This window comes from Bos indicus x Bos taurus, chromosome 1, assembly GCF_003369695.1.
Source record: "Bos indicus x Bos taurus breed Angus x Brahman F1 hybrid chromosome 1, Bos_hybrid_MaternalHap_v2.0, whole genome shotgun sequence".
NCBI classification, from domain to species: Eukaryota; Metazoa; Chordata; class Mammalia; order Artiodactyla; family Bovidae; genus Bos; species Bos indicus x Bos taurus.
In genome coordinates this window covers 103,979,339-104,051,427 of record NC_040076.1, presented here as the reverse complement: position 1 = coordinate 104,051,427, position 72,089 = coordinate 103,979,339, and positions in this window count along the sequence as shown.

Below are 72,089 nucleotides of genomic sequence, written 5' to 3'. Positions count from 1 at the left end.
TGGATTGGCGATGCCATCCAACCATCTCATCTTCTTTTGCTCCTTATCCTCCTGCCCTCAATCCTTCCCAGAATTAGTGACATTTTCAATGCATTGTCTCTTGACATCATGTGGTCAAAGTAATGGAGCTTCAGACTCAGCATCAGTCCTTCCAGTGAATATTCAGGGTCAGTTTCCTTAGGATTGGCCGTCTTGATCTCCTTGCAGTCCAAGGGACTCTCAAGAGTCTTCCTCAACACCACAATTTGAAAGCTTCAATTCTTTGGTGCTCAGTCATCTATATGGTTGAACTTTCACATTCATACATGACTACTGGAAAAACCATGCTGCTAAGTCGCTTCAATCGTGTCTGACTCTGTGCGACCCCATAGACGGCAGCCCACCAGGCTCTTCCGTCCTTAGGATTCTCCAGGCAAGAACACTGGAGTGGGTTGCCATTTCCTTCTCCAATGCATGAAAGTGAAAAGTGAAAGTGAAGTCACTCAGTCGTGTCCGACTCTTAGCGAACCCATGGACTGCAGCCTACCAGGCTCCTCCGTCCATGGGATTTTCCAGGCAAGAGTACTGGAGTGGGGTGCCATTGCCTTCTCCGAAAAACCATAGCTTTGACTAATTGGACCCTCATCTGCAAAGTGATGTCTCTGCTTTTTAATATTCGTTGTAGGCTTATCATAGCTTTTCTTTCAAGGAGCAAGCATCTTTTAATTTTTTGGCTGTAGTCACTGAATGCAGTGATTTTGGAGCCCCCAAAAATGATGTCTCTCACTGTTTCCATTTCTTCCCCATCTATTTACCATGAAGTAATGAGACCTGGTGTCATGATTTTAGTTTTTTGAATAATGAGTTTTAAGTCAGTTTTTTTACTCTTCCCTTTCATCTTCATCAAGAGGCTCTTTAGTTCCTCTTCACTTTCTGCCATTAGAGTGGTATCATGTGACTATCTGATGATATTTCTCCTAGCAATCTTGATTTCAACTTGAGCTGCATTCAGCCCTGCATTTCCCATGACATCCTTTGCATATAAGTTAAATAAGCAAGGTTACAATATACACCCTTGATGTACTCCTTTCCCAAGTGTGAACCAGTCAATTGGTCATGTCAGGTTCTAACTGTTGCTTCTTGATCTGCATACAGGTTTCTCAGGAGGTGGGTAAGAAGGTTTAGTATTCCCATCTCTTTTAACAATTTTTCAGTTTGTTGTGATCCACAGAATCAAAGGCTTTAGCATTGGCTCATTTTAATTAAGGTATCAAATGTTATATGAACATAGATTTGTTCATATAACAGCCTTATGGTTCTTTTCATTTTCATGGAATTGGTTGCAATGGCCCCATTTTATCGTTGATATCAGGGATTCTGTATACTCTCCTTTTTTTTTTTTTTTCTTAGCCTGAGTAGATGTTTTCTTTTAGAAGAACCAGATTTTCATTGCTTTGATCTTTCTGTTTTGCTTTCTGATCTGTGGTTTCATTGATTTCTGCTTGAATTTTTTCTTTTTCCTTTTATTTTTTTAACTTAATTTAAGCTTTATATTCTCTTATTTCTCTAGATTCATAAAAGGAAGCTTAGGTTATTTGTTTTAGGTGTTTCTTCTTTCCTAATATATGCATCTAATGTTTATATTCGATGAGAATGTCCTTTACAATATTGCTTTTTTTGCACCCCACAAATTTTGACATTGTGTTTTCATTTACCTTACCTTGAGACATCATCTTTTACTCATGGATAATACTGAAAAATGTGTTGTGCAATTTGTAAGCAGTTTAGGGCTTTTTCCTACTTTTTCCGCTATTGATTTCTCATTTAATTCTTTCTTGGTCTGAAAGCATACACTGTAGGATTTCTATTGTTTTAAATTTGTTAAGGTGTATTTTATGACCCAGCATATAGTCTGTCTTGGTTGAAAGATTTCTTTTTCTTTTTTTTTAACTGGAGGATAATTGCTTTACAATATTGTGTTGGTTTCTGCCATGCAATGTGACTCATTGGCTGAAAGTTTTATGTGAGCTTGAGAAGGAATGCTTGCCCTTTTATTGAAAAAAAAATTCTATATATATGAATTAAATCAAGTTGAATGATGGTGCTGTTTAAGTTATCTAAAAACTTACTAATTTTTTACTTGCTTACACATCAGTTACCCATAGATGGACATTTAAGTATCAAACTAAAATATTGGATTTTCTATTTCTCCTAGAATTTCTATCAGGTTTTGTCTCATGCATTTCCATCTCAGTTGTTAAATGTGTGTGTGTGTGTGTGTGTGTGTGTGTGTGTGGTTATATAATGTGTTTTGTCTTAGAGAATTGACATCTTGCATTACATAAGGTTTCTTCTTTATCCTGATAATCTTCCTTGTTTTATATCTCATTTACTTGAAATTAATATAGCTACTTCAGTTTTCTTTGATTAATATTATTATTACATATATTTTTCCGTCTCTTTATCTTCAATTTATTATGTCTTTAAAGTACATTTCAGGTAAGAAATACATGGTTGGTTCTCAGTTTTTTGTAGTCCATTCTGATAGTTACTGTCTTGTAACTGGTGTTTTTAAACACTAAAAGACGCTTACTCCTTGGAAGGAAAGTTATGACCAACCTAGATAGCATATTCAAAAGCAGAGACATTACTTTGCTAATAAAGATTCGTCTAGTCAAGGCTATGGTTTTTCCTGTGGTCATGTATGGATGTGAGAGTTGGACTGTGAAGAAGGCTGAGCGCCGAAGAATTGATGCTTTTGAACTGTGGTGTTGGAGAAGACTCTTGAGAGTCCCTTGGACTGCAAGGAGATCCAACCAGTCCATTCTGAAGGAGATCAGCCCTGAGATTTCTTTGGAAGGAATGATGCTAAAGCTGAAACTCCAGTACTTTGGCCACCTCATGCGAAGAGTTGACTCATTGGAAAAGACTCTGATGCTGGGAGGGATTGGGGGCAGGAGGAGAAGGGGACAACAGACAATGAGATGGCTGGATGGCATCACTGACTCCATGGACGTGAGTCTGGGTGAACTCCGGGAGTTGGTGATGGACAGGGAGGCCTGGCGTGCTGGGATTCATGGAGTCGCAAAGAGTCGGACACGACTGAGCAACTGAACTGAACTGAACTGAAAGTGACTGTTGATATTTTTGGATTTATATCTACCAAATTCTGGTAGATATACCTGTTTCTCTTCATTGCTTTTGCTTGGTTTCTACTTTTTCTACTTTGTCTGGTTTTACATAAACATTTTGTATTATGTCATTTTATTTCACTTTTAACATAACGATTATATATATATCTTTTGAGAAATATTTGATTTTTTATCTGGACTTTACAACATACATTTTTGTCTTATCTAAATTCACGTTCATATAACACATTGTGTCACTTCACATGTAGTTTGGGTAATTTTAAACAGAAGAGTTCCAATTATTTTCTATAGTCCCTTTTGACACTGTAACTCAGTTCATTTATCTACATGTTATAATCATTCAGAAATTGCCTTTCAGTTCAGGCACTCAGTTGTGTCTGACTCTTTGTGACTCCATAGACTGAAGCATGCCAGGCTTTGCTGTCCATCACTAACTCCCAGAACCTACTCAAACTCATGTCCATCATGTCAGTGATGCCATCCAGCCATCTCATCCTCTGTCGTCCCCTTCTTCTCCTGCCTTCAATCTTTCTCATCATCAGGGTCTTTCCCAAAGAGTTGGTTCTTCACATCAGGTGGCCAAAGCATTGGAGTTTCAGCTTCAGCATCAGTCCTTTCAATGAATATTCAGGACTGATTTCCTTTAGGATAGACTGGTTGGATCTTCTTGCAGTCCAAGGGACTCTCAAGAGTTTTCTCCAACACCACAGTTCAAAAGCAACCATTCTTTGGCACTCAGCTTTCTTTATAGTCCAACTCTCACATCCATATGTGACCACAGGAAAAACCATAGCTCTAACTACATGGACCTTTGTTGGTAAAGAAATGTCTCTGCCTTTTAATATGTTGTCAAGGTTGGTCATAGCTTTTCTTCCAAGGAGCAAGCATCTTTTAATTTCATGGCTGCAATCACCATCTGCAGTGATTTTGGAGCCTGATAAAATAAAGTCTCTTGCTATTACCATTGTTTTCCCATCTATTTGCCATGAAGTGATGGGACCAGATGCCATGATCTTAGTTTTCTGAATGTTGAGTTTTAAGCCACCTTTTTCACTCTCCTCATTCCCTTTCAAAAGGGTGATGTCATCTACATATCTTAGGTTATTAATATTTCTCCCAGCAATCTTGATCCCAGCTTGTCCTTCATCCAGCCAGGCATTTCTCATGATGTACTTTGCATGTAAGTTAAATGAGCAGGGTGTCAATATACAGCCTTGACGTACTCTTTTCACCATCTGGAAGCAGTCTGTTGTTTCATGTCCAGTAATAACTGTTGCTTTTTGACCTCCATACAGATTTCTCAGGAGACAGATAAGGTGGTCTGGTATTCCCATTCATTTAAGAATTTTACACATGTTGTTGTGATCAACACAGTCAAAGGCTTTGGTGTAATCAAAAAATAAGCAGTAGATGTTTTTCTGGAACTCTCTTGCTTTTATGATGAATCAAGTGGATGTTGGCAATTTGATCTCTGGTTCCTCTGCCTTTGCTAAATCCAGCTTGAACTTCTGGAAGTTCATCATTCACGTACTGTTGAAGCCTGGCTTGGAAAATTTTGAGCATTACTCTGCTAGCATGCGAGATGAGTGCAATTGTGCGGTAGTTTGAACATTCTTTGGCATTGCCTTTCTTTGGGATTGGAATGAAAATTGACCTTTTCTATTCCTGTGGCCACTGCTGAGTTTTCCAGATTTGCTGGCCTATTTAGTGCAGCACTTTTATAGCATCATCTTTTAAGGTTTGAAATAGCTCAACTGGAATTCCATCACCTCCACTAGCTTTGTTCATAGCGATGCTTCCTTAGGCTCACTTGACTTTGCCTTCCAGGATGTCTGGCTCTATGTGAGTGGTCACACCATCATAATCATCTGGGTCATAAGATCTTTTTTTTAGTATAGTTCTTCTGTGTGTTCTTACCACCTCTTCTTAATATCTTCTGCTAGGAAGGGCCATTAGGAAGGTCCATTCATTTCTGTCCTTTATTGTGCCCATCTTTGCATGAAATATAACCTTGGTATCTCTAATTTTCTTGAGGAGATCTCTAGTCTTCCCATTCTTTTGTTTTCCTCTATTTCTTTGCATTGATCATTGAGGAAGGCTTTCTTATCCCTCCTTGCCATTCTTTGGAACTCTGCATTCAAATGGGTATATCTTTCCTTTTTTCCTTTTCCTTTCACTTCTCTTTTCTCTGCTATTTGTAAGCCCCCCTCAGACAACAATTTTACCTTTTTGCATTTCTTTTTCTTGGAAATGGTGTTACTACCTGCTATACAATGTCACAAACATCCATCCATAGTTTTTCATGCACTATCAGATATAATCCCTTGAATCTATTTCTTACTTCCATTGTATAATCATAAGGGATTTGATTTAGGTTATACTTGAATGGTCTAGTGGTTTTCCCTACTTTCTTCAATTTAAGTCTGAATTTTCCAATAAGGAGTTCATAATCTGAGCCATAGCCAGATCCCAGTCTTGCCCTTTTTGCTGACTTTATAGAGCTTCTCCATCTTTGACTATAAAGAATATAATCAATCTGATTTTGGTATTGACCATCTGGTGATACCCATGTGTAGAGTCTTCTCTTGTGTTTTTGGAAGAGGTCGTTTGCTGTGACCAGTGCATTCTCCTGGCAAAACTCTGTTATCCTTTGCCTTGCTTCATTTTGTATTCCAAGGCCAAATTTCCCTGTTGCTCCAGGTAGTTCTTGACTTCCTACTTTAGCATTCCAGTTGCCTATAATGAAGAGGACATCTTTTTTTGGTGTTAGTTTTAGAAGATCTTATAGGTCTTCATAGAACCGTTAAACTTCAACTTCTTCAGCAGTACTGGTCTGGGTATAGACTTGAATTACTGTGGTATTGAATGGTTTGCCTTGGAAAAGAACAGAGATCATTCTGTCATTCTTGAGATTGTATCCAAGTACTGCATTTTGGACTCTTTTGTTAACTATGATGGCTGCTTCATTTCTTCTAAGGGATTCTTGCTCACAGTAGAAGATATAATGTTCATCTGATTTAAATTCACCCATTCCATTCCATTTTAGTTCACTGATTACTGAAATGTTGATTTTCATGCTTGCCACTGAAATTGCCACTAGCATTGAATTAAACAACTGTTTTTTAGATAACTTATGAATGCAAATTACATTATCTATTTTCCCATCATTTATTTGTTTTCATGTGCACTTCATTTCTTAATGTAAGTCTACATTCCTAATCTGTATCATTTTCCACCTCCCTGAAAAATATTTATTAACATTTACTGCCAGGCAGTTCTGCTGGCAATGATATTCCCTAGTTTTTGTCTGCAGAAGTATTTCTCTTTCACTTTTATAGGATAATTTCACTGATTTTAGAAATCTATTTTTTAACACTTTAAATATTTTACAGTATTTTCTTATTACTTGCATTGTTTATTCAATATATAATAAGTAATAATTTAAGTGCTTATTCCTCTAAGTAAAGTATTTTTTCTGTCTTCATTCAAGATTTTCTCTTTGTCTTTGATTTTCTGAAGCTTGAAATGTATTAGGACGTGTGTGTGTGTGTGTGTACCTGCATATTTATCAGCTTTGTATTATCTATGATTCCTGGCTCTGTGTTTTGGTGTCTGTCATTAATTCTCAGACTTTTTTGGCCATTTTTAATCCAAATATTTCATGTTATTTTTTGAAATACTGTTATTTAAATTATCTGCATGTTAGATCTTTTAGGATCATCCCATAGTTCCCCAATGCTTTGACCTTTCTTTTCATTTTTTTCCCTCTTTGCTGCTTGAGAAGCTTCTATTGATCTATCTTCAAGTTCACTAATTATTGCTTAACTGTGTTAATTCTACTGATGAGGCCAGGAAAAGCATTCTTCTTTTGTATTTTGTTTTCTATTTCTAACATTTATTTTTTAAATTATTTTTTACTCTCAGTCTATTTTCTTGTATTATCTGTATGTTCTTCCACCATGTCTACTTTTCCATAGATCCACTAACACAGTAATCACAGTTATTTTAAATTTCCTAATAACTCTCATATTTGTGTCATATCTTGGGCTTCTTCTAACGATTGTTTTATTTTTCAGATTGTACTTATTTCTTGCTTTTTTCATACTTGCAATTTTTGTTTGAAAGCCAGACAAATATTCTGGGAAATTGGAAAATAGGAAATAATGTAAATAGGCCTTTAATATGAGAATTTAAGTTTATCGGACTAGAAGTTGAGCTATGTTTAATGTCTGCTGCTTTATGTACCAGAGGCTTTGAATTCTTTTGGTGTTTTTATATTATGTCTTGACTCTCTATGTGGATATGTATAAAATCTTTATATGAGTCTGTATTGTACACCCCTTTCAACTATACCCACTATAATGATATTATACTGGAGCCCTATTTGTGTGGTGATAATGTGGTGGGGAAGAGGAACAATCTATGATCTAATGATTAAGGTTAAGTGTTTTAGTGGGTCTAGGTTTTAATATTGTGACTTTCATAAGGATTTTCCTACTGGTACAGTGTTTACACTGTCCCCTACTTTCTTTCCTGGCTGAAAAGCTTCAAATCTATTTTCTCAAAGACTTGCCCCCCATTAAGTATGCATTTTTGACTCCCTTTTCGAAGTACATGCATGAGGGTCTGAACTGGTTATCAAGTCTCTTTCCCTAGCTGGAATAAGGTTTCATAATGTGCTCTGTCAAAGTACTTTTCCCTGGAAAATAATCCTTTGTTATGGAGCAGGGCACTGACAGTATTTCATAATAGTTGCTTCTCCTTTTCTTCTCCAGAACTAAGAGGGGTTGGTTCTTGGGTTTTCAGAGTGAGAACTCAAAGTTTGAGGGGCAGTGGGGGGCGGTGGTTCTAGAAGAAAATCCACTAAAGCACAGGTCCCCTTAAGTCTGTGGCCATTTGAGGTTTTCACTGTTACACTATTCCTCACTCAGCCTCTGACAACTCATGTAAACATTAAAAAAAAAAAAAAAAATCAACATCCTATCAGAAAGGTCTCTCACTTTCATTTTGCTTATATGCTGCTGCTGCTGCTAAGTCGCCTCAGTCGTGTCCAACTCTGTGCGACCCCATAGACGGCAGCCCACCAGGCTCCCCCATCCCTGGGATTCTCCAGGCAAGAACACTGGAGTGGATTGCTATTTCGTTCTCCAATGCATGAAAGTGAAAACTGAAAGTGAAGTCGATCAGTCGTGTCCGACTCTTAGCGACCCCATGGACTGTAGCCCACCAGGCTCCTCCGTCCATGGGATTTTCCAGGCAAGAGTACTGGAGTGGGGTGCCATTACCTTCTCCGTTTGCTTATATGGTAGTTTATAAACATTTAAAATATCTTATATATGTAAAAATATAAAAATTCTAATTCAAACATACTCTTGAGAACAGTCCTCTTTTCTACTCTAATCCTGGACATGGGTCAGTGCTTTTTAAAACATATTCAAGTTAGTTTCCATTTCATATTACATTTTATTGAAGAACTATCTTATTATTGACTGCTGTCCTACAAACGGGAGTCCTAGAATGGACTCTACAAGCAAGAATTTTTCCATATACAAGACTGATTCTCAATCTGGCAGCACTGCAGAGTAACTAAGTTCACTGATTAAAAAGTAGAGCTAACTGTTTATTTCTTTATTAAACTTTTCACAGTGTTAAAATTTTCCAAAAGGATTTAAAAATCAGTTCTGTTTTTGAAATTTTGGACTTGATCAAAATCAAAAATTGTGTGCTTTGTGCTTGAAAAGACACTATAAGAATATGAAAAGGCAAAACACAGAGTGGGATGAGCATTTTCAAATCATATTTCTGATAATGGACTTACATCCATTAGAAATATAGAAATAAATATATAGAAATATAGAAAGAAAAATTATAGTTCTATAATAAAAGATAAGCAATCCAATCAAAAAGTGAGCAAAAGAATCCAATAGACATTTCACCAAAGATATAGGAACAGTCAATAAGTACAGGAAAAGATACTCAACCTCCTTTGTCATTAGGAAAAATTATTTTAAAACCATAATTAGGTAATTCCTCACACTTACTACACTGACTATAATAAAATAACACAAATGATAATAAAGTATTGACAAGGATGGAGAGAAATGAATCCTCATATTGCTGATTGGAATATAAAAAATTTCAGCTGCTTAACAGAGAACTATATTCTATACGCTGTGATAAACTATAACAGAGAAGACCATCAAAAATAATTTATATACATATGTGTATAACTGAGTAACTTTGCAGTACAGCACTAATTAAGACAACTAATTAAAATCAACTTCACATCAATAAAAATACATTTGAAATAAGAGTTTAGCTGCTTTGAAACACAGCTTAGCAATTTCTGAAAACATTAAACGTTTGCATTTACCCTATGACTCATCAGTTCCACTCTTAGGTATCTACTCAAGAGAAATGGAAACACCTGTCTACCCAAATACATACATATAAATGTTCATAGCAACCTCAGTCATAATAATAAAAAAAAATAGAATAACCTAAATATCAACTGGATGATAGATAAACAAAATGTGGTATATTCATACAACAAAAGACTTGAGCAATAAAAGAGCAAAGTATGGATGCATGCTAAAAATATTATTATTTGGAGGGCTTCCAAAATATTTTTAAGTGGTAGAAGTCAAATACAAAAAATCACCAATTGCTTAATTTCATTTATATTAAATGTCCAGAAAAGGCAAATCTGTTAAAACCAAAAGTAGACTGGAGTTCCCTCAGCTATTAATGGAAAAGAGTCATGACTATGAATGGCACAAGGGATCATTTCAAGATGATGAAAATGTTCTAAAATGAGATTGTAATGATGGTTGCTCAACTCTAAATTTACCAAAAGTCATTGTACACTTAAACTGTACAAATTTTATGATATATACTTTGCGTTGCCCAAAAGCTGTTGAAAAACTCTGATACAGAATGTGAGGAAGAGAGACAATATTAAAATTTCATATACAATAATAATCTGCATTCTGGAGAATGATAGCAGTATTAACATAAAGTCACTGTGTATTCTGGGCATTCATATAGTAAAATATTATTGTATACAAAAAAAAGATATACCAATACTATCTTCTCACGTTTGAAGATTATATACATAAAAAATTAACAGCTTGGTTCCCCAATATTTAGCAAATACAATACTTAGGAGAGGTAGATTCTGTAGCTATATAAAGTTGCACTGAACATCATGTCTGCTGTTTCTGGTATGTGTCTTCTCTCTGATTTGATTTTTTTATCTGCAAATTGGGGATACTAATGTTATCCCCACTACATTATCTGCATTATTTATATTCAGAATGTAAGACAAATAAAAGGGCACTCAACACAGGCCCTAGAATATACGAGAAAATGCTCCTCACAATATGTAGACTCATGAAGAAATTCTGCAGGCTGTATTGGTTTCCTGTGGCTGCCATAACAAATTATCATAAACTGATATAAACAACAGCTTAAAACAACAGAAATTTAAAAAGAAATTATCTCACAGTTATGGAATCTAGAAGCCCCAAATCAAGAGGTGAGCAGGACCATGGTGTATCTGAAGATTCTAGGGCAGGATCTTTATTTGTCTCTTTCTGACTTCTGGTTGGTGTCAGCCATTCTCAGTGAGTTTTGGCTTAGAGGCACATCACCCCAGTCTGTTGCTCTGTAGTCACAGCCTTCTTCTATGTCTTCACATTGTCTTCCCTCTGTACATCTTTGTATCCAAATTTTTTCTGTTAATAAATACTGTTAGATTAGATTAGGGCCTACCCTAATCGGTCATGACCTATTTCAACTTGACTACATCTGAAAAACCCTGATTTTCAAATAAGGCACATTCACAGTTGCTGGGGGTTAGGACCAGAACTTATTTTGTGGGGAGGAGATTCAATTCATCTCATAGAACCTGTTAAGAAGATCAATTATGTAAAACTTGAATTGGAAACAGAACAATAGTAGTAGGATCAGCTTAAATAAATAGTTTTGTGATAAAAATAATTTCCTATAGGGCTCCTTTGAAGTGAGCCTCTTATTAAATATTAAAATATATTTGAGTCATTAAGATTTGATTTATACCCATGTGTGTGTATATACTGGAGAAGGAAATGGCAACTCACTTCAGTATTCCTGCCTGGAGAATCCCATGGACAGAAGAGCCTGGCAGGCCATGGTCCACAGGGTTGCAGAGAGTCAGACATGACTGAAGAGACTAAGCATGCACACATGTGCATGTATGTGTGTATATACACACATACATATTTGCTTCCAAAGGACTTAAATTTTTTGGTGCTGCATATCAAGAGCTTCAAAAGGTTATATATAGAAAACAGTGTTTCCAGTATAACACTTAAATTATTTAAATTTATACAATATCGCTTTCCTGTAAACATTTGAGTACAAGGTCTTAAAAATGTTTAAATATGTTTAATTAGTGAAATGAAATATAAGAGGAGTCAAATGATGTTAATTGGTATATGCCTTATAAGGCATATTTTACTGTTGGCTGGCTAGCAAATAGATTGAATATAAAAACATGTGTAAGAGACTATATAATTAATTTCACAGTCAAGAATTAATCTTGTTCCATGTTTAGATTTTCAAATTCAATGAAAATTCTATCAGGTCCCTAACATAAATTAGCTTGCAGTTGACTAATGAAATTAACCCCCCTGCATTGTTTAAGGATGAACTATAATTGAGAGAACTTACATCTGATAGACAGAGTGCATGAAGAACTATGGAAAAGGTTAATGCCATTCTATAGGAGGCAGTGATCAACACCATCCCCAAGAAAGGACATGCAAAAAGGCAAAACGATTGTCTAAGGAGGCCTTACAAATAGCTGAGAAAAGAAGAGAAGCTAAAGGCAAGGCAGAAAAGGAAAGATAAACACATTTGAATTCAGAGTTCCAAAGAATAGCAAGAAGAGATAAGAAAGCCTTCCTCAACAATCAATACAAAGAAATAGAGGGGAAAAAATAGAAAGGGAAAGACTATAGATCTCTTCAAGAAAATTAGAGATACCAAGGGAACATTTCATGCAGGTAGGCACAATAAAGGACAGAAATGGTATAGACCTAACAGAAGCAGAAGATGTTAAGAAGAGGTGGCAAGAATACACAGAAGAACTATACAAAAAAGATCTTCATGACCCAATAATCACGATATTGTGATCACTCACTCAGAGCCAAACATCATAGAATGTGAAGTCAAGTGGGCCTTAGGAAACATTACTACAAACAAAGCTAGTAGAGCTGGTGGAATTCCAGTTGAGCTATTTCAAATCCTAAAAGATGATGCTGTAAAGGGCTTCAATCAATATGCCAGCAAATTTGGAAAACTCAGCAGTGGCCACAGGACTGGAAAAGTCAGTTTTCATTCCAATCCCAAAGAAAGGCAATGCCAATGAATGTTGAGTATACCAAACAATTGCACTTATGTCACACACTAGAAAAGTAATGCTCATTATTCTCCAAGCCAGGCTTCAACAGTATGTGGAACCATGAATCAGATGCTCAAGCTGGATTTAGAAAAGGCAGAGGAACCAGAGATCAATATGCCAAGATGCACTGGATCATCAAAAAAGCAAGCTCAGTAGAGTTCAGTTCAGTTCAGTCGCTCAGTCATGTCTGACTCTTTGTGACCCCATGAACCACAGCACGCCAGGCCTCCCTGTCCATCACCAGCTCCCAGAGTCTATGCAAACCCATGACCATTGAGTCAGTGATGCCATCCAACCATCTCATCCTCTGTTGACCCCTTCTCCTCCTGCCCTCAATCTTTCCCAGCATCAAGGTCTTCTCAAATGAGTCAGCTCTTCGCATAAGTTGACCAAAGTATTGAAGTTTCAGCTTCAACATCAGTCCTACCAATGAACACTCAGGACTGATCGCCATTAGAATGGACTGGTTGGATCTCCTTGCAGTCCAAGGGACTCTCAAGAGTCTTCTCCAACACCACAGTTCAAAAGCATCAATTCTTCGGTGCTCAGCTTTCTTTATAGTCCAATTCTCACATGCATACATGACTACTGGAAAAACCATAGCCTAGACTAGAAGGACCATTGTTAGCAAAGTAATGTCTCAGCTTTTCAATATGATGTCTGGGTTGGTCATAACTTTCCTTCCAAGGAGTAAGCATCTTTTAATTTCATGGCTGCAGTCACCATCTTCAGTGATTTGGGAGCCCAGAAAAATAATTCAGACACTGTTTCCACTGTTTCCCCATCTATTTGCCATAAAGTGATGGGACTGGATGCCATGATCTTTGTTTTCTGAATGTTAAGCTTTAAACCAACTTTTTCACTGTCTTCTTTCACTTTACTCAAGAGGCTCTTTAGTTTTTCTTCACTTTCTGCTATAAGAGTGGTGTCATCTGCATATCTGAGGTTATTGATATTTTCCCGAAAATCTTGATTCCAGCTTGTGCTTCCTCTAGACTAGCATTTGTCATGATGTACTCTGCATATAAGTTAAATAAGCAGGGTGACAATATACATCCTTGACGTATTCCTTTTCCTACTTGGAACCAGTCTGTTGTTCCATGTCCAGTTCTAACTGTTGCTTCCTGACCTGCATACAGGTTTCTCAAGAGGCAGGTCAGGTGGTCTGGTATTCCCATCTCCTTCAGAATTTTCTACAGTTTATTGTGGTCCACACAGTCAAAGGCTTTGGCATAGTCAATAAAGCAGAAATAGATGTTTTTCTGGAACTCTCTTGCTTTTTCGTTGATCCAGCGGATGTTGGAAATTTGATCTCTGGTTCCTCTGCTTTTTCTAAAACCAGCTTGAACATCTGGAAGGTCGCAGTTCATGTTTTGCTGAAGCCTGGAGAATTTTGAACATTACTTTACTAATGTGTGAGATGAGTGCAATTGTGCACTTGTTTGAGCATTTTTTGGCATTGCCTTTCTTTGGGATTGGAATGAAAACCGACCTTTTCCAGTCCTGTGGCAACTGCTGAGTTTTCCAAATTTGCTGACATATTGAGTGCAGCACTTTCACAGCATCACCTTTTAGGATTTGAAGTAGCTCAACTGGTATTCCATCACCTTCACTAGCTTTGTTCATAACGTTGCTTCCTAAGGCCTACTTGACTTCACATTCCTGGATGTCTGGCTTTAGGTGAGTGTAAGTGATCACACCAAATATCTTCTGCTTCTGTTAGGTCCATTACCATTTCTGTCCTTTATTGAGCCCATCTTGCATGAAATGTTCCCTTGGTATCTCTAATTTTCTTGAAGAGATCTCTAGTTTGCCATTCTATTGTTTTACTCCTGAGGAAGGCTTTCTTATCTCTCCTTGCTATTCTTTGGAACTCTGCATTCAAATATCTTTCCTTTCTCCTTTGCTTTTTGCTTCTCTTCTTTTCACAGCTATTTGTAAGGCCTCCTCAGATAGCCATTTAGCTTTTTTCCATTTTTTTCTTGGGGACAGTCTTAATTCCTGTCTCCTGTACAATGTCACAAACCTCTGTCCATAGTTAATCAGGCACTCTGTCTATCAGATCTAGGCCCTTAAATCTATTTCCCACTTTCATTGTATAGTCATAAGGTATTTGATTTAGGTCATACCTGAATTGCAGTGTTTTTTCCCACATTCTTCAATTTAAGTCTGAATTGGCAATATGGAGTTCATGATTTGAACCACAGTCAGCTCCTGGTCTTGTTTTGTCTGACTGTATAGAGCTTCTCCATCTTTGGCTGCAAAGAATATAATCAATCTGATTTCAGTGTTGACCATCTGGTGATGTCCATGTGTACAGTCTTCTCTTGTGTTGTTGGAAGAGGGTGTTTGCTATGACCAGTGCGTTCTCTTGGCAGAACTCTATTAGCCTTTTCCCTGTTTCATTCTGTGCTTCAAGGCCAAATTTGCTTGTTATTCCAGGTGTTTCTTGACTTCCTACTTTTGCATTCCAGTTCCCTGTGATGAAAAGCAAACAAAAAAACGAGTTCCAGAAAAAAAAAATCTGCTTTTTTGACTACAACAAAGCCTTTGACTGTGTGGATCACAACAAACTGTGGAAAATTCTTAAAGAAATGAGAATACCAGATCACCTTACCTGTCTCCTGAGAAATCTCTATACAGTGCAAGAAGCAACAGTTATAACTGAATATGGAATTACAGACTGGTTCCAAATCAGGAAAGGAGTATATCAAGGCTGTATATTTTCACCCTGCTCATTTAATTGGTATGCAGAGTACATCATGTGAAATCCCAGGCTGGATAAAGCACCTGCTGGGAGAAATATCAATAATCTCAGGTATGCAGTTGACACCACCCTTATGGCAGAAAGTGAAGAAAAACTAAAGAGCCTCTTGATGAAAGTGAAAGAGGAGAGTGAAAAAGTTGGCTTAAAACTCAACATCACTTCATGGCAAATAGATGGGGAAACAATGGAAACTGTGATAGACTCATTTTTTTGTGGGTGGTGGGGGGACTCCAAAAATCACTGCAGATGGTTACTACAGTCATGAAATTAAAAGACATTTACTCCTTGGAAGTAAACCTATGACCAACCTTGACAGCACATTAAAAAGCAGAGACAGTATTTTACCAAAAAAGGTCCAACTAATAAAAACTATGGTTTTTCCAGTAGTCATGAATGGATGTTAGAGTTGGACTTAAGGAAAGCTGAGTGCCAAGAACAGATGCTTTTGAACTGTGGTGTTTGAGATGACTCTTGAGAGTCCCTTGGAGTGCAAGGAGATCCACCCAGTCCATCCTAAAGGAAATCAGTTTTGAATATTCATTGGAAGGACTGATGCTGAAATCAGTACTTTTGCCACCTGATTTGAAGAACTGAGTCTTTGAATACCCTGATGCTGGGAAAGATTGAAGGCAGAAAGAGAAGGGGATGACAGAGGATGAGAAGGTTGGACGGCATCACTGACATGATGGACATGAGTTTGAGTAGGCTCTGGGAGTTGGTGATGGACAGAGAAGCCTGGTGTGCTGCAGTCCATGGGGTCACATATTCGGACATGACTGAGCTACTGAATGATAGTCCAGAGAAATAATATACTGTTTATTTTGTTCCTTTTTGAGAAATAACATATGTAATTAATTACTCATATGTGTATTGCTACACACTTGGCATTTTTAAAATGTTTCAGGATAAGTATAATAAGATCCACTTATAAATGAGCCCATTTGCAAATAAATTGATTTACTGTAAACTGAACAATGATAATTGCTCAAGTATATTAAAAGTTAGAAAGTTAAAATATAATTTAGAACCACAATGATATTAAAACAATCACTCATAAAGTTAAAATTTTAATATATATATAAGAATATATTCATTTAAGTTTTGAATCCTTAAGTTAAAAATAACATTTGTGAGCCTTTTTATTCCATATTTACACTAGGTCATCAAAATCATAACTGCTTAAACAGCTGATGACTTAGGGATTAAACTTATCTCACATTTGTCAGCTTTTCAAGTGACTGTGTTATAGCTGATAGACATGTGTTATTTATCTCTAGTAAGTTTTGTGATCCCCAATAATGCTCCTTTCAATCTGATGTTATTTGTCACAAAATAAACTGATATATTTTTAATGAAATGCAGTAGGAACAGATACTTAAGACAAACCACCAGCAGTCTTACAACTCCAATTTAATAAATATTCTCACTGAAGAGGTTGACAGACATCTGCACATGCTTGTGTGAGTGTGCACATACACACACACGCATACACAGGTGCAGTCCAGATTCATATTTTTTAAAGGTGATGAGTTCATTCAGAAGGGGAAGCTCCATTTTGCTAGAACTACAGAAAACTTTTAGTGATGGTTTCAACAGATTGCCCATAAATGCTGTTGTTTTCATACAAAATTTCATAAAATTTGTATACAGATTTTATATTGTTCTAGTTATATATAGCTAAAATATATGAATTTTATTTTGTTCTAGTTATATATAACTATAAAATATACAAATATTTTTGTTCTAGTTATATGAAAAATGCCATTGGTAATTTGATAGGCATTGAATTGAATATGTAGATTGCCTTGGGCAGTATCATTATTTTGACATTAATGATTTTTCCAGTCCAAAAATATGGCATATCTTTCCACTGTGTCATCTTTGATTTCTTTTGTCAGCATTTTAAAATTTCCAGAAGACAGGTCTTTTTTCTCATTAGGAAGGTTTATTCCTCAGTATTTTATTATTTTTAATGCATTGGTAAATGGGATTGTGTATTGAATTTCTTTCTGATCTTTCATTTTAGTGTATTATAATGCGTTAATTTTGTATCCTGCACTTTACTGAATTAATTGATGAGCTCTAGTAGTTTTCTGGTACTCTTTTGGATTTTTTATGTATAGTATCATGTTATCTGAAAATAGTGAAAGTTTCATTTCTTTTCCAATTTGGATCCCTTTTCATTTTCTTCACTGATTATCATGTCTGCTGCTGCTAAGTCGCTTCAGTCGTGTCCAACTCTGTGCAACCCCGTAGATGGCAGCCCACCAGGCTCCGCCATCCTTGGGCTTCTCCAGGCAAGAACACTGGAGTGGGTTGCCATTTCCTTCTCCAGTGCATGAAAGTGAAAAGTGAAAGTGAAGTCTCTCAGTCCTATCCCAACTAGTAGCAACCCCCATGGACTGCAGCCTACCAGCCTCCTCTGTCCATGAGATTTTCCAGGCAAGAGTACTGGAGTGGCTTGCCATTGCCTTCTCCGGATTATCATGTCTAGAACTTCCAAAATGACATTGAATAAAAGTGGCAAGAGTGAATATCCTTGCCTTGTTCCTGATTGTAGAGGAAACGCTTTCAACTTTACACTCTTGAGTATGATGTGAGCTGTGTGTTAGTCGCTCTGTCATGGCCTCTCTTTGCGACCCCATGGACTGTAGCCCACCAGACTCTTTTGTCCATGAGATGCTCCAGGCAAGAATACTGGAGTGGATTGCCATGCCCACCTCCAGTGGATCTTCCCAACTCAGGGATCAAACCTGGGGTCTCCCACATTACAGGCAGGTTCTTTACTGTCTGAGCCACCAGGGAGGCCCATGATGTTAGCTGTAGGTTTGTCATATATGGACTTTATTATGCTGAGGTAGCTTCCATCTATGCCCAAGTCCTGGAGAGTTTTTATCATAAATAGGTCTAACACATATTGTATTTAAATCAAGTAGACATAAAAAAGTGTAACTAATATTCTTTTTACATAAATATTGAAATCAAACTTATAAAAACAAAACACTCCCTGCGAGTGTACCAAGTAGGGGAAAGTAGTGATTCTTTCAGGGTGTGAGAGGGACTTCAGGAATATTGGAAATATTCTATAGTGTTGGTCATATTTTATTTGTTGTCTTTGATGGTGGTACAACTTATGATAGTATAAAGATCTGTAATTTTTTATGTGTACTTCATTTTTATAGTATAAAAGTCTTTTCAGTGTATCACTACATTAATAAAATTTTAGGTTCCCTAAACAGAATTAAAATCTTAAAAATATTTTTGTTATTAATCTGAGCTTTTTATCATGTTGTTTTGCCATATTTAAATTCAAATTTAAAATGAAATATTTTTATCCTATACAATGCTTTATTATATATCTTTTATCTCATAAAGAAAATTCATAATGATAAAAATATAGAACCTGCCAATTAAAGCACTTCTAAAATTTCGGAATGTGAAACGAATGATAGAGTACCTATAGAGAATGTACAAATTAAAACTTTTGAAGTTAGAGAATAGAGGCCTGGTAGCAAGAGATGGCAAACTGTATTTTTTTTTTTTTTTTTTGCAATGAGAACAAGGAAGCAATGTATTTAGTGGAGAAGCGAAAGTTACATACTCAGAGAAGAAGAATGTGAGCGTCCTCAGGAGTGAGGGGCACACAGCAGGGTTGTTCATCCCCTCTTATTTTATTTTTACCCCTTTGAATGGATGGAGGTCTTTTGATTAAAGGTGGGTTATTCATTGAGTTGAGGTGGGGCCTGTACTGCATCAGTTTTCATCAGTCCCCAGTCTAGCCCATTAGTCTCCTGAAGTCACTGTACATTTGCTGTAAGAGTTGTTGTCTCTTAAGTTTTCACTTACTAGTCCAACACCACATGTGGAAGGTCATACAGCAGTCATCAGCTTCCTATGCATTTTTTACATTAATTTTTAATTTTAATTGGAGGTTAATTACTTTACAATATTGTGATGGGTTTTGCCATATATTGACATGAATCAGCCATGGGTGTACATGTGTCTGCCATCCCAAAATCCGTCTCACATCCCTTCCCATCCCATTCCTCTGGGTTGTCCCAGTGCACCAACTTTGAGTGCCCTGTTTCATGCATCAAACTTGGACTGGTGATCTATTTCACATATGGTAATACACATGTTTCACTGCTGTTCTCTCAAATCCCACCCTCACTTTCTCCCACAGAGTCCAAAAGTCTGTATTTTATATCTGTGTCTCTTTTACTGTCTCACATATAGGGTCATGGTTACCATCTTTCTAAATTCCATATATATGTGTTAATATACTGTATTGGTGTTTTTTCTTTCTGGCTTACTTCACTCTGTACAATAGATTCCAGTTTCATCCACCACATTAGAACTGATTCAAATGTGTTCTTTTGAATAGCTGAGTAATATTCCATTATGTATATGTACCACAACTTTCTTATCCATTCATCTGCCAATGAACATCTAGGTTGCTTCCATGTCCTAGCTATCGTAAACAGTGCTGCGATGAACATTGCAGGTACACCTGTCTCTTTCAGTTCTGGTTTCCTCGGTGTCTATGTCCAACAGTGGGAATGCTGGATCATGTGGCAGCTCTATTTTCAGTTTTTTAAGGAATTTCCACACTGTTCTCCATAGTGGCTGTACTAGTTTGCACTCCCACCAACAGTATAAGACGTTTCCCTTTTCTCCACACCCTCTACAGCATTTATTGTTTGTAGGCTTTTTGATAAAAGCCATTCTGACTGGTGTGAGATGGTACTTCCTTCTGGTTTTGATTTGCATTTCTCTGATGAGTGATGTTGAGCATATTTTAATGCGTTTGTTAGCCATCTGTATGTCTCCTTTGGAGAAATGTCTGTTTAGTTCTTTGGCCTTTTTTTTTTTTTTTTTTGATTGGGTCTTTTATTTTGCTGGTATTGGGTTGCAGGAGCTGCTTGTATATTTTTAAGATGAATTCTTTGTCAGTTGCTTTGTTTGCTATTATTTTCTCCCATTCTGAAGGCTGTCTTTTCATCTTGCTTATAGTTTCCTTTGTTGTGAAAAAGCATTTAAGTTTACTTAGGTTGGAGAAGGAAATGTCAACCCACTCCAGTGTGCTTGCCTGGAGAATCCCAGGGATGGCGGAGGCTAGTGGGCTGCCATCTATGGGGTTGTACAGAGTCGGACTTGACTGAATCGACTTAGCAGCAGCAGCAGCAGCATTCCTAATTCTGTAAAAAATAACTTTGGGATTTTGTTGGAGATTGTATTCAAACTGTAGATCACTTTGTGTGATATATGTATTCTGACATATTGTCTTCTCACCTTTGACATATATATATATTTAAATTTCCATTTCTTTGTACTTTTCCTCGGTTTATTTAATATTTTAGAGCTTTCCATGTACAACTCTTTACCTCTTTAGTTAAGTTTATTCCTAAGTATTTTATTCATTTTTATGCTGTTATAAATCAAGTTGTTTCCATAATTTAAAGGTAGTTTGTTATCACTATATAAAATGAAATTAATACTTATGTGTTGATTTTGTATCCTATAACTCTATTGAGTTAAAAGTCTTCTGGTAGAGTCTTTACGGTTTTCTTCATAAAAGATCATATCATCTGCAAACAAAGATTACTATTTTATCTTTCCTGATTTAAATGCCTTTTATTTCTTTTTCTTGCCTCATTGCTTTAGTATACTTTGAATATAACTAGCTAAAATGGGCATCCTTCCCTTGATCATGATCTTAGGAGTAAATATACTGCATAGAAAGAAAACACTGGTTCCATGAGGAATAGAGGAATATGTAAAATCTTTAACAGAAACTAGTACTCCGTATTCATAAGTACATTAAAAGGAGCATATACCCTTAACAAGTGAGATTAATCCCTGGATGCAAGAATGGTTCAACAGATAAAAATCAATTTTTTAAAAAGTTTTTCTTTCTTTCTTTTTTTTTTAAATATATATTTATTTTAATTAGAGCCTAATTACTTTACAATATTGTATTGGGTTTGCCATACATCAACATGAATCCACCACAGGTGTACACGTGTTCCCAATCCTGAACCCCCCTCCCACCTCCCTCCCCATACCATCCATCTGGGTCATCCCAGTGCACCAGCCCCAAGCCTCCTGTATTCTGCATCAAACCTGGACTGGCAATTCATTTCTTATATGATATTATACATGTTGCAATGCCATTCTCCCAAATCACCCACCCCCCACATAGTCCAAAAGACTGTTCTATACATCTGTGTCTCTTTTGCTGTCTCGCATACAGGTTTATCATTACCATCTTTCTAAATTCCATATATATGTGTTAGTATACTGTATTGGTGTTTTTCTTTCTGGTATATGCCACATTAACACAAGGAAGGATGAAAAAAATAATGATCATTTAAATGGATGCAGAAAAATGTTTGATAAAATTCAATACCCTTTCATGATGAAAGCTATTAATAAACAAAGAATAGAGGAAAATTATGCCTACCTAATGAAGGCTGTAAATGAAAAGCCCACAGCTAACACTGTACTCACGTGTGAAACTACTCTTTTCTCTTAAGAATGTAAAATAACTTTGAATTTAAAACATATATTTAAATCTTTTTCAATTTTTATTATTTTGCCTAACTATTTTTATGAAATAGAAATTATAACACTTTTTTACAACAGAGAATATTAAAGTGTATTTTACACAAGATCATGTTTAATTATTTAATCATAACTCTATCTATAAAGAAGTTGATAGTGTTATTTTATATGAGCTAAAGCAAATTACTAATTATTACAGTATTATGATTTTCTGAGCAGAGTATATACTTGAAAATTATTTTGAGAACTCTAAGGATGAGAGGAAAAATTCTTATTCAAGGAATCAGAAAATTCTTGAATAAATAAACATTATAATTTACTTAAATAATTTACTAGAACAAGTAAAAGCAAAACAACTGAAAGAACTAATGGCAAGCAAACTGTTTAAAAATATCTGAAACAAAAGAATGTATTTTTACTTTAACAATTCCAACTTCCCACAAAAATTTTTAAAAAGTTTGATGCTGAAATACTGAAAGGACTAGGTTATCCTGGAACACAAAAAACAAGTGACAGAATTATTCAAAATGTTTCATTTATAGATTATGATAATATAATTAACAATATGCTTTATATGGAGTTATCCAGGATCTACATTTTTTCCAGATAAATTTTGAAGTTTATATTATGCATATTCACATCCTTACATTGAGACACTAGTACCTAATATAGTAATATAACACAATACAAAATATATATCATTTTATACTCATAAAAGTCCAAGAACTAATACTAGTTGTATAAACTTACAAAAGAGGAAATTTTCAATCAGAGAACTTAAGTATCTTATCCAAGATCACACAGCTAGTATGTTGTCAAAGCAAGGTAAAATTTCATGTATTTTAATCTCAAAATTTTAATTTTTCCTCACTATTTCAAGTTTCAAATATCACTATTTGGAATCAGAGGGAAGCCCCAAAATGAACAGAATTGTTTCAGATCCTTATCAATAAGAAAGGAAAGAATGAATTTTATACACAAAAATCAGGACAGTGTACTTAGCATACTGGGCATTCTGAAACCTCAAGTTATGAATCATAAGAGATAAACAGTCTAGCTCAATGAAAGAATGGAGGCAGGATCCTTATAAAAGTGTCATATAACTGGCACAATGTGCTAATGGAGCATTTCTTTCAAAATCTTTGCTTTCTTCTACTCCACTGGTCCAGATGACTTTTTCTTCCCACCCATAGGTTTTCTATTGCAATAATCAACATGTGTCTCTCTGTTCCAGGAAAAAAACAAAAACAAAAAACCCTATGTGGGGCTTTGAGCAGTCAGAGAGATAGGAAGGTAAGACATCACTGTCAGAGCACACACTTGATGAAATATTTATATGGGAGAAAACTGATAAATACTTCAATTAAAAAGTCATTTAAGGAACTGCAGGTCACATACAAACAAAAACAATCTCTTTGTATCTAAATTTTAAAATCATATTTCCAAATAAACTGTAGCAAAGAAACACTGTTAGACATTGGGTGAATGACATATTTCACAAGAGAAAAATAGATTAAAATATTGAGGGTATATACATATATATAATAAATTTAAATAATAAAATAAGTAAATATTTAAATAGTATAAGTTTAAGAAAAAGAAAGAAAAAATAATTGACCAAATAATAGAAGTAAAGGTTCTTGAAAAGAAAAAAGAACTGAATTTTCCAAATGAAAGGGCTTGCTATTTTCAGGCTGGGTTGATAATGACAACATAATAATGATGATTATCAATAGCAATAATAATGATTTCTTAGAGAATATCATTTTATAGAGCTTACTATGTGTCAAGCACAGCTCTAAGCATTTTCTGTGTATTAACCCATTTAACGTATGTCCAGGAGTGGGATTGCAGGATTTTGTTGTCTATTTTTAGATTTTTAAGGAACATCCATATTGTTCTCCATAGTGACTGTACCAAAGTATATTCCCACCAACAGTGTAAGAGGATTCCTTTTTCTATACAAGCTCTCTAGCATTTGTTATTTTCAGACATTTTTGGTGATGGCCATTCTGATTGGAGTGAGGTGATACCTCAGTGTACCTTTCATTTGCATTTCTCTAATAATTAGCGATGTTGAGCATTTTTTTTTCATGTGCCTATTGCCCATGCTATAGTTTGTGAAGGCAAACAAAAGTTGGACACGACTTAGTGACTGAACAACAATTGCTCAGCTGTATGTCATCTTTGGAGAAAGGTCTATTTAGATCTTCTGCTCATTTATTGATTTTTTTTTTCATATTGATCTGTATGCTCTTTTTGCATGTTTTGGAAATTAATCTCTTGTCAATTACATAATTTTCAAATATTTTCCCCATGGCAATCCCATTTTTGAGAATATATCTGGTTGTTGTTGTTCAATGGCTCAGTCATGTCCAACTCTTTGTGACCCCATGGACTACAGCATGCCAGGATTCCCTGTCCTTTACTGTCTCTGAGTTTGCTCAGACTCCTGTCCATTGAATTGGTGATGCCATCCAACCTTCTCATCCTCTTTTGCCACCTTTTTTGCCCTCAGTTTTTCCCAGCATCAAGGTCTTTTCCGATGAGTCGGTTCTCTGCATCAGATGGGCAAAGTATTAGATCTTTAGCTTCAGCATCAATCATTTCAATGAGGATTTAGTTTGATTTCCTTTAGGATTGACTGGTTTGATCTCCTTGCAGGCCAAGGGACTCTCAAGAGTCTTCTCCAACACCACAACTCAAAAGTATCAATTCTTCCGCACTCAGCCTTTTTTACGGTCCAACTATTACATCAGTACAGACTATTGGAAAAACCATAGCTTTGACTAGACAGACCTTTGTTGGCAAAGTGATGTCTCTGCTTTTTAATATGCTAAATGTAATAGTTTTTCTTCTAAGGAACAAGCATCTTTTTAAATTTCATAGCTGTAGTCAATATCTGCAGTAATTTTGGAGCCCAAGAAAATAAAGTCTATCACTGTCTCCGTTATTTCCCCATTTATTTGCCATGAAGTGCTGTGACTGGATGCCATGGTCTTTGTTTTTTAGAATGTTGAGTTTTAAGCCAACTTTTTCACTCTCCACTTTTAATGTCAATGAGAGGCTCCTTAGTTCCTCTTCACTTTATGCCATTAAGGTGGTGTCATCTGCATATCTGAGGTTACTGATATTTCTTCTGGCAGTCTTGATTCCAGCTTTTGATTCATCCAGTCTGGCATTTTGCATGATGTACTCTGCATATAAGTTAAATAAGCAGGGTGGCAATATAAAGCCTTGACATACTCCTTTCCCAATTTTGAACCAGTTCGTTGTTCCATGTCCATTTCTAACTGTTGCTTCTTGACCTACATACAGGTTTCTCAGGAAGCAAATAAGGTGGTCTGGTATTCCCACATCTTTAAGAATTTTCCACAGTCTGTTGTAGAAAAAGCCACACAATCAAAGGCTTTAGTGTGGTCAATGAAGTAGAAGTAGATGATTTTCTGGAATTCTCTTGCTTTTTCCATGATCCAACAGATGTTGGCAATTTGATCTCTGGTTCCTCTGCCTTTTCTAAATCCAGCTTGTACACCTGGAAGTTCTTGGTTCATGTACTGTTGAAGCCAGCTTGACGGATTTTGAGCATTCCCTTGCTAGCATGTGAAATGAAGTGCAAGTGTGTGGTAGTGTGAACATTTTTTGTCATTGCCTTTCTTTGGGATTAGAATGAAAACTGACCTTTTCCAGTCCTGTGGCCACTACTGAGTTTTCCAAATTTGTTAGTATATTGAGTGCAGCACTTTAAAGCATCAACTTTTACAATGAAATAGTTCAGCTGCAGACAACTCTAATTCAAAAAGATGCATGAACCCCAATGTTCATAGCAGCACTATTTATAATAACCAAGACATGGAAGCAACTTATATGTACATCAACAGAAAAATGGATAAAAAAGACTCAGTGTATATGTGTATGTGTTTATATATACAAGATAAGAAGAGTTTAACTTCTGTGGTTACAGTAGTTTTATCTTTGTTCAGAAGATAAAGAATAGTAATATTAGGAAACAAAAAGTTTTCTATGACCAGGCCTTGGTCAAAAATATAAAGTTTTCTCCAGTTTATTTGCATGTTTAAATGAGCACTTCTACCTTCTACTCATGAACCAAATACCAAAATTATTATTTAAAACTACAAATATTTAGATAATGTGTGTATAATATAAAATATTTCTGTTTAAAAAACTGTTTCAAAAGGAAATATGTATAATAAATTCTCATTTTTAAATATTTGACAAAAAGGTATATAAAAATGGATAACACTAGAAATTGCAATTTTTCCTTTTAAAATTACATACATTAAATGTAGGTTATGAAAGCTTTTGAAATTCAAGTATATGTTAACTAGGTTAGGCTCTATGTTATAAAATTTTACTGTACTGAACTGGTACCTTTCCATGCCTACTATATAATTATATAAAATCTCATAGACTGAGATAGAGATTTCTCTCAACACTGCTCTTGGATAAGAATTAGAGACTAAAGATAAAGCATTAATTATCTCTAGTTAGATAAAATGGAAGAATCTTAACTTCCAAAAAATGCTCATTTTTTTCTTATAAAAATATAGATTAATTGGCTAGTATAAATGGTGGGGACCTAACAGAAGCAGAAGATATTAAGAAGAGGTGGCAAGAATATACAGAAGAACTGTACAAAAAAGATATTCATGACCCAGATAATCACGATGGTATGATCACTCACCTAGACCCAGACATCCTGGAACGTGAAGTCAAGGAGGCCTTAGGAAGCATCACTGTGAACAAAGCTAGTGGAGGTAATGGAATTCCAGTTGAGCCATTTAAAATCCTGAAAGATGATGCTCTGAAAGGGCTGCACTCAATATGCCAGCAAAATTGGAAAACTCAGCAGTGGCCACAGGACTGGAAAAGGTCAGTTTTCATCCCAATCCCAAAGAAAGGCAATGCCAAAGAATGGTCAAGATCAGATCAGATTAGATGAGTCGCTCAGTTGTGTCCGACTCTTTGCGACCCCATGAACCCCAGCACGCCAGGCCTCCCTGTCCATCACCAACTCCCGGAGTTCACTCAGACTCACGTCCATTGAGTTGGTGATGCCATCCAGCCATCTCATCCTCTGTCATCCCCTTCTCCTCCTGCACCCAATCCCTCCCAGCATCAGAGTCTTTTCCAGTGAGTCAACTCTTTGCATGAGGTAGCCAAAGTACTGGAGTTTCAGCTTTAGCATCATTCCTTCCAAAGAAATCCCAGGGCTCATCTCCTTCAGAATGGACTGGTTGGATCTCCTTGCAGTCCAAGGGACTTTCAAGAGTCTTCTCCAACACAACAGTTCAAAAGCATCAATTCTTCAGTGCTCAGCCTTCTTCACAGTCCAACTCTCACATCCATACATGACCACAGGAAAAACAATAGCCTTGACTAGACGGACCTTTGTTGGCAAAGTAATGTCTCTGTTTTTGAATATGCTATCTAGGATGGTCATAACTTTCCTTCCAAGAAGTAAGCATCTTTTAATTTCATGGCTGCACTCACCATCTGTAGTGATTTTGGAGCCCAGAAAAATAAAGTCTGACACTGTTTCCACCGTTTCCCCATCTATTTCCCGTGAAGTGGTGGGACCAGATGCCATGATCTTCATTTTCTGAATGTTGAGCTTTAAGCCAACTTTTTCACTCTCCATTTTCACTTTCATTAAGAGGCTTTTGTGTTCCTCTTCACTTTCTGCCATAAGGGTGGTGTCATCTGCATATCTGAGGTTATTGATATTTCTCCCGGCAATCTTGATTCCAGTTTCTGTTTCTTCCAGTCCAGCGTTTCTCATGATGTACTCTGCATAGAAGTTAAATAAACAGGGTGACAACATACAGCCTTGACGAACTCCTTTTCCTATTGGAACCAGTCTGTTGTTCCATGTCCAGTTCTAACTGTTGCTTCCTGACCTGCATACAAATTTCTCAAGAGGCAGATCAGGTGGTCTGGTATTCCCATCTCTTTCAGAATTTTCCACAGTTTATTGTGATCCACACAGTCAAAGGCTTTGGCATAGTCAATAAAGCAGAAATAGATGTTTTTCTGGAACTCTCTTGCTTTTTCGATGATCCAGCAGATGTTGGCAATTTGATCTCTGGTTCCTCTGCCTTTTCTAAAACCAGCTTGAACATCAGGAAGTTCACAGTTCACGTATTGCTGAAGCCTGGCTTAGAGAATTTTGAGCATTACTTTACTAGTGTGTGAGATGAGTGCAATTGTGTGGTAGTTTGAGCATTCTTTGGTTTTGCCTTTCTTTGGGATTGGAATGAAAACTTACCTTTTCCAGTCCTGTGGCCACTGCTGAGTTTTCCAAATTTGCTGGCATATTGAGTACAGCACTTTCACAGCATCATCTTTCAGGATTTGGAATAGCTCAACTGGAATTCCATCACCTCCACTAGCTTTGTTCGTAGTGATGCTTTCTAAGGCCCATTTGACTTCACATTCCAGGATGTCTGGCTCTAGGTGAGTGGTCACACCATTGTGATTATCTGGGTCATGAAGATCTTTTTTGTACAGTTCTTCTGTGTATTCTTACCATCTGTTCTTAATATCTTCTGCTTCTGTTAGGTCCATACCATTTCTGTCCTTTATCGAGCTCATCTTTGCATGAAATGTTCCTTTGGTATCTCTGATTTTCTTGAAGAGATCCCTAGTCTTTCCCATTCTGTTGTTTTCCTCTATTTCTTTGCATTGATTGCTGAAGAAGGTTTTCTTATCTCTTCTTGCTATTCTTTGGAACTCTGCAATCAGATGTTTATATCTTTCCTTTTCTCCTTTGCTTTTCACTTCTTTTCTTTTCACAGCTATTTGTAAGGCCTCCCCAGACAGCCATTTTGCTTTTTTGCATTTCTTTTCTATGGGAATGGTCTTGATACCTGTCTCCTGTACAATGTCACGAACCTCATTCCATAGTTTATCAGGTACTCAATCTATCAGATCTAAGCCCACAATTGCTCTCATCTCACACACTAGTAAAGTAATGCTTAAAATTCTCTAAGCCAGGCTTCAGCAATATGTGAACCATAAACTTCCAGATGTTCAAGCTGGTTTTAGAAAAGGCAGAGGAACCAGAGATCAAATGGCCAACATCCGTTGGATCATCGAAAAAGCGAGAGAATTCCAGAAAAACATCTATTTCTCCTTTATTGACTACACCAAAGCCTTTGCCTATGTGGATCACAATAAACTGGAAAATTCTGAAAGAGATGGGAATACCAGACCACCTGATCTGCCTCTTGAGAAACCTGTATGCAGGTCAGGAAGCAACAATTAGAATTGGACATGGAACAACAGACTGGTTCCAAATAGGAAAAGGAGTACGTCAAGGCTGTATATTGTCACCCTGCTTATTTAACTTATATGCAGAGTACATCATGAGAAACACTCGGCTAGAAGAAGCACAAGCTAGAATCTGATTGCCAGGAGAAATATCAATAACTTCAGATATGCAGATGACACCACCCTTATGGCAGAAAGTGAAGAGGAACTCAAAAGCCTCTTGATGAAAGTGAAAGTGGAGAGTGAAAAAGTTGGCTTAAAGCTCAGCATTCAGAAAACGAAGATCATGGCATCTGGTGCCATCACTTCATGCAAATAGATGGGCAAACAGTGGCTGACTTTATTTTTCTGGGCTCCAAAATCACTGCAGTAGGTGTTTGCAGCCATGAAATTAGAAGACGCTTACTCCTTGGAAGGAAAGTTATGACCAACCTAGACAGCATATTGAAAAGCTGAGACATTACTTTGCCAACAAAGTTCCATCTAGTCAAGGTTATGGTTTTCCCAGTGGCCATGTATGCATGTGAGATTTGGACCATAAGAAAGCTGAATACTGAAGAATTGATGCTTTTGAACTGTGGTGTTGGAGAAACCTCTTGAGAGTCCCTTGGACTGCAGGAAGATCCAACCAGTCTGTTTTGTCCAGAGTGTTCATTGTAAGGACTGATGTTGAAGCTGAAACTCCAGTACTTTGGCCACCTGATGCAAAGAGCTGACTCATTTGAAAACACCCTGATTCTGGGGAAGATTGAGTGTGGGAGGAGAACGGGATGACAGAGGATGGGATGATTGGATGGCATCACTGACTCAATGGACATGGATTTGGGTGTATTCTGGGAGTTGCTGATGGACAGGGAGGCCTAGTTGCTGCGGTTCTAGGGGTCGCAAAGAGTTGGACATGACTGAGAGACTGAACTGAACTGAATTTAACTGATATCACTATTTCTTGCCTTATATATGTGCATGAAATACAGCCATTATTTTTATTTAGAGGGGGAAAAATAAAGAAGTCAGCATCTTGCCTGGTGCATCTTCCCTACTGTTGTTTCTTCATTCACCTTGGCCTCAGCATTCTACTGCAGGAAATCTATAGTGCAGGTTCAATTGTGATATCACCTAGAGTAAAAAATAATTGATTAGCAAGGAGAATACTTGGTTTTGAAAACTAAAATTTCCTAGATGTTTGAAATTAGTAAAGAATAAATGAAAACAAAGCCAAAGGACAGAAAGACCACCAGACTAGCAGGTGTTAATTAATGTTTCAGTTTCTCTTTTTCTCATTTATCCATTCAAGATAGATTGTTGGTTTTCTTCTCTGGGTTTGCCTGTCTTTTTTATGGTGTTTTACCTGTTTCTTACTTCTTGTTTTCACTGAGAGTTTGTATAAATTATTTTTCAGTGTGTCTGTCTTATTTTTATGTATGGGTTTCTCAATATTCTGCTTATTCTTCAACCTCTTTAACTCCTTTGTGAAACCTCCTAGTATCATGGAATGTTCTTTCTACTATTGGATAATAGCATCAGTGTTCTTTCCTCATTCTTTATTCAACCATTTCAATTCAGACAGATATTCTAAATTTTTGTAAAGTGTTTAAACTTTAAAGTGGAAGATAAAATGTATCTGCCCTGCTCCATGGACTCAATTATATTCTTTTGACATTAATTACATTTTACATGTCCACAATAATATGCTCAGAGTGTGTTTCTTCTTGTTTTCTTTCATAGAGGATAATTATAAAATAATGAAATTTAAATGAAGCATAGTCAAATTAAGTATGCTATGTGTGGAAAAAACAAAACCAGGAGAGTAATTTGTCTTTCTATTGACTACCTCCTGTGGATATAGATGGATTTTGTTCTGATTTTTCAAGTATTCTTATTTCCAATTTATATTCTCAGTGATAATGATGGAACTGGCATATTTGTCACTAATTACAGAGTAAATTACATTAAGCAAAGATTTACTATGTGCTTTATAAGGGAGGGAAAATAATAAAGAGAAAATAATTTGTTTAGATAGGAGGTATTTGCTTCATTCTTATTTGACTAGGTCAAATCTCAGCATGGGGGTACCACAAAAACAACCAGGTGAGGATTTTATAAATTAGAAGATTCAGCATTAGAGAAACATGAATATTCTCCCAAAATAATCTATATATTTAATTCAATCTTTAGTCAAGATTGTTCTTCCCTAGTGCCTCAGTGTTAAACTATCTCCCTGCCAATGCATGAGATACGGGTTTGATCCCTGGGTTTGGAAGGTCCCCTGGAGAAGGAAATGGCAACCAACTCCAGTATCCTTACCTGGGAAATCCCATGGACAAAGGAGCTGGCAGGCTATTGTCCAAGGGGCTGAAAAAGAGTTCGACACAACCTAGCAACTAAAACAACAAATTTTACATGGGCACTGGAGGTTTAAAGAATAGCCACGAATATCTTAAAGAAGAAAAAGATAAAACTATATCACTTTTAGAAATAAGAAACTAATGAACTTTATTTGGGCTCATGCACTTTTAAATACACACATACACCAAAAGTCTATCTCTCTATGTGCATAAATAGCACATAAAAATAATTGTTTAAATCCTTCCCAAAACATTTATGAGATTTTTTTTTGTTATTTGACAAACATCCAATTAAAAAAACAATTATTTTGAGTATTTAATGATATGCAAACCAACAAACATTTTTGGTGGATAAATGGATATTATGCCAAATTTTAGCTCTCAGTAAATTCATAGGCTAATGGAAGATGATATAAAATAGATCAGTAGCCCTAAAACAAGGAAGAATAAAATGCTAGCTGTCACAGAAGTTCAGCTAATGTAAACTGGAAAAAAAAACAAAAACAAAAACTTTTACATGATGTCTACGTGGATACATAGATGTCAGATCAGGATACATAAGATTTGAAAATGCTTATATTAAGTAATTAGTTGTTTTCGTAAATCCACAAAATTTGTCACAATGCAAGGTAGACAATAACTGCCTTTTCACTGAATTAGAGTTTGGCCGTGCCATTAGTTTTTATATATGTTATATATAATTGATATATATCAATATATAATTATATATATATATATATGTATATATATATATCAATTTACATTGATTAAGACTCATTTAGTGTCCTTGTTTTTTACAAGATTATTTTTATCTTTGAAATTAAATATTTTTATATTTCTATTTTATTATTGACAAAGTTATATATGCAAGTACCAAGGATGTAGGGCTTTCCTGGTGGCCCAGTGGTAAAGAATCTGCCTGTAGGGCAGGAGACACAGGAGATGTGGGTTCAATGCCTGAATCAGGAAGATCCTCTGGAGAAGGAAATGGCAAACCAATCTAGTATTCTTGCCTGGGAAATCCTATGGACAGAGGAGCCTGGTGAGTTACAGTCCATGGGGTCACAGAAGATCCAACTTAGAGACTAAACAAGAACAAAGACTTATCAAAAAAAAATCAATCATATGAAATTATGTTTATATTTTGGTTTAATTATTTGGATTTTACCAATGTAAGGGATAATTTTCTCTTGGTTTAATTCCATTTTAGTTTTTGTAAGGGAAATAAAGGCCATTTAAAGTGACTGATGAACTTGCTGATAAATTAAACTTACAGAAAATTTACAAAATTAGTAGTCCAACTTTTGGAAAACAATAGTTAGGTACAATATAATGCAATATACTCCCACACAAAGTCAGTTATTTGCTGCTAATAAAGATCTTTACATTTCAGTTAACTCATGATCTTTTACTGTTAATGCTAATATAAATTCTATTATCTGGAAATATTTTCTCCTATTTTTTAAAGTTTATTTTTAAAAACATTTTCAATTAAAATCTTAAATAATTTTGTACATGCTAAAAACTGCTGAAAAACTCTGCTTTTAGCCTCCAGAAAATTATATTTTAAAAGATATTTTTCTACATCATTTAATTTGAAGGAAAACGGTATATATAATTAAATCAAATATTTCTTTATTAACAAATGAAACTGATTTTAAGAAGCCTCATAGAGCACACTGTTTTTACAAATCAGCTGAATGACAGTTTTCTAGTTGAGCTTAGGAGTTGGAAATAAAATGGCAATACAAGCTTACGTTCCATCAGTACTTTTAATGATTTTAGAATTCTAATTCCAAAATTGAATTAAACCTGAATAAAAGAAGAAAACAATTTCTTCAAAACATAATTTTATTTGTTTGAATTAACTTTATGCTTTGAATTGTTTGCTAGAATAGCATGATTATATATCTTTTTAAATAAAATTAATGTTTTAAGCAAATCTCAATGTTAAAAAATTTAAATGTCACTTGATTTGTCCTAAAAAGTCTAGAAATCAAGTTAATTAATTAAGTTATTTTTAGATATAGAAATTGATATACAAGTTAATATATTTCAAATATATAAAATTTTAAAAGACATACCCTTCCATTAGCTATAAGAGCTTATTAAATGGAAGATTTTTGTTTGTGCTTTTCTTTCTTTATTTTATTTTTATTTTTCCTGTGGGTTGAGAAACACTCAGAACTGGCATACCAGAATACAGAGTAATAAGACACTTGGCATTATTTCTAGAATGTTCAAAATTAAATATATTTCAGTAAAATGGAAATTGTCCTTTTTTTGTAAACTGGTAAGCATCTAAAGTGTTATTTTTAAAATTCTATTTCCTTAAAATATATTAAAGTAAATATTCATATTTCCTATATAAATAAATTTATAATCTTTTTCATTCTCTCTAATACATCTTGTATAGATGGTGGCTAAATGTATTTGAAATAAAATTGTCAGTTCCCTAAATTTAGTGGATTATTTATGTTCTAGCAATTTAAAAGTTATATTAAAAAATGTATGTTCTAAGATTCCTATCAGCTTCCTGGTTAAGAATAAAAATCCAGAAAATACAGTATTTGAGAAAAAAATTTTGTTTGAGAGGAAAGCTAGATAAACAGCAACGGGCAGCATACAGATAGGGGCAAGAAATACAGAAAGATTTCACATTCATTTGGTCAAAATTGTTCAGCTATTTTTACTTGTCTAATAATTGTTATGCAAATTTTGGAGCTTCTGTCCTCTTATCTGCAAAATAAGAAGTCAGAATTATATGATCTACAAGGTTCCTATTATGTTTTGATTCTCTCATACATAAAAGTTATTCATTCAGTATTGTTTTTCTTGCCTGTGGTAGTCACTGTGTTTTTAGACATAGCAGTATATAATTTACTGTGTAACTTATGTAACTTACTGTTATATACTGTATATAATTTGTTAGTGTGTAACAAACTTAATGACTTGAAACAAGATAACTGAGTGCTTCAGCTCTGCAGGCCAATAGTCTGGGTCCAGCATTACTGGATTTTATGCTGAGGCTCACACAATGCTGTGATCCAGATAATTGTTGGCCATACTGTGGTTCTCATCTAGAGTTTGAGATTCTCTTCCAAGTTCATTCAAGTTGTTGGCAAAACTGCTTCTTATAGCCCTAGGAATGAGGTCCCTGTTTCATGACTGGCAAGTAAAGGTCATTTTCCACTCCCAGAGGCAATCTGCATTCCTTGCCATGTGGCCTCCTCCATCTTAAAAGCTAGTAATGGAAAAACTCCCTCACTGAATCTATCTCATGTTTAGAATCTGACTTTGAAGCTTTCACCAGAAAGAGTTTGACCCTTATAAGGGCTAAACTGATTAACAGCAGTTTACCAAGGATTATTTTCATTTTAAGGTCAACTGGTTTAAGATCTTAATTTGATCTACAAAATACCATTATACCAGCACCTAGATTATTATTTAATTGAATAACTGACAAAAGGTTTATATTCCCCAGTGGGATGGGAATCTTGGAACATATCTTAAAGTGTTAGTTGATCAGTAAAGTTCAACTCTTTGGGATCTCACAGACTATAGTCCTCCAGGCTCCTCTGTCTATGGGATTTTCCAGGCAAGGATACTGGAGTGGCTTGCCAGTCCCTTCTCCAAGGTACCTTTCTGACCCAGGGATTGAAGCAGGGTATCCTGCATTGCAGGCAGATTCTTTACCATATGAGCCACCAGGGACACATCTTAGAATTTTGCTTATCACAAAAACTGGCATGTCAGCCACAGTTTCTTCTTTCATAATGTATGCAATCAAGTTTGGGGGAAAAAATGCCTAAATAATGAGTTAGTTATATTTAATAAATGTTTAATAGAAGAAGTAGATTGCTTTGAGTGCAATTACTCATGATCATCTTAACAATGCAACCAAGCTAGCCACTTGCACCAAGAGCATTTGTTGTTTTTCAGTCACTAAGTCATGTCGGACCCTTTGCAGCCTCATGGACTGCAGCACGCCAGACTCCTCTGTCCTCCATTATCTCCCAAGCAAGAACATAGTCTTTAAATTTCAACTGAGGGCATGGATTTTTCTAAATCTTTATTTGGTCAACATTTCTCCCACAAATTTAACATGATATTTGGATGTTGCACTTGCAATTCTCCATTTATTTCTTCAAATATACCCCCTTCTTTTTGCCTGGTGCCTTGCTCAGCCTTCGCACCTTACCCAGGGGTAAAAATTTACATACTGTTTTATCCTCTGTCTTCTGGTTGGATCTGACCAGTGGTAGATACAAGCAAGAGAACAGAGGTGAGAGGACAGTGATGTTCGGGTATTTGTTCTTCGTCTCTGCTAGTCTGTAGCTTGACCCATTTCATGTCCAGAAGATTCCTCCTGTAACTGTGCTTCTTTTTACTTCAGTCTAGACAAAGTAATGATTTTCTGCTATTTCTGACCTTGATGCCCTTTATAGCATCTCATGCATTTTCCTTATTAGCCAAATATTATAAATATGCTCCTCCTCAATTACTCTGTTAAAAGTGTAGAATCTATTAGCTGATACTGTAATTGCTATACATGCTTTATTACTAGTTTAGTATTTTTTGCTTACATACACCCTGGTTTGTTTACAGTATGCTATTTGAATATGAGACTATGAAATACAGTTATAGCCAACGAGACATAATCAGATGGGCTTTTCTGGAAAAGCAGCTTACTTCCCCACCCCCCATTTACAGATGACAGTCATGACTTATTCTCCCTTCCTGTGTCTTCTTACTTGGTTGGGACAGGAGACATGTAACCATAAAATCACAAGCATATGATAAAAGATGGCCCCTATGGATGAGTGTGAAAAATGGAAATAAACTGAATTCCTAGTGATAAATCTAAGCCACCATACTTGCTCTGAGTTTCACAATATAAATAAATCCTACTGTCAATTTTTTGTTTGTTTGTTTCCAGCTGTCATGAATGTATTCCTGACTAATGTTTCCACCCATCCTCTTCCTTCCATGCCTCTTTCCATATAACAATGTCCTCAGCAGATTAAATGATGAATTATGTATTTCTGAAATATCTACTTTACTATTTCTTCAGATCATGATCAGAGCACAGGCAGATAACTAGGTCTGCCGTTTTCAAGAGGTTTGAACATGCAATATCAAGTGGACCCTTTGGCATACACATTCTGTAATTTCTTATTTTTAATAGAACCCATCAAGACTCCTGTCCAGACATTCTCATAATACTTTGCAAGAGTTTCACGTTCCTCAACCTCTAGCTAAAATTTTTTAAATTATTTTCTATTTATTTTCACATTATAATCAGGTGATGAGGTGGCAAGTTCAGTGTGTTTTTACAAGATGTGTGTGGAATTCAGCATTAATAGGAGCCTTAATACTATTTTATTAAACTACTGCCTTTGTTTTTGGCTCACCTCAAATGTCGTGCTTCAGGTGGGAAGAAAACAAACCACTGCATGTCCCTGTTTTGATCTCTCCTCCATGTCAACTTGATGGTCTGTACATTTCCTCCTTAATTTGTTTTATAATCTCATTACATTCCTACCAAATATTCTCATGGATTTTTCTTGTTACATGATAATACAGTTTCTGATTCTCCTCTAATAAGTACTGGTCATGTTACATTTTATCTGTTACACATTAATAGCTGATCTCCTTAGTGGTGTTCAGAAAACTAGATGAACAGAAACCAGCTTAAAAATATATTCTCCAGTAAAGCTTTCATTAATTAACTCACAATTGAGGCTGTAGGAGCATTCAAAGATTTGATCAGACATCTACCTTAATATAGGTCATGACTGCCATCCAGGCTTGGAGTAATTAAGATAGTTTTTCAGCTCATATGGGAAAAAATGGATTTGAGAGAGAGCAACAAGGAAGAACAAGCAAGATGACAGTGAGGTTTTTTTTTACTAACATATGGGTGGGGAGGAATCTCATGATACATGACATCTGATAATTGGTGTTATTCGGTAGAGAACAATAAGGTTTGACAAGGCAAAGATACTCTGAAATTAGAAGGCTAGATCATAAGACAGCACAGGACTTTCTTTTATAGGATATTCTTTCACATAATATTCATATGGTTCTTATTTCTGAGGCTGAGCTTGCTACAGACCATTAGGTTTTGAATGTGAGTTACTGAGATGAGACAGCAGCAAGATAAAATAGCAAACAAAAAAATTAATGTGAAAAATTGAAAGGGTCAGCTTGGTAAACTTGGTTACATTTTATTAATTGAAGATAAGTAAAATCTGTTTCTGAAATGATAAGGAAATGCTCAATAATATTTTTATGTATTGTTCATTTTCTGTCTTATTTTTATTATGGGAGCAATTAAAACTGAAATTGCATTACCAGTATTATTGCCATTACAGTGATATTTCATAGATACTATTTGTGCTCTAGGATTGAGACATTAGAGTGATAAAAGGAAACAATAGCGTTTTATACTTTTGTGTAATAAAGACTTTCCATGCTTCTCTTCAAAGTTTGAGATTATTCTCATTAACAAAATTAAATAAAATTGATAACCTAGGGAATTCAGTCACTGCTCTTATGCTTTTTCTGGTTTATTTGTACTTCATGAAAGGTTTATATGAATGCAATTGCACAACTTGGATTGACTTCCTCTTCTCTTCAAATGCAAGGTAGTTCCATTTGTCATATTCTTGTCATTTTCAGAAAAGTATGGCACTAACATAAAACCTGTCCCCACTTGAGGCTTCTATTTCATGACTAGAAACCTGCATTTATATCTTTAGTTTGTAGAAATATGGATAAAACAGACAGAGAGGTAAATTGAAAGTGACATTCGGGTAGTTCAAGGGGAGTCAGACAGGATTTAGGAATGAGATTAGAATGTGTGTCCTGAGACATAAAGCATAATCTCAAACCTACATGAGTTTTGGAGCTGAAACTGAGCTGCTTAATCCACTACACTATCCTCCCTAGTGGAACATGAGCAGTGAGGTAAATACAGCACAGAGCTGTAGGCAAAAACTAAGGTAGTAGTACATTTTCTGTCTTTGTGTGAGTGTGTGTGAGTGTGTGTGTGTGTGTGTGTGTGTGTCTATATATATTCTGGTATCCTAAAACATGCCCGAGATGAGCAAGACACATGTTCAGGTAGCTAAGGAATTTGATCCTATTTCATTCCATTCCCACCTTAACCCAAACTAAAATGTGATCTTAAGGTCTAGGACCTTTATTTGCGTTTATGGCAATCACTTCAGTGACTTACACAGAATATTAGTAAATGTTTGCTGAATGGTTAATGTCTTTTTCTGCTTTTTTATATAGGCAAATTATTTACAAGAAGATAAATATTGAACATACTAAAAAAGACACAGGAATGATGTCATGTCATGTAAACAAATTACACATTTTTTTGCCCATAAATTTCTTACCGTATTTGATTATATTTAAAAGTTTTGTACATCAAAATGAAGAAGCATTATTCATTTCATACACAAAAGTTAATTTATAGGCAATTTTACTCTAAAAGATAAGGATTGAAGGCTTACATTTCAAAATTGCAGATTTTATTGAAAAAGCTACATGGTCAGTTACTTTAAAGGAAAATTATTTCACTCCTGAGAAACCGGATTTTTTTCATTTGTGAGTTTTTCACTACTTATGGATTCAAAATGGTCATTCTAGCAGCTCCATCTTAAAAAGCTTTCTTTCTACTTCCCAGTTCATTCTAGACCCATACCCCTTTGTTAATAATGATACATAGTGTGGTTAAAATATAATTCTACTTTAAATGTTAACCTCAAATAGATACTATTAGATATTTTCCCTTTTCTTTCCCTTTGTAATTAATTTGTAAATAATTAATAAGTTTAGCATCCTTTATATGTATATAAAGATTTCAACTATGGTATTATCTTCAATAAATTAATTCAATTTGGAATAAATACATAGAGAAAACACAGACTATGAGAAGGAAATTTAACTGTATTAATTCACTTTATATTCAATGTGCTCACTTAGTCAAGCATATCTTAATTTAAGGGCCTTTGTATTACAAAATTCACAAACTTAGAGCATTTACTTGAATGTGTTATTTTTGTTTCTTCTAAAATTCTAGAAATGACATGGCTAGAAGAACTACTTTATGACTGGAGCATGACACTGTTAATTCAATCATGGTACCATGATTTAAATTAAATACACTTTATCACTTACTTCAAGAATAACTACTGTGATGTCTGACTTATGCTACTTTTTCTCAGTAAATCACTTCAAAGACATCAGTTCTATCTATTAAATGGTCACGTCTAAATAGTTATGTCTAAGAGTACAATATCCTTCATCTGTCCTCAGAGTCTCACAACCATTAATTTTAAGATTGATTACTAGCATAGCAGTTACGCCCATTATTTTTCACATATACTTTTCATCCTTGGAACACCCTAGCTCATAGCCATTAAGGTCAAAATTCCTTTTCTACAATACAGTACAGAGTAGTTATTTAAATCAAATAACACTTCTGTCATTTGAAAAACCAGAATTGAAATTATTAAAAATAAACACTTGAATTAAAAATCACTTTAAGAAAAGTAAATATTTTATATTCTCCCTTCTCCCCCTGGCCTCTCTCTTTCCCTCTGGCCCCTCTTGACATTTTTTCTAATCATTTTATATATGATAATAGTAGCATGTGAAATCATGTTATGAAACAAATTTCATGTACTAAGCAATGAATCTGAATGAAAAAGGTAACTGGAAATTTATGAAGAAGGCATCTTTATATGATAATTCATCAAGTGTTATAAAGACCATAATTAACACATTATGACAGAAGGGTCAGCCTTTTAATATACTATATTAATCATACAGGGAATATTACTTTGGCAAATACGCTAATATGAAGTGATTTTAAGTAAAGATATTTTTCTGAGGGGGATGGAACTTCAATCTTCTCTGTTTCAATCTATCATAATTATGATGCAAGAGTTTAACAGCTCATGCTTTTGCCAGTATATGACTCTTGGAAAGTTATGTGTCATAGTTCTTATTTTACATATGTCATACACATATGAAAGACACGATTGGTTTCATCATTAAATATTTGGTTAGAAGAGCAATCAAACTAAATGAAATGACATTGCTTATAGAAAATAGCTTTGTAAAGAAGTTACCAAATACAAAAGTTTATTACTAAGTGAGAAAAGGTTAGTATATATAAGCAGTATACTTTGGGACAACTAACCTACCACTGTTGGACTTTTATATTATTAATATTTCCCATCAGTTAGGTTTTTGCCTATATATCCTCTTCTCTTTTGCAATTATCATTTTTAAATTTCTACAGGAAAATATCTCTACATTATTTTGTATACATATTGCCTAAATCTATAAGTCTTCAAATGCAGTGGGAGAAATAAAAATGAAACCAGCAGTAAAAAGAAATGAACTTAAGAATACTAAAAATTATTTCAAATGTTATATGGCATGAGAATCCACAAAATATACAAAAGATACTGACAAAGACCAAATTAGTAATATAGAGGGACAGGATTGAGAAAATCACATAGAGAAAAATAGAAAGTTTTAGTTTCTGGAAAGTTTTATTTTCAGAAGAAAGTTTGTTTTCTGGAGCAAAGCTTTGAAAATATGCTCTTTGTCTACATCCTAAATGTTACATTCACCTCAAACTTCTTATTATTTTGTGTCTTCAAAATTTATATATGTATTTCCCTAATTTTAGTTACTTAACTCTAGAAATAAATAAGATTGCTATTTTCTTTAAAAGTATGCAAGTAATTTACTTTGAAGTGTGTTTCTAGTATAGTTGAATATGATTATCAAAACCCAGAGACAATGATTCATATATCTGTCATATACTATACTAAGGAGTTAGGAGGCAGATCTGGAACTATGGAGAGGAAAAATTCACCTTTGTCCTGATACTATTTCCTTTTCTCAAAAGTGAGACTTCTTTATTGTCTCTCTTGCTAGGGTTACTATCTAAGTTCATGGTAATCTTCTACTCAGCCTCTTTCTTTGAGCTCCTGAACCATTTATTGTCCATGAAATTACAGTTTATTTTCTGTTCTTCTTTTATGGAAGTTTTGTTTTAAACCAATATACACTTTAAGAAACTGAAAAAAGACAAAAAATACAATGTTATATTTTACTCATCAGGGAGAATTATTTCCCCAGGTTCTGTGTAGAACTTCATGTTGAGATAAACAATGATGTAGATTCCTATATAATGTAAATCCTGTGATTTTTTTTAAACCATAGTACTAACATTGTTGATGTTCAAACTGAGTACAGTTTCATCAAGAACTGATTCTTTTTTTTCTTGTCAAAATCAATTCAATATCTGAAAAAATATATTTGTAAATTACTATGCATTTAATGACTATTAGTAATTTCTGAAACTGGGTTTTTTAAAAAGGCATAGGTTTAAAAATCCCCACATTTAATACTTTGTATTTGAGTTCAATTTTTTAAATCAAGTATACTTTTTAAATAATTATATTGCTAAACAAATAAATAAGAAAATACTTTGCCTTCCCTCTATAACTCTTTAAATTTGTTCATATAAAAAAAATAATTGCTCTAAACTGGCAATAGTACTGCTGCATATCATATAGCAGAGTTAAAAGACCAAGATTTTGGAAACAAATTACTTTACAGATAATAAGATATTAAAGCTTATTTGCTGTCATTGTTCTTACCAGGCATGTAGAGTAATTTTACCATGGCTAGAATATGAATGAAGCATATATTAAACAAAAAGAAGTAAAAATTTATCATTTTACTCTTATACAATTTAAATATTTTTATTTTACCGTTCAGTGATTTACATAACATTTAAAAGCTATTCCTTGAACCTGATTTTAGTGCTATGACAACTGATTAGAAAATCTCTGAGAAAACACTAGGAACAATTTCATTTGATGGTATTTTAATATATAATATGTTAGATTTGTTTTATAACTACCAAGAACAGAGTATATACAGAGCCTTAAATGTGTACTTAACAACTTCAAATATCAATATGTAGTGACTATACAGAGAAATCAGACGACACTTTATGATCAATATAACCAATAATGGACAAAGAGGTATATGCGTCTGAAAATGTGATACTCTGAGAAGGAATAATAAATTTTACATTATTGTAGCCAAAAATGCATAGCATCTACCATATAATAAGGAAGAAAAAAAAAAACAACCAACTTTAAACTGAACAACTGGTATGGCAAATGTTAAGAAAAATACTGAAACAGAGGAAAGTTTCCAGATGAAGGGAAACTTAACAGCAAGTAGTAGCAAGTTTTCTTGCTGGTTTTTTTTTTTTTTTTACTCACTTGACTGAATCTTTATATGAAAAGCAAACAAATGAAATCCTTTATAGAATATTATTGTGAAATATGAAGAATTTCAGTATATACTGTAGGTTAAAGGGTTACCTAAATGTTAAATTTTCTAAGCATGATAAATATGAAAAGTGAAAGTGTTAGTCGCTCAGTCCTGTCCAAGTCTTTGTGACCCCATGGACTGTAGCCCACCAGGCTGCTGTGTCCATGGAATTCTCTAAGCAAGAATATTGCAGTTGGTAGTCATTCCTTTCTCCAGGGAATCTTCCTGACCCAGGGAACAAACCAGGGTCTCCCATATTGCAAGCAGATTCTTTACAGTCTGAGCCACCTAGCACTTAAATGAAAGGCTTTGTCATAGGAAATATGCTAAATAAAGGTCTTTTTTTTTTATAGTCCAGTTGTTTTTATTTTTTTAATTTTATTTTATTTTTAAACTTTACATAATTGTATTAGTTTTGCCAAATATCAAAATGAATCCACCACAGGTATACATGTGTTCCCCATCCTGAACCCTCCTCCCTCTTCCCTCCCCATACCATCCCTCTGGGTCATCCCAGTGAACTAGCCCCAAGCATCCAATATTGTGCATCGAACCTGGACTGGCATCTTGTTTCATACATGATATTTTACATGTTTCAATGCCATTCTCCCAAATCCTCCCACCCTCTCCCTCTCCCTCTCCCACAGAGTCCATAAGACTGTTCTATACATCAGTGTCTCTTTTGCTGTCTCGTACACAGGGTTATTGTTACCATCTTTCTAAATTCCATATATATGCGTTAGTATACTGTATTGGTGTTTTTCCTTCTGGCTTACTTCACTCTGTATAATAGGCTCCAGTTTCATCCACCTCATTAGGACTGATTCAAATGTATTCTTTTTAATGGCTGAGTAATACTCCATTGTGTATATGTACCACAGCTTTCTTATCCATTCATCTGCTGATGGGCATCTAGGTTGCTTCCATGTCCTGGCTTTTATAAACAGTGCTGCGATGAACATTGGGGTACACGTAGTAAGGAAAATGTTGTAACTTTTTGAATCTGGGCAAAATGTATTTGGGATTATTTATATTTTTTAACTTTTCTGAAAGTTGAAAATCATTTCAAAATAAAAGGTTAAAAGATATAAATAAATCCAAATGAAATGCATGTGAGGAATCCAAAAATTTGTAGCAATTGAGTTATAGGCATTTCAGTTTAGATTATTTATTTTCTCTTTAAAAGTATGTGCATTTACTGAATTTTAAAGAGAGATATGGCAGATTGATTTACATGAGATTTAGGCAGAACCTATCTGCTTTGATAAGTTTATGCCTTAAATCTTTCATATATCAGTAAGGTTATCATAATATTAAAAGGTGAAACAAAAATGAAGCATACTATAATACAGAATAAATGTCCCTAGAACAGGGGAAACAATGAAAACAGATCCCTAAGTAATTCAGATACAGTTGTTATTAACCATAGAATTTAAAAATAGTTATGATTATTAATTTATTAAGACAATTATTTAGAAAACACAAAATGAGCTAAATACTGAAGAATGATAAAATTAAGCAAATTACAAGTCTAAAAATATATGAAACTAAGAAATCATTGATTGCATTTAGATAGAATACTGGAGGACTGCAAAATAGAAAATTATGAGGGAAAACTGAAGAGATAAACATTAAAAAAATGAAAGGAAAAGTGCAGATGTAAGCATAAGAGAGCTATGGAATGCAGACAAAAGATCTAGCTCTAAATAGAAGACCAGTATGAAAGGACAGTGAAACTGAGGCAGAAGCAGTATTCAGATAGTATCTCATAATTTTCTGAAACTGAGGAAAGACTTTAACTCATAAAATCAAGAAGCTAGGACCTGCTCCATAAGAGAAAAGTACAAACAGAATGACATGTGGCTTACCACAGTCAAACTTTCTAAAACCAGAAGTAAAAATAGAATCCTTAAAGTAGCAAGAGAAAAATAGATAATACTTTCATAAAACATTAAGTTTGTTCTGCAGAAGCTATAGATGTTAAGAGTCAAAGAAAAGAAATTTTAAATGCTGAAAGAAAAACATAGTAACCTAGAACTATTAGAATTAAATATTTTTGAAGATGAAGGTGGATTGTTTAAATTTTCTTATGAACAATGTTGAAACACTAAAAGCTTGAAAATCAAATTTCCCTCTAAAGAAGCTAGAAAAATATAGAGCAATGAAACCAAAGAAAGGTAGAAGGAAAGAAAAAAGATAAGCCCAGAAAAAAAATTTTAAGTTTAAACAAAAACTTTAAAAAGTTGGTTATTTGAAAAGATTACTAAAATGGTGAACATCTTTTTTTTTTTTTTGTCTTTTAAATTTTATTTTATTTTTAAACTTTACATAATTGTATTAGTTTTGCCAAATATCAAAATGAATCCGCCACAGGCATACATGTGTTCCCCATCCTGAACCCTCCTCCCTGCTCCCTCCCCACACCATCCCTCTGGGTCGTCCCAGTGCACCAGCCCCAAGCATCCAGTATTGCGCATCGAACCTGGACTGGCAACTCGTTTCTTACATGATATTCTACATGTTTCAATGTCACTCTCCCAAGTCTTCCCACCCTCTCCTTCTCCCACAGAGTCCATAAGACTGTTCTATACATCAGTGTCTCTTTTGCTATCTCGTACACCAGGTTATTGTTACCATCTTTCTAAATTCCATATATATGCGTTAGTATACTGTATTTATGTTTTTCCTTCTGGCTTACTTCACTCTGTATAATAGGCTCCAGTTTCATCCACCTCATTAGAACTGATTCAAATGTATTCTTTTTAATGGCTGAGTAATACTCCATTGTGTATATGTACCACTGCTTTCTTATCCATTCATCTGCTGATGGACATCTAGGTTGCTTCCATGTCCTGGCTATTATAAACAGTGCTGCGATGAACATTGGGGTACACGTGTCTCTTTCCCTTCTGGTTTCCTCAGTGTGTATGCCCAGCAGTGGGATTGTTGGATCATAAGGCAGCTCTATTTCCAGTTTTTTAAGGAATCTCCACACTGTTCTCCATAGTGGCTGTACTAGTTTGCATTCCCACCAACAGTGTAAGAGGGTTCCCTTTTCTCCACACCCTCTCCAGCATTTATTATTTGTAGACTTTTGGATCGCAGCCATTCTGACTGGTGTGAAATGGTACCTCATAGTGGTTTTGATTTGCATTTCTCTGATAATGAGTGATGTTGAGCATCTTTTCATGTGTTTGTTAGCCATCTGTATGTCTTCTTTGGAGAAATGTCTATTTAGTTCTTTGGCCCATTTTTTGATTGGGTCATTTATTTTTCTGGAGTTGAGCTGGAGGAGTTGCTTGTATATTTTTGAGATTAGTTGTTTGTCAGTTGCTTCATTTGCAATTATTTTCTCCCATTCTGAAGGCTGTCTTTTCACCTTGCTAATAGTTTACTTTGATGTGCAGAAGCTTTTAAGGTTAATTAGGTCCCATTTGTTTATTTTTGCTTTTATTTCCAATATTCTGGGTGGTGGGTCATAGAGGATCCTGCTGTGATGTATGTCAGAGAGTGAACATCTTTAAAGATGAATCAAGAAAAATAGTAGATGAAAAATCAATTATTAAACTACAGTAGATTCTTAGCAATTGTGCTATTAGTATAACTTAGTTCAGTAGAAAAATGAAACAGAAATAGACAGTCTAGAAACAGACCTGTACATTAGTTTAAATAGTCAAAGTACACCTGAGACATAGACACATAAAACAGATTTATGGTTAACAAAAGGCAAAGGAAGGAATAAATAAATTAGGAGTTTATTAGATTTTTCTAAAACACAAATTTTCCCCATTGTTAATCATTTAATTTGCTGTATAGCTTGGTGGTAAAAGTCTGATTTGAGTGTACTGGCAATTTGTTTTTCTATGGTGGGTAATTTGATGTGAAATCTATGCAAGAACCCATTTGATTTCCTCTGGTATCATCAAATCTGTGTTAAAAGTCCCAAGACAATCATCATGTTATTTACCACTATATTTTTCCAAATACATATATTTTTTGATTCTGGAGGAAATGTGTTGTTGTTCAGAGACTCAGTCATGTTTGACTATTTGCAACTCCATGGACTGCAGCACACCAGGCTTCCCTGTCCATCACCATCTCCTGGAGGTTGCTCAAACTCATGTCCATTGAGTCAGTGATGGCATCCAACCATCTCATCCTCTTTCAACCCCTTGTCCTCCTGCCTTTCCCAGACCTTTCCCAACATCAGGTGTTTTCTAATGAATCAGTTCCTTGCATTAGGTCGCCAAAGTATTGGAGCTTCAGCATCAGCCCTTTCAATGAATATTCAGTGTTGACTTCATTTACAATTGACTGGTTTGATCTCCTTGCAGTCCAAGGGACTTTCAAAAGTCTCCAATACCACAGGTCAAAAGCATCCATTCTCAGTACTCGGCCTTCTTTATGGTCCAACTCTCACATCCATTTATGACTACTGGAAAAACCATAGCTTTGACTATATAAGATCTTTGACAGCAAAGTAATGTCTCTGCTTTTTAATACACTGTCTAGGTTTGTCATAGATTTTCTTCCAAGGAGCAAGTGTCTTTCAATGTCACAGCTGCAGTTACCATCTGCAGTGAATTTGGAACCCAAGAAAATAAAGTCTGTCACTGTTTCCATTGTTTCCCTATTTATTTGTATGAAGTGATGCAACTGGATGCCATGATCTCTGTTTTTTGAATGTTGAGTTTTAAGTCAACTTTTTCACTCTCCTCTTTCACCTTCATCAAAAGGCTCTTTAGTTCTTCTTCACTTTCTGCCTTAAGGGTGGTGTCATCTGTATATCTGAGGTTATTGATAATTCTCCCAGCAATTATCTTAATTGCTTCTTAATTCTTCTAGCAATTAATTCTTCCAGCTTGTGCTTCATCCAGCCAGGCATTTCGCATGATGTATTCAGCATATATGTTAAATATGCAGGGTGACGATATATAGCCTTGACGTACTCCTTTCCCAATTTTGAACCAGTCTGTTGTTCCATGTTTGGTTCTAACTGTTGCTTCCTGACCTGCATTAAGGTTTCTCAGGAGGCAGGTGAAGTGGTCTGGTATTCCCATCTCTGTAATAATCTTCCACAGATTGTGATCCACACAATCAAAGGCTTTAACGTATTCAATGAAGCAGAAGTAGATTTTTTCTGGAACTCTCTTGCTTTTTCTATGATAATGGATGTTGACAATTTGATTTCTGGTACCTCTGCCTTTACTAAATCCAGCTTGAACATCTGGAAGTTCTTGGTTTACATACTGTTGAAGCCTAGCTTTGAGAATTTTAAGCATTACTTTGCTAGCACGTGAAATGAGTTCAATGGTGCAGCAGTTTGAACACACTTCAGCACTGCCTTTTTGGGGGGTTGGAATGAAAACTGACTTTTTCCGGTCCTGTGGCCACTGCTGAGTTTTCCAAATTTGTTGGCATATTGAGTGCAACATTTTCACAGCATCATTTTTTGGATTTGAAATAGCTTAGCTGGAATTCCATCACCTCCACTAGCTTTGTTTATACGATGCTTCTTAAGGCCCACTTGACTGCCTTCCAGGATGTCTGGCTCTAGGTGAGTGATCACACCATCATTGTATTCTGGTCATGAAGATCTTGGTACAGTTCTTTTGTGTTTTCTTGCCACCTCTGGTTAATATCTTCTGGTTCTGTTTGGTTCATACCATTTCTGTCCTTTATTGTGCCCATAATCTCCAATTTTCTTGAAGAGATCTCTAGTCTTTCCCATTCTATTTCTTTGCATTGTTCACTTAGGAAGGATTTCTGATCTCTCTTTGCTATTCTTTGGAACTCTGCACTCAGATAGGTATATCTTTCCTTTTCTACTTTGCCTTTTGCTTTTCTGGAGGAAATTTCTGAGCTATAATGGACTCTTTGAAACTCACAGGCAAAGTCTTAGTGATTGCTGCCTATCTGGTATAAAGATCACAGAAGGCATTTTCTGGCTGTTATTCATTGTGGTGTGAGCCTTTACATTTACAGATATAGGCAACACAGCACTTTGATATCTTTATTCTTTAATGAATTTTTCTGAGATGAAGAAGTCTCATCATTTCTATCATATCACAAATCATGTGCTATCCGCAAAATCATTGCTATTACCAGTGAATAGATGTTCCTCTATTTCTGCTGCCGCTGCTGCTAAGTTGCTTCAGTCGTGTCCAGTTCTGTGCGACTCCATAGACAACAGCCCACCAGGCTCCCCCATCCCTGGGATTCTCCAGGCAAGAACACTGGAGTGGGTTGCCATTTCCTTCTCCAATGCATGAAAGTGAAAAGTGAAAGTGAAGTCGCTCAGTCGTGTCCAACTCTTAGCGACCCCATGGGCTGCAGCCTACCAGGCTCCTCTGTCCATGGGATTTTCCAGGCAAGAGTACTGGAGTGGGGTGCCATTGCCTTCTCCATCCTCTATTTCTAGATACTCACAAATGATTTCAGTCTCAACAGAGGTCTGTGTTGGGTAAGGAGACATTTTCTAGGGGTGAGTTCAGATTTGTTGTATGCTGCCTCGTATTTTCCTGTTCCTATCACAGAGTATGTTCCCTCAAAACACAACATTTTCTCAGGAAGGGATTTTTAAGAGATGTACATGAAATGTGGACACTTGTCAGAAAGATGCTAGGCCATAGCTGTAGTAAAAGGTGATTTGAATGAAAATGTTTGAGGAAGAAAGGGATATAGGAGTTCACCTCTTAGGTATAAATCATATCCTAGGGGACATATTTCCTTTGATAATATTAAAGCATGAATTTAGAAATTCAATATTCTTTCTGAGCTACAGCAGGTAGATTGTTGTAATCAATCTTAGAGCTTACTTCATGTTTAGAACATATGGAGAGGTCATTTGCATATTTGGATAATAATAGAATTTCAGGGTGATTTAAGGATCCTCATGGGCCTTTGTTAAAGGCTTTGAAAAGTAAGACACTGTCTTGGTAAACTCCAGGAACATAACTATCTCAATACATTGTTGTGTTTTCCAGAAAAATAAAAGTAAATATTCTCCTGTGATAAAGGGAACCCAGTGTAAAGATTACAGACTAGGGCCTGGCAAGTATCTGTGAGTTATTAGAAACAGACTCTTGGAGAAGGCGATGGTACCCCACTCCAGTACTCTTGCCTGGAAAATCCCATGGACGGAGGAGCCTGTTGGGCTGCAGTCCATGGGGTCGCTAAGTCGGACACGACTGAGTGACTTCACTTTCACTTTTCACTTTTATGCATTGGAGAAGGAAATGGCAACCCACTCCAGTGTTCTTGCCTGGAGAATCCCAGGGATGGGGGAGCCTGGTGGGCTGCCATCTATAGGGTCGCACAGAGTCGGACACGACTGAAGTGACTTAGCAGCAGAAACAGACTCTGAGGCAGAGTTTGCATAGCACGAACAAGTGTTTATTCTTTATTATTGTTATTTTATTATTATTATTATTTTTACTTTACAATATTGTATTGGTTTTGCCATACATCAACATGCATCCACCACGGGTGTACACGTGTTCCCCATCCTGAACCCCCCTCCCACCTCCCTCCCCATACCATACCATCCCTCTGGGTCATCCCAGTGCACCAGCCCCAAGCTTCCTATATCCTGCATCAAACCTGGACTGATGATTCGTTTCTTATATGATATTATACATGTTTTAATGCCATTCTCCCAAATCATCCCCCCTCTCCCTCTCCCACAGAGTCCAAAAGGCTGTTCTATACATCTGTGTCTCTTTTGCAGTCTCGCATACAGGGTTGTCGTTACAAGTGTTTAAAGTTCACATTCCATAACTATGTTTATCAAAAATGTATGGAGTTGTCATTTAATGTTTACATAGATTTCTCCCATGATTATTTAAGAATAAACTAGGCAATTGGGCACGTGGTTCCTGCTAAGACTTTCATTGATCAGCTGTTAAATTGTTTTTCTTATTCAGTTTCTTAGCAAACAAAGGACAATTTTTTACCTAATGTTTTCTGCATGCAGTGTCTGCAGGTATCTTTTTCAAAAGAATCTCTATGCTGGTACATAATAACTGGATAGGAGTAGCCAGTTGCTTTGTTTGTAAGGCTTTCAGCATTAGTTTTTCCTGGGTATTATTTTATCTTTATTTGGAGACTCTTTAAAAATGCTCAGAAAGTAGTTAGAGATCTGGCAATAGGACTACATATTTCCCATTCTAGATTTTGCTGCATTTTAAGTTCTCTATTTCTACCTTAAGGCTAGTCAGAAAACATGAAGAGGAATATTCAACATATCTGTTTAAGGATTTACATCTGATGAAATCCTTATATGAAAGTTAACCTATTACTGAAATTATTTAACGATTCATTGTCTCTTTGTGTGTAGGACTGTATTAAACTGTGGCGGATTCATTTTGATATTTGGCAAAACTAATACAATTATGTAAAGTTTAAAAATAAAATAAAATTAAAAATATATATAATCTATTTTCACTAGAAAGATGTCAGAGAGAGTCTCCCAAGATATTATGCAGCATTTTCAGTTTTTTGAAAGCACTTTAGTTCCCTATGCAAAATGGGACCTTATAAAAATCAATCAGGATCTTCATCCTCTGTATTTGTCATTCATTATTTTCAAGTGAGATTCCCAATGACATTCTTAGAACTGTTTTAAATTCTTCTATAAATTCCTGTTTATTTTCCTAGGGTTTTGGACTATTAACAATAGCTTTCACCTATTACCAGTACAAGGGCTCAAAATAAGCTTTATGTGGCTTGCTGTATTCTAATTATGACTCAACTGGAAAGGGAATTAGGTATTGGGAGTTTCTGAATGGTGAGCATCATAGATGAATTAGTCATATGGGAAGGCAGAGGGAGGAAGCATGTAAGTATATTGGATAAGGGAAGGGATATAGTTTAATTTATTTAGGGGGGAATGTGGGAATGTAAAAGAGACACGTTTGCCACATATATTTATTTGCCTTAGTGACACAATTTTAAAAAGTAATTTTGCAATTTGAATTTTACTTGGAAGCAGTCTCATACCAGTTAAAATACAGACCATTGAATGTTTGAGATTTTGGTTCTTTATTTCCATTCTAAGTTCTTTTTCAAATGAATAATTTAGTTGATAGTATAAGCTTAGGATTCGTGAACATAATAAGAAAAAGGTCTTGGTGAGTAATCTGTTTTTTGAAAAGTAAGCAGTTTTCTTAAGTGTATAATGCATTGCCCAATAGAGCAACTGTTGCCCATATAAGCAAATCATTTGCCTGAGTAAATTGTTTTCTATAACTTTGCTGAAGCAAATTGTAAACCATTTATTAGTTTATGGACTTATTTTCTGGGAAAAAATTACTGAAATAAACACCTAAGTTAGGTTGATGAAGATGGTCTAGGATCGAAGTCCTAATAGTTGAGTTATATTGAAACACATGGTCTCAACTACACAGAAAATATAAACCTTTTTAAATTTTTTTTTCTAATCATTAAAGGAGGCTATTGGTAACAAGTGTTGCTCAATTTGTGAAGAATCTGCCTGCAATGCAGGAGACCTGGGCTCGATCCCTGGATCAGGAAGATCCTCTGGAGAAGCATATAGCAACCCATGCCAGTACTCTTGCCTGGAGAATTCCTTGGGCAGACAAGCCCGGTGGGCTACAGTCAATGGAGTTGCAAAGAGACACGACTGAAGCGACTAACACACACACACACACACACATTGGTAACACTGGTCTTAGATTTATTGCAAATCAAAGGGGGACTCTGTATCCCACATGACCCAGATCCTCTGGAATCTGATTTTACAGGAATTTTTTCTATAAGCATTGCAGCTTGGAGATACTGCAGGTTTGATTCCACACCACTGGCAGTAAAGCTAATACCTCAATAAAGACAATTACAAATTTTTTTTGTTTGTTTCCAGTGCATATCAAAGTTATGCTTATAATATAATATAGTCTAGTGTGCTTCCCAGGTGGCACTAGTAGTAACAAACCTGCCTGCTACCGCAGGAGATGTTAGAGACATGGGTTCGAACCCTGGGTTGGGAAGATCCTGTGGAGAAGGAAAGGCAACCTACTCCAGTATTCTTGCCTGGAGAATCCTGTGGACAGAAGAGCCTGGTGAGTTGCAGTCCATGGGGTTGCAAAGAGTCTGACATGACTGAAGCTACTTAGCATGCACTCATGCATGCATAGTCTAGTAAGTATGAAATAGCATTAATTCTAAAAAAAGAAAAACAATATACATACCTCAATTTGAAAATCATGCTGTTTGAGAATATACATCAATGGACTTATTTGACATACGGTTACCATAAACCTTCAATTTGTAAGGGAAAAAAAATGAGTTATCTGCAAAGTACAATAAAGTAGAGTAAAATGAAGTATGCTTGTGTAAAAATACATACATACTATATAGTAAAGAATTTAACCTTTCCCAAAGAGTTTTTACATTCAATTTCCTGGAGGTAATCATTAATGCCTTGGAATGTCCTGCCTGATAAAAAATTTATTTTCCTTGGGGACCTGAGGACACATCAGGTAGTCTAACAGTAGAATTTCTGGTAGCAGTTCTGGGTCATATGGTATCAGCTTGACCACTGGTGGTCTGGAGAATGAGGTCAGGCATGTGGGCAGTTGACCATGTCAATGTGATGGAGCCCTAGTAAAGCCTCTAGACATCATGTCTTGCGTGAGCTTCCCTGAGTGCTAAAACTACATGCATACTGTCACATATAGGTCAGTAGGAGGAAAAGACAACTGGAAACTCCATGTTTGGAATGTTCTATATTTTGCACATGATTCTCTTTTCTTGGCTGATTTTAATGTGTATTCTTTTACTATAATAAACCATAATCATAACAGTTTTCAGTGAGTTCTGTGTAGCTTCCCAACAAATTACTGAAGCTAAGAATTTAGATACCACTGGATTTGTTATCGTTGTCAAAGTGATGGTGGTCTTGTGGACTGTTCTATAACCTTGCATATGCAAATTCACATATGCTGTTGCAGCTGCTGCTAAGTCGCTTCAGTCGTGTCCGACTCTGTGCGACCCATAGACAGCAGCCCACCAGGCTCCCCCATCCCTGGGATTCTCCAGACAAGAATACTGGAGTGGGTTGCCATTTCCTTCTCCAATGCATGAAAGTGAAAAGTGAAAGTGAAGTCGCTCAGTCGTGTCCAACTCTTAGCGACCCCATGGACTGCAGTCCAAAAGGCTCCTCCATCCATGAGATTTTCCAGGCAAGAGTACTGGAGTGGGGTGCCATTGCCTTCTCTGATATTCACATATATTGATATATAATCTTGCCTTTCTCAATTCTGACATGTAAATCATATCATATACTATAAAGCACATATTTATCACACATATATATCAGGTATCCAATCATGATTAGCTGACAATTCAACTTTTATAATAGTCTTACAAAAGTTTTTATTTGAGACTGTTAAATATTCATTATTCATTCTTTTGTTTTCTACTTTGTATTCCTACAATTAACAAAAATATATAATATACTGTATTACTGCTCTATTGAAATTATACATAAACTCCCATGTATTATTATCTCCCTATTTTTAAAACTTTAAAGAATTTCCTCTCAATGTTTCCTGTGAAAGGACTTGCATGATAAATTATTTCTTTTATTCAAAACAAATACCAACTTGCTTTAATTCAAAGGAAAAAAACTATGTGAATGATTTTATCTCTGTAAACTTTTATTTTTTTCTTTTGTTGACTAAGAAAACTTTATATAATGTCATAATTCCTTTTCTACTTTAGCTACCTGAGAAGTAAGAATTAAATTGAAGCTCAGTGTAAAAATATGGTTTTAATTAGATAATTATGGTTGTTTTTTTAAATGTCTATATTTATTAATATCATTCTAAATGGAACAGGTTATTATTTACTCACAGCAAATAATGTACCAGTTTTCGTGTGCCATAATTTCTTCCTTTCAGTATGATGTGATAAGAACCAGATATCATTCTAATAGATCAGAATTATAAGTAAGGAACCCTCCAAAAATGGATCTGTGCATTTATTAGGATTGAAAGGCAGATGGTTTCTCCCTTTTCCATTCCGAATCTACTTAGAAATGTAATGAGAACTATCTTCATGCTTTGTAATATAAATAAATTTCTTCATTGGGGAGATAAGACTATAGACTCCAGCTTTATATCTCAGGCATCTTGCACCCCTTTGTAAACACAAATGTATGCCTCTGGAGGGGTATATCTTTTTGGAGTTCTCACTGGCTAATTAGTCATAAATTAGTTTTTAAGACCTATCATTTAGCCCTGATCCCAAATTTCAGTAAAATTTGCTTAGAGAGACTTAATTTTATGGAAACATAAAATTATTTTCTCTAAAACACTCAAATTGGTGACATCTCACTCCCCTCTGATATTGGATTAGATTTTCTTTTGTTATGATAATTATACAATTTAAGCTTTTGAATAGCAGTTACCAAAGGCAGTGACTAAACAGACCTTCAACAAAACATCATCTATATGGCAAAATGAATTCTGAATTAACTCCACTCAAATGTTTGTCACTCATATTAAAGATCTCAAAGAACCCAACAAGTTAATAGTGAATACTGGTATTTGAAGCTTCAGTTCAGTTCAGTCACTCAGTCGTGTCCGACTCTTTGCGACCCCATGAGCCGCAGCATGCCAGGTCTCCCTATCCATCACCAACACCTGGAGTTTTCCCAAACTCATGTCCATTGAGTCAGTGATGCCATCTAACCATCTCATCCTCCGTCGTCCCCTTCTCCTCCTGCCTTTAATCTTTCCCAACATCAGGGTTTTTTCAAATGAGTCAGCTCTTTGCATCAGTGGCCAAAATACTGGAGTTTCAGCTTACTTTCCTGCAATTCCACATTCTGTTGACTTCTGAAAGTATTTTTAAAATTAAACTTTTAATTCTGAGATAACTGTAGATAGGCATGAAGGTATATGAAATATTACAGTGAGATCTGTTGTACTCTTTATCCAGTTTACCCCAAAGGTATCATCTTGTAAAACTGTAGTACAGCATGATAAACAGGATATTAATGTTGATGCAGTCAAGACACAGAATAGTTTCATCATTACAAGAATCCTCAAACCACATTCAATTCCCTCCTGCCACACACCCTCCTTATCTCGTGGCTTTTGTGTAATATTATTTGTTTCTTCAATATTGTCACTTCAAGGATGTTGTAAAAACAGAATACTATAGTTGGTAAATCCCTTGGAATTCAGTGTGTGTGTGTGTGTGAGCATAATTCTCTATAGAAAAATCCACATTGTTATATGTATCAATAGTTAATTCCTTTTTACTGTTGACTAGTATTTCATGAGAATTGATGCTTTTGAACTGTGGTGTTGGAGAAGACTCTTGAGAGTCCCTTGGACTGCAAGGAGATCTAACCAGTCCATTCTGAAGGAGATCAGCCCTGGGATTTCTTTAGAAGGAATGATGCTAAAGCTGGAACTCCAGAACTTTGGGCACCTCATGTGAAGAGTTGACTCATTGGAAAAGACTCTGATGCTGGGAGGGATTGGGGGCAGGAGGAGAAGGGGACGACGGAGGATGAGATGGCTGGATGGCATCACTGACTCGATGGACGTGATTCTGAGTGAACTCCAGGAGTTGGTAATGGACAGGGAGGCTTGGCATGCTGTAATTCATGGGGTAGCAAAGAGTCGGACACGACTGAGCGACTGAACTGAACTGAGTATTTCATGATATGGATAAACCATAGTTTGTTTCACTGTGGTATTCACCCACTGAAGGACATTTTGTGCCTGTGATTAGGACTAAGGCAATACACTCATTTTTATGTTCCTGTGTATGTGTGTGTTGCACGTGGCATGATGGTAAAGAACCCACCTGCCAACGCAGGTCAGGAAGATCCCTGGAGGAGGGACTGGCAACCCACTCCAGTATTCTTGCCTGGAGAATCGCATGGACAGAGGGGCCTGACGGGCTACAGTCCATGGGATCACAAAAGTGTCGGGCATGATTTAGCAATGAAACAAAGGCTAATGATACTGAGCATCTTTTTGTGTGGTGTTCTTGTTTAAGACCTGTATATCCTCTGGTGAAATGTCTCTTCATGTCTTTTCCTATCTTCTAGTTGGATGAGTGATTTTTTTTTAACTCTTGTGTCTTAGAAGTTTTTAATATATTCTGTGGAATATATGCCACAGGATATATGGTTTGCAAATGGTTTCTCCTACTCTGTATCTTGTGTTGTCATATTTTAACAGGTCTTTCACAGAGCAAAAGTTCATAATTTTGATGAAGTCCAACTTATACATGACATTATTCATGAAAGAAAACATTGATAAGAACACTTGAAATAGCCATAAATTCTGGATGTCTTTCCTAATATTTTTGGTAAACGTTTTGTAGTTTTACATTTTAAATTTACATCCATGATTTATTTTTGCCTTACCATTTTTATAAGAAGTGAGACTTAGATCAAGATTTCCCAACTTATTTTTGCCTATCTATGGATGTTACTTTGTTCTAGAATCACTCATTGAAAACACTATCTTGCCTCCATTGAGTTGTTTTTTGAACTTTGTCAAAGTCACTTGGGCATATTTGTGTGGGTCTATTTCTGAATTCTTCTGAAAACCCACACATTTGATTACTGTAGCTCTGTAATGCTTCTTAAAATTGGATGGACTGATTTTTTCTCACTCTATTGTGCTTTTTAAATATTATTTTAATGATGCTGGTTCTTCTGCCTGTCAATATAAATTTGTAGTAATCTTGTCTATTTTCTATTATAATTCTTGTAATATATCTGTCTATTCTCTCTTGTTGCAGAGAATTTCATAGGAATCAGATTAATCATATATATCAATTTAAGGAAGAACTGACATTTTTACTATAAGGTATTATAATTCACGAACACAGTGCTTCTCTGTTATTAAATCTTTGATTTTTTTTAATCTGCATCTTGTAGTTTACAACACTCAAGTTCTATACATGTTTTTCTAAAAGTACATCTATAAAGAAAGCTGAGTGCAGAAGAACTGATGCTTTTGAACTGTGGTGTTGGACAAAACCCTTGAGAGTCCCTTGGACTGCAAGGAGATCCAACCAGTCCATCCTAAAGGAGATCAGTCCTGGGTCTTCATTGGAAGGACTATGTTGAAGCTGAAACTCCAGTACTTTGGTTAACTGATGTGAAGAGCTGACTCATTTGAAAAGACCCTGATGCTGGGAAAGATTGAGGGCAGGAGGAGAAGGGGATGACAGGATGAGATGGTTGGATGGCATCACCAACTCAATGGACATGGGTTTGGGTGGACTCCAGGAGTTGGTGATGGACAGGGAGGCCTGGTGTGCTGCAGTTCATGGGGTCGCGGAGTCAGACGTGACTGAATGACTGAACTGAACTGATAGTTGCTTTATACTGCTGTGAAAGCTTTTGTTGTGCAACAACGTGAATCAGCCATATATATATATATATATATATATATACACACACATATACATATGTCCCCTTTTTTTGGATCTCCTTCCCATTTAGGTCACCAGTCATAATTAGAGTTCTCTGTGTCAGACTTTATATTTTTTGGCTCCAAAATCACTGCAGCTGGTGACTGCAGCCATGAAATTAAAAGACACTTACTCCTTGGAAGGGAAGTTATGACCAACCTAGATAGCATATTGAAAAGCAGAGATATTACTTTGCTGACAAAGGTCCATCTAGTCAAGCCTATGGTTTTTCCAGTGGTCATGTATGGATGTGAGAGTTGGACTGTGAAGAAAGCTGAGTGCTGAAGAACTGATACTTTTGAACTGTGGTGTTGGAGACTTTTGAGAGTCCCTCGGACTGCAAGGAGATCCAACCAGTACATCCTAAATGAGACCAGTCCTGGGTGTTTATTGGAAGGACTGATGCTGAGGCTGAAACTCCAATACTTTGGCCACCTCATGCAAAGAGTTGACTCATTGGAAAAGACCCTGATGTTGGAAGGGATTGGGGGCAGGAGGAGAAGGGGATGACAGAAGATGAGATGGCTGGATGGCATCACTGACTTGATGTAAATGAGTTTGGGTGAACTCCAGGAGTTGGTGATGGACAGGGAGGCCTGGCATGCTGCGATTCATGGGGTCACAAAGAGTTGGACTCAACTGAGCGACTGAACTGAACTGTGCTATACAAGAGGTTCTCATTAGTTATACCTTTTTTTTAAATATAGTAGTGTGTACTATATATGTCAATCCCAATCTCTGAAGTCAGCTCACTAGCCCCTCTTCCTCCATTGGCATCTGTACATCTGTGTCTCTATTTCTGTTTTGCAAATAAGAGCACTATTTGGAATAACAGAGATCAGAGGAAAAAGCATTCAGTTTGTAAATTGCAATTAATTAAGCATGTTAATTGCAGGGTTTTTTTGGTTGTTTTTTTGTAAATGCTATTTATCAACGGAGGACATTTTCTTCTATCCCTATATTTCTGAGACTTTATATTGGGTCAATTGAATTTATCAAATACTTTTTCTTCATCAGTGGGTATGACCATTTAATTTTTCTTCTATACCATACATGGATTGAGATTTTAAATAGAGAACAAGTCTTGTACTCCTAAAATAAAGCTCATTATTTTCATGGTGTAAAATGATGTGTATATATATATACATATTTGAATTTGATTTTCTTGTATTTCATAACAATTTTTACATTTATATTAGGAATATTAATCTGTAATTTTCTCTTTTCAACTATCTTTGTCTTATTTGGTATTGGGATAATACTAGATTTATTAGTGATTTGTGAAATGTCTCTTCCTCTTGTGCTCTGTAAAGGAGGTTGTCTAGTATTAGTCTTAATTCTTTAATGATTTAACCAAATACCCTAATGAAGCTGTCTAGGTCTGGAGTTTTTTTTTTTTTTTTTTTTGTAGTTTTATTAATTACAAATTAACTTCCTTTAGTAGGTACAAAGTTATTCAAGTTATCTGTATCATTTTAGGCGATCTGTGTTAGTTTTTACTTTGAAGACTTGGTCTATTTCACCTAAGCTGTGAAATTTACATATATAGAATTATTTGTGTGTGTATTCTCACTTTTGTCTGACTCATTGTGACCACATGCACTGTAGGCTACCGGGCTCCTCTGTCCATGGAATTTTACAGCAAGAATGCTGGAATGGGTTGCTATTTCCTACTCCAGGGCATCCTCCTGACCCAGGGATCGAACACACATACATTGCCTGCATCTCCTGCACTGACAGGCAGATTCTTTACCACTAAGCCACCTGGGCAGCCCCAGAACTGTTTATATTGTTCCTTTAATATCATTTTGGTGTCTATAGTGTCTTTGGAGATATCACCCCATTTCATTACTGATAGTGGTAATTTCTATCTTCTTTGAAGAATCAGTTCATTTCCTACCCCCCCCTTTTTTTTTTCCTATTTTTAATTTCATTGATTACTTTTCTTTATTGTTTCCTTCTTTTCAAGGCCAGCATCTTCAGACCTCTCTAAGCTGCATATTTATACTGCCTTGCCCTTGTGTGTATCAAATCTTCCCTCTGATTATCTAAATAATTCATATCAGATTGAACCGTTCACTTGTGTTTTTTCCCCCCTACTTCTCATATTTGGCAGCTCCATTGTTTGGTGCATGGATATTTAAGACAGAAATTTATTTTTGATGGGCTGACCCTTCTATCATTATATAAGGTCCCTCTCTGTATCTGGTAATTTTCTTTGCTCTAAAGAGGTATCAGTGTAGGTATTCCTGCTTTCTTTGAATGAACATTTGCACGATACATCTTTTCCATCCTTTTACTTTCAACCTACTTTTTTTAAACTATTTGAACTGAATTTCTTGTAAGTAAAAAAAAAAAATATATATATATATATATATATATATATATATATACACACATATATATAATATTCTTGGGAAGGAATGATGCTAAAGTTGAAACTCCAGTACTTTGGCCACCTCATGCGAAGAGTTGACTCATTGGAAAAGACTCTGATACTGGGAGGGATTGGGAGCAGGAGAAGGGGACGATAGATGATGGGACGGCTGGATGGCATCACTTACTCAATGGATGCAAGTTTGAGTGAACTTTGGAGTTGGTGATGGACAGGGAGGCCTGGCGTGCTGCAATTCATGGGGTCGCAAAAGTCGGACACGACTGAGCGACTGAAATGAACTGAACTGAATTGGGACATATTTTAAATCCATTTTGCTAATTTCTAAGTTGGTATATTTAGACTGTTTACACTTAATAGAAACTATTGTTTTTTGGGAATGAAGTATAATTGTTTTTTATTTTTCTGTTTTTAATGAATATTTTGTTCCCCTGGCACCCCTTTCCCCACCTTCCTGTGGGTTACTTTAACACTTTGCAGAATGCCATTTTCATTTATAATGTTTTTTTTAGTCTATGTCTTTTTAGATTTTCTAGTGGTTTATTTATAATATTACAGTATATCAGATTTGATGGGTAATATTAAATTATAACAGACACAATGTGTGGTGTTATGTTATGTTACATTAGCATCTATTGTTGCTATCATTTTGGAGTTAAACCTTATCTTTCATCCTTCCTTTGCTTTTCCTTTTACAATAAAATTATCTGAAATATTTATTCTAACACTTTTAAAACTAAATCAGACATTGCTATAATTTTTGCTTCAACCAGTAGGGAAAATTCAGAAAGCTCAAAAGAAGGAATATCTATTTACCTATTCTTACTTTTTTTCTTATTGTACTTTATTCCTTTTTGATGCTCCAAGTTTCCTGAGTTGCCTGGCAACACATTTTCATACATTTTCTTTATCTGAAATATATTGATTTCATTTTCATTCCTGAAGGATATTTTAAATTGATAGAGAGCCCTGGGTTGCCATTTATTTTCTTTAAGGGCTTGAAAATGATGTATTACTTCCTTCTAGTCTCCATGGTTTCTAATGAGAAATTTGTTTTCATTTGAATCTTTTCCTTAATAGATGAGGTTTTCTCTCTCTCTCACTGCTTTCAACTTTAGTTTGCTTTCTCTTTCAACTTTAGTTTCAACTTCAGTTTTAACTTTCAACTTTAGTTTGCTTTCTCTTTAGTTTGCAGCCCTCTCAGATACCACTGGAGAATGGCTAGGGGGAAGGTGAATTGGAGAGCTGCATTATAACTTTGTGAGGGGTGGAATTCTTGCCTCTGTCTTTAGTGGCATGGGTTGGAGTGGGGCCATTATTTCCTGTGCTGTTTGTCTGCAATTCAGCAGTTGTTTACAAGACTTATGTCTTTCTAGGCTTTCCCTTTCCTGGACAAAGTTAAAGAAAGCAGAAATTCTGAAGGCTTTTTATTGTCTGCTCCCATTAGCACGTCTCCATTGCTAGCTCTTTTTTTTTTTTTGTATGACATAAGCTTTATTTTTTTTTAATGTTACATTTTATTTATTTATTTGATTTAATTTTATTTTTAAACTTTACATAATTGTATTAGTTTTGCCAAATATCAAAATGAATCCGCCACAGGTATACATGTGTTCCCCATCCTGAACCCTCCTCCCTCCTCCCTCCCCATACCATCCCTCTGGGTCGTCCCAGTGCACTAGCCCCAAGCATCCAGTATCGTGCATCGAACCTGGACTGGCAACTCGTTTCTTACATGATATTCTACATGTTTCAATGTCATTCTCCCAAATCTTCCCACCCTCTCCCTCTCCCACAGAGTCCATAAGACTGTTCTATACATCAGTGTCTCTTTTGCTGTCTCGTACACCGGGTTATTGTTACCATCTTTCTAAATTCCATATATATGTGTTAGTATACTGTATTTATGTTTTTCTTTCTGGCTTACTTCACTCTGTATAATAGGCTCCAGTTTCATCCACCTCATTAGAACTGATTCAAATGTATTCTTTTTAATGGCTGAGTAATAGTCCATTGTGTATATGTACCATAGCTTTCTTATCCATTCATCTGCTGATGGACATCTAGGTTGCTTCCATGTCCTGGCTATTATAAACATGCTAGCTCTTTTAAATACCAAGTTTGGGAGTCATGTGGCAAAAACAATACCTAAGATATACACCAATGTGGCTTTCATTGGTTTGCAAAGTCCTTAGCCAATCTAGTCTTTCCTTTTCAAATTCTTCTTAGGTTGTTTTTACATGTCTAGGGTCTTAGTTGTACTTACTGGGAGAAATATTCAAAAATATATTTACTCTCTCTATCTGCAAGAGAAATCCTTCTCTTGGCTTAGTAAAAGGCATCCTACCTATCTAATTACCTATCTCCAAGATGTGCACTAGTGTTCCAAAGGAATGTGTAGTTAATTACAATATGGCATCTATGGATTTTCTCCCACTGTCAACTTTAAGTACAATGCTACAAAAAATTTTGAGCAAATATTGACTCTAGATTGCTTTTGTTTTGAGTATCTATGCAGAAAAATGTGCTCAGTTTGATAGTTTTCTTTTATAGCATAATAATGGCTATATTTATTTATAGTCCATTATTCTGCAAAACAATTTAAACACCAGAGGGTTAAGTGTTCAGTCACTTCCAAGGTGTATCTAGGTAATGTAGTTTAATCAGGCAACTAAGACATACCCACCAGCAAGCAGACTGTATGAAACTGTTGACCTAAGGTTAGAAATCATTTCAGAGGCAATGACTTCCAATTAAATGTAATTCTTATCTTGGTGTAGGTGGAATCAGCATTACAGATGCAATTTTCTTCACTGTAGAAATAAAACTTACCATCAGCAAGTAATCAAAAATTCTGAAGCCCCTGCTACTGCTGCTGCTAAGTCACTTCAGTCGTGTCCGACTCTGTGTGACCCCAGAGACGACAGCCCACCAGGCTCCCCTGTCCCTGAGATTCTCCAGGCAAGAACACTGGAGTGGGTTGCCAATGCCTTCTCCAATGAAGCCCCTAATGACCTTTTTTTTTTTCTTTTTTTCCTTCTATTCTGGATAACTAGGCTTCAATCTATTATTTAGGATCTTTTCAATAATATGAAAACATTGCTAACACTGATATCTGTAATTTTAAACCTGACTGATTTATAGAATCAGCATGTTACTTGATATTCAGTAGTGGGGATATTTGTAAGAAAAACATCCAAAGCTGACCCAGAAATACTTTGTGAACAGTACTGCTCACACTGTGATTCTGTAATAGTGACCAGCTGTACCTACAGAACAATCTCATTTGGTTTTTATTACTTCTTATTTTTAACTTTAGTACTAAAGTGCTGGGGCAGCTAAGTAAGCACAGAAACATTTTTTGAATACTAATCTAATAACCTCTGTTATATCAAGTACATTGTTTAATGGGGAAAAAAAAGAAAGTAGAAAGTTTCAAAATTAACTTAATTTAGAATTTACCATTTTTTCTATGTGATGTAAATTTTCTAGCACATGACTATTCTCTTTATTACTGTAGTAGGGTAAGTGTCATTGTAGAACTCCTGAGCTGCTAGAGAATACTATTTATAGCAAAAACAACTTCTACTTTAATCATATTGGCACACTTTATAGCTATGCTGTAAAGTATTCTTTATACCTTACACTTATGACAGAAAACCAAATCAAACTAAGCTTTAATGATTGCTGCTCTTCTCTGAAGGTATAAAACATAAGAATGTAATAATAAGTGAAAGTACATTTTCAGGGATTAAAAAAATGAATTTGCTATTCTACAACAAGGAAAAACACTGTTTAAATTTTATCTGAAACAATATATGATTAGAAAATGAGAAGAATAAAATCTCTATCAAGTATGAGACTTTGAATGTTATATTTCTTAATACTAGCATCCAAAATAGAGTATATTTTCAATATTTATCTCTCATAGAGAGCAAGGAAAACTAGAATTGACCTTTTAACTATCATCATAAGTTGTTTTCTTGATTCTTCAGTCTTTACTGAAGCTGTTCACAAGTTAGTAAGTACCTAAACTATTAAAAAAACAATTTAATTCCCAATTTTATTAATTGTAAATGAACACAAAGAAATCAAGTAATCTCGTCTACATTTTTAAGAAGTGTGTGAATTGCCCAAGATAACTTATAGTTGAAATATCTTCAGTGATTTGATCACTTTCTGTTCAAACTGGTTTCGTACATCTGAGTCTATGGTTCAGTTCAGTTCAGTCGGTCAGTCATGTCCGACTCTTTGCAATCCCATGAACTACAGCATGCCAGGCCTTCCTGTCTATCACCAACTCCTGGAGTTCACCCAACTCATGTCCATTGAGTCAGTGATGCCATCTAACCATCTCATCCTCTGTTGTCCCCTTCTCCTCCTGCCCTCATCTTTCCCAGCATCAGGATCTTTTCAAATGAGTCAGCTCTTCACATCAGGGGGCCAAAGTATCAGAGTTGCAGCTTAAACATCAGTCCTTCCAATGAACACCCAGGACTGATTTCCTTTAGGATGGACTAGTTGGATTTCCTTGCAATTCAAGGGTCTCTCAAGAGTCTTCTCCAATACCACAGTTCAAAGCATCAATGCTTTGGTACTCAGCTTTTTTTATAAGTCCAACTCTCACATCCATACATGGCTACTGGAAAAACCATAGCTCTGACTAGATGGACCTTTGTTGGCATAGTAATGTCTCTACTTTTTAATATGCTGTCCAGGTTGGTCATAACATTCCTTCCAAGGAGTAAGCATCTTTTAATTTCATGGCTGCAGTCACCATCTACAGTGATTTTGGAGCCCACAAAATAGCGTCAACCACTGTTTCCAGTGTTTCCCCATCTATTTGCCATGAAGTGATGAGACCTGATACCATGGTCTTAGTTTTCTGAATGTTGAGCTTTAAGCCAACATTTTCACTCTCCTCTTTCACCTTCATCAAGAGGCTCTTCTGTCCTTCTTTACTTTCTGCCATAAGGGTGGTGTCTGCATATCTGAGGTGACTGATTTCTTCCGACAATTTTGATTCCAGTTTGTGCTTCTTCCAGCCCAGCATTTCTCATGATGTACTCTGCATATATGTTAAATAAACAAGGTGACAATATACAGCCTTGACATACTCCTTTTCCTATTTTGAACCAGTCTGTTGTTCCATGTCCAGTTCTAACTGTTGCTTCCTGACCTGCATACAGGTTTCTCAAGAGGCAGGTCAGGTGGTCTGGTATTCCTATCTCTTTCAGAATTTCCCACAGTTTATTGTTTTCCACATAGTCAAAGGCTTTGGCATAGTCAATAAAGCAGAAATAGATATTTTTCTTGAACTCTCTTGCCTTTTTGATGACCCAGCAGATATTGGCAATTTGATCTGGTTCCTCTGCCTTTTGTAAAACCAGCTTGAACATCTGGAAGTTTATGGTTCATGTATTGATGAAGCCTGGCTTGGAGAATTTTGAGCATTACTTTACTAGCGTGTGAGATGAGTGCAACTGTGCAGTAGTTTGAGCATTTTTTGGCATTGCCTTTCTTTGGGATTAGAATGAAAACTGATCTTCTCTAGTCCTGTAGCCACCGCTGAGTTTTCCAAATTTGTGGCATATTGAGTGCAACATTTTCACAGCATCATCTTTTAGGATTTGAAATAGCTCAACTGGAATTCCTTCACCTCCACTAGCTTTGTTCATAGTGATGCTTCCTAAGCCCCACTTGACTTCACATTCCAGAATGGCTCTAGGTGAGTGATCATACCATCGTGATTATCTGGGTCATGAAGATCTTTTTTGTACAGTTCTTCTGTGTATTCTTGACACCTCTTAATATCTTCTGCTTCTGTTAGTTCCATACCATTTCTGTCCTTTATTGTGCCCATCTGCATGAAGTGTTCCCTTGGTATCTCTAATTTTCTTGAAGAGATCTTTAGTCTTTCCCTTTCTATTTTTTCCCTCTACTTCCTTGTATTGATTGTTGAGGAAGGCTTTCTTATCTCTCCTTGCTATTCGTTGGAACTCTGCATTCAGAGTCTATGGTAATGTCAAATATAAATAAATGGGGACTGAACAATGTCAAAAGGTCTCTTCAACAACTTATGTCATTTTATGATGAACCAGATGATTAGCTAAAGAAAATGATAAAATTTATGTCAATTATTAGAGGTTGCTTTCTAGCTGATTATTTCACATGAGCAATTATATCGGATGGGTGACACCGAGTTCTGTGATCTTTTTGTTCTATATTATTATTGAGATAATTTTTAGAATAGCATATTTTGATATCTATAGTGAGATTTTAAGGTTTTATTTTGATCTATATTTCTGAATGCTGAAATTAGTGTCACATTTAAAATATTTCACTATTATCAAATCATATTGCATTGTATTTGTATTTTATTATCAAGCATTTTAATGTTAAATCTGTATTTCCCATGGGAAATTTTATGCATTTAATGAATTCCTTATATATAGTTTATAATATCTTATATGTGGTATAGGTGTAAATATTTAACATCTAAGAGATTGTTTTACTTGGCTTTTATTCTATATTAAGGTATTTTGGGACTCATTTATAACCTAATTTTCATACATTGGTTTGGCCAAAACCTTCATTTGGGTTTTCCTATAATGGAAAAGCCCAAATGAACATTTTGGCCAGACAAATAATTAGTATCGTTGAATTCAATAAATGTAGTAACAGTAGCTTTACAAAGTAGACAGTATTAAAAGACAAAATAAATATGTAAATAAGTAGTAAATGTTTAATTTATTGTTAATGTCATTGCTCTCATTATTTTTAGTTATCTTATTCCTGAGTATTGTTTGAAAAATACTAGGACTTTTCAGAAAATGACTGTCTATTTTGGGTTTAAACATAGACAGAAATAATGCTTGAATAAATGTTTACTTTTTTTTGTTGATGCTTAAACTTTTTCCTTTGAACTAACTGTAAACTTATATAAATGCTTCAAAAATAGCATAGGGAATGCCAACATACCTCTTACAAAGCTTCACTGCATGACGGAAAAGGAAGTATAAACACTAGGGAAACTCATGGAGCATGACTCCATCTCAGAGGCAGACTTAGCTTGGATTTTGACAACGCACAAGGTCAAAGATACAGAACTGAATTATGCTACATGATTTATGACTTTGAAATAAAATTTTGGAGTAGAATATGATTTTGTCTTTGCTATATTTCAGTATATCTTTTTCATGAAAACAGTTATATTTTTACTCTGTTGTTTTAAAAATGAATATCAAGCTGAACAGGTATGATTCCAGTTTAAGAGGTAATGTGGTATTATAGTTGTGGCACTATTATTTCCAGAAGAAAGATGAATTCTCAAATTTCACTCTTCTTCCCTGCTAACGTCTTAGGGCATCCATAGTTCAGAAAATTCCCAAGACATAAAGAGGCTGTATCATTCATTATATGTGCATGTATGCATTCCATGTTGCAGTAAATGTTTAATGCCTTTTAAAACAGATTTTAACCTGTAGAACACAAGTTAACAAGTGGTTCTGTCAAAATAACTAGAACACAGGTATTATTTTAATTTGCAGTATTATCAATAACATAATCATCAAGAAACACATAAATTCAAAGAATTTTAACCACATTTTAACCACAGATTCTATTAATTTCTTTGGCAATATTTTGAACTTCTCCTTTACTTAAAAATAACAGTGAAACTCTTTATCATAGATCTTAGACACTTTGCTATCAGACTCTCTGCTACTCGCATTCCCTACCATTCTATGCTATGCTAAGTCACTTCGTGTCCAACTCTGTGAGACCCCATAAACGGCAGCCCACTGGGCTCCCCGTCCCTGGGATTCTCCAGGCAAGAACACTGGAGTAGGTTGCCATTTCCTTCTCCAGTGCATGAAAGTGAAAAGTGAAAGTGAAGTTGCTCAGTCATGTCCTACTCCTAGCGACCCCATGGACTGCAGCCTACCAGGCTCCTCCGTCCATGGGATTTTCCAGGCAAGAGTACTGCAGTGGGGTGCCATTGCCTTCTCCAATTCCCTATCACAGCATGTACCTTATATCTTATTCACATGTGGTCTTCCACTTAAGTCTTGAAAGTCCTTGGGTCTGTAATGTGTTAACCACACTGTTCTACTCCCCTCTCTTCTACTGTGGATTTAAATATTTCTTCTTCTCTACACCTATATTACTTAGATCATAAGACAAGAACACTTACCACAGTGTATCATATGTTTGTTTAGTTTTATGGTCTGTTTCCTCTGGTAGATAATGAGAGCCATCAAGCTAGGTATGGCTAGGCCATCAAGCTAGGCCATTTAGGTATGTCTGTAACCACAGAGGACAGCACAATTTCTGGAATGTGGTGGATTTTTAATATCAATATATTGATTCAATCAATAAGTAAGTGAATAGTATTTCATAACTAATTTAAAATATAAGTTATTGTCATGGTACAGCTCTTTCATAAAAACATCACATTTTAAATATTAACCAGTGCAATGTTAGCCAAAGCTAGATACATGGTTACATGAAGTATTTGACAGGATATTGCATTATATGGAGGTGTTACCTGGAAGGGTAACAAATTTTTTTTTTTCTTCATGAAGAGTCATTTGAGTAACCATACAACTAGACAAGGCAAATACAGAAATGGCAGCAGTGGATATCTTTGTTTATCTCTGATTAATGAATGAAGACAGTGGTTAACAACACGTGAGTGCTTACTTACAGTTCTATATTCTTTGCAAGTATTAGCTCTTCTAATTCTTGCATGCTTTCTGTAATGAAGATATTATTATTTTTCTACTTTAAAAGATCCAAAGCTGCAAGATAAAGAGATGAAATAACATGTCAAAGGATACTCAGATAGGAAGTTGTAAAGCTTGGCAGCCAGGAGGAGTCTTGCTTTGAATTCAGAGTTGTTACTCCTATATTACAGTACTCCCCAGTACTGATAAAAAGCAAGCTATAGAAGGAACAGTAAGTTAAAGTAAAGATGGCAGCAGAAAAACTTGTGTAATCATATCCTAACCATCTAGGCAAAAGGGTATTTTTGGATTGTTAGATCTACTATATGATTATTCCTAAAGTTTTCTCTATTTGCATTATTTTGACATTTTCTAAATCTTTTCCACTTGTTCCTTATTTATTTTTTTTTACTGTGATCCTGTTTTCTTCCTATATTCTCTTTTCTTTGAAATAATTGCCCCCTACCCCTGAAAATAAGGTCAATGGATGAATACCATAACAGAAAACTACTAAAGAGAAGGCTGGCATAAATTCTGTAGACTTAATGCAAAAAAAAAAAAAGTATCAGGTGGTCGTCCCATTTCAAGATGTTTGCCTCTTCACAGCTCACTGCCATGCTGAGAATTATTTTTTCAATGACTGGAAGATATTTCAACTCTGTATGTACCTCCTCAAAAAGTGCTAATTTCCTTGGCAAGTCAAAAATGGAACATCTGCTTATATTGACTCTCTGGTTGAAAAACAATAAGAAAAACTTTTTCTCCTCTTTTTCTGTGCTAGTGATATGATTGCAGTACCCTATTGCATATTAATAACTCTTGAGATGCATCCTTGTTTGAATTTGAATGGTCATAAATAAAATAAGGCAATATTGAGTTATAAAACAGAATAAACCATATTTGCTAAATACTTTCTTCACCAAATACAAACATACACATATAACAGTAAAATAAATGAAACATTTTAAAAAGAAGTTCTTGTTTATAATTGTCCTTCCCTAGTTACATGACAGCTAATGTGGTATTCATGGTCAAATTTTAACTTTTGAGACCATCTGCTCTATGCAAGATGTCATGCAAATAAAGGCTGTTTTGAAATAAGAAGAGAACAAAACTCTTATTCAGAGAACACTTCCCAGCTGTGTTACCAGTTACTGTGTAATCATCTTTCATTATACATGCTGTATGGGGTACGGAGGATGATTAGAAATGCAAACCTGATGTTCTGAATTTGTACATCTCTTTTAGGGCCAGATCTGCTCAGCAAGGAATTTAGCCTCAGATTCCAATAGCAGCTCATGAAATATTTTGCTAAGTCACTAATACTGTGTGATCATTCTAATAGTCTATAAAGGACCCTAAAGACAAGTTCTAAAATTCTTATAGAACCCTAGACACCAAGACTAAGAAGTATAAGACTAAGCAAAATCAGAACCATACTATTAATCATCTTTGTTCTCTTTCTCTTTTCCTTCCAGTTGACTTTTACTTAATGTGTAATACAGCACAGCAAACAGTCTAATGTTATGTTATTTATTTCCTTATTTTCTCCACACAAAGTCAAGCACTGATACCAGTTTGGGGAGAGCGCACCATTTCAGGTACAGTATCCCTTTAACATTATAGGTGTAGTATATGGCTACATAGCATGATGTCTTAAGCAGGTATATATTAATATTTTGTAGCTCATTGTTTGCATTTATCTCACAGATCATACCATACTGAGAAATAAGAACAGACTCATTCTGTGTATAATTGCTTATTTCATTGTAGACATCTTGTTTCCAATTTCTCCAGTTATCTACTGCTACATAAAAAACTATCCTAAAAGTTAAAAACAGCTTCAAATGCCACTGATTTTATTGTATCTCACCATTTTGTGGATAATGAATATGCACCGGATACAGGTAGGTGATTTTTCTGATCCATATTGTATAAACTGAGGTCATCTGGTAAGACTTAGCTGATGCCAGGCTGGGCTGGACGATACAAAATGGATGTTCTGACATGTCTGGTCTCTTGGTGAAGATACTTGGAGAAATGGGCTCAGTGGGTCCCTCTACAGAGTGGTTTCGGGGCTTCTGCATATAGTACCTCAAGTATGGTAATTGACCCTCTTACAAAACAGCTCAAAGCTTCATGATACCAAAGTGGATGCTTCCAGTCCTTTTTGATAGGTATACTTCCAAACTAACACAATGTTATTTGCACCAGTTTCTACTGGACAGGTCGCAGGTCATGACAGATTCAAGGAGAAAGGAATAAATTTCTTACTTCTCTATAGGAGGACTGTTTAAGAATCTGTGGTCTTTTTAGTCTGCCACACTAGTCTTTACTCAAACAACAACAAACTTTAATTATTATTGTGTAGACATTGCAGTGATTAGATCGGTAGAATATATTGGTATTCTTACAAGTGATATACTGATGAGTCAGAAACTGCTGATTTGCATCTATAATCTTGAAAAACACTGCCAAATATTTTACAGACATGTAGAAATATTTACTGTGTCTTATTCATCTTTGTTTTCCCTGATAGTACTCAATGAAAAAAAGGTGTTCTCCACTAT